Below are 72089 nucleotides of genomic sequence, written 5' to 3'. Positions count from 1 at the left end.
AAGAACATTATCAAACCACATAGGCCCCTATTACCATTTGTGCAAAGTAGAGTTCCCACAATTTTAAGTAGACCTATTTTCCCGCACCTGAACTTTATCGGTGCACAAACACCAGCCCAGATTTTACCAAATGGAAGATGATGCCAGCATAAACTAGTCTGCCAAGATGACCTTTGTGGTAAAGTCCAATCATACATACCTCAAAAGGGCCTGTGTGATTTGCTGTACCTTTAATTGGTTGGCTTGCTTCCTTTTGTAGTGTTGTTTGGACATTTATGTGCCTTTTGCAGTGAAATACTAGACAAGGTGCTTTATGCATTTAAACTATATTTTCAGATCCAAGACTATAATCCGTAGCACCCCAATACCTGACCTATACTATCTAATGTTGCCAACTGGCGAGTTACATTTCGCAATCTGTGGCATTGGCTTGAAATGAAGGTACAAGCATCCTCCAAACTTCATATGTACATGAAGGCCTGGAATTCTATTCTGGTTTTGAGTGGCCTGGCGGAACATCTCTCATGGCAGATCATCACTACAGAGACTTTCAGGAGGCCCAGAACGGTGAAGGAACTCTTGCTCACACTTATCAACAACATGTTGAATCATCAGGAGTGTCACATGGTTGGGGTCACCGCGGCACGTATCCCCACGTCCCAGGCGATAAAAGCAGGTCTAGTCTATTCAATCATGAAAAGGGAGCACAGCAGAAACAACACCAGATGCCACCAAAGTGGCGCAGCTGTATTATACAGTTGAGCTTGTACCACAGAAATAATTTGCTCTGCATAGAATAATCTTCTCCTCCTATTTCTGATAGAGCATCATTGGGAATTTTTGTCTCGCCGCCTGGTAGTTTGCCTATTATATATCATTGTTACCTTATTGAAAGATTTTATTCAAAATGTATTTTCCACCAAGACTTAACGCTTTAGATCACTTTACAATATTTGAATTAGTGCTTGAGCAGATGGTGCATGATTTTCACCTGGGTATTATTGTGTTGTCCAGGGATTCTAATAATATTAATTGATTAATACAGGTGGTAGAATGGTGAATAAAAAAAGTGTAAATAGTGAATTACACTTGCACCCTGGAGGAGGCTAAGTTCTATGAGGCTTAACTAGTTAGGTGGCATTCATCGCTCATCTGCTAAAGATTGCATAAATAATATAATACATTCCTAAATCGTAGAAAGATATTCTGTAGGATGAACCAACTTAATGGACAAGAAATCCTGGCATTTCTCAACTGTGTAAAGTCAGTTGGAATTGCTTGCATGAGGGTTTATAGGTTATGGTATGATTATGTTTGACTTTACCGTCTCATGTTCCCATGTTCACAGAGGCTGTGAAGAGGCAGCAAGGTGAATTATTTACTAACCATTAGAGTCATATAAGAAGCTTATCTTAGATACCTGAGCCCATCTGTTGTACATGAATAGCGATATGTGTACAGAGAGGCCATTTAAACTTACGCAAGTTCTATAGTATCAGGAAGTCAAGCCATTGTTTTACTCTGAGATGTCAAAAGTTTATTTTTAAAAGTAATTTGAGTATCAATGTTATGTCATGTCATGTCAATAAGAATTTGTAGAGCGCGCGTACACCGGGGAGGTTTCATGGCGCTGGTTAGGTTGAAATCCAATTCCCTGAGATAGAATTTAGAAAGCCTGTTGGAAGAGCCAAGTTTTTAAGAGATTTCTGAAGCTGAGAAGATTGGTGCAGAAGCGGAATTCAGAGGGGAGGGAATTCCAGAAGGAGGGGGCCAAGGTGGAGAACCTGGCACCGCCGGTGCACTTCAGTCTACAAAAGGAGGATAAGAAGAAGATTTTTATGCGCTGAGCAAAGGTTACGTGTGGGAGCCTATTTATTAATCATGTTGTTGACAAATTTCGGGCTGTTACCATTGAGTGACTTAAAAATAAGACATCCAATCTTAAAGGCGCACCACTGAGCAACCGGCAGCCAGTGAAGTTGCTTCAAGAGGGGAGTAATGTGATAGTGCCGAGGCTGGTGAGCAACCAGATGCGCGGCCTGGTTTTGTACCATCTGTAAACGTTTAGAGAGATAGAGAGGGATGCCAAAGTATTATGAATTTGCATAGTTGACATGCGACATGACCAAGGCAATAATCACCTGTATCCGAGCGTCGTGAGCGAGAAATCTACAGATCTTTTTTATTTTTCGGAGTTGGAAGAAGCAGGTGGAGATCACAGATCTAATCTGGGGCTTCAGAGTAAGATCTTGACTGATGACCACCCCAAGGCTTTTAGCCGAGCTAGAAGGGACAGGGGACTGGCCCAGCTCTCTGGGCCAGAAATGGGGTCCCCAAGAAGTTTTATCGGTGCCACCAGTTAGAACTAGCTCCATTTTGTCTGGATTAGGTTTCAGATGGTTCTCGTTCATCCACTGGCTGATGAACAACATGGTGGATTGAAAAGCATGGACCGACTCAGAAGAATTACTAATGGAGAAAATGAGTTGAAAATCCTCTGCATAATTGAAAGTGTAGACTTTGCACTCCTTCAGGGCTCGGACAAGTGGGAGGAGGTAAAGATTAAACAACAGGGGAGAGAGGGAGGAGCCCTGAGGGATTTTGACTTCTGGGGCAGTGAACTGAGCCGTGCGAACTGCCTGAGAGCGATTTTCCAAAAAAGAGTTGATCCAGCTTAAAGCAGGTCCCGAGATTCCGGCGTCCCTGACACAGTCGACCAAAAGAGAGTGGTCGACCATGTCAAAGGCAGCGGAGAGATCAAGCAGGACGAGGGCCTGTGAGGAACCACTATCAGCCTCACTACGGAGGGTATCTAATACTGTAAGGATTACCGCCTCGGTTGAGTGTGCCAGGCGGAAGCTTGCTTGATGGGAATCAAGGAATTCTGATTTCTCCAAGAAGTCAGTGAGACAGCCTGTGACATAAGCTCCCAATATCTTGGCCAGATAGGGAAGGAGAGAGATAGGGCGGTAATGTTATGAATATTAATTATGGTAAAGAGACTTTTGAGGTAATTTTGAACTTGGCACTAGTGGTAAAATGCAGTGCTTAATTTCTAAAAACTTATTTCCCAGAGCCCAAGGTATTCTATTGCAGATTGTGCCACCCACAGTTCCTGCCACTGCTGCAGAATGCCAGTGCCAGCATTACCTACTAGCCATCACACTTAAACAAATGTGGCATTTTGGATTGTTGTATGTCACCCCAAGCTGCAGGGACGGACTGGAGGTGTGAGTTTTATAATTTTCTTCTAATACATTGAATTGACTAACACTTGTGGTGTGCTAAAAAAATAGGTTGAAAGCGCTACCGATGTGGTGTGCGGTCATAAACAAGTGCCGGTGTTTAGAAATTAGTGTTGGGCCCCATTACTGGCACTCATTAAGCGCTGATTAAAATTGATGCAAACACAGTTTGTGTCTCTTTTAGAACCACAGCATTTTACAAGTTGCAAATTACCCCCGCTTCTGTGTTTGCAGCTGGCACATAATACCAGGTCCTACCTAGACTAATTGCCCATGTAAACCAGTTGAATAAGGATAATAACCGGCACAAAATGAGAGAGAACAAAATTTGCACCAGTTATTCTCCATTATTTTGAATCAGTAATAGACAAGTGAATGAACACACCAGATACACTGTACTAATGTTATTTGTGCTGGCATGTTTTTGCAACAACCGTTAGTACTGTGTCAGTCTAAATGACCCCATTTGTGCCCCTTTCCTTGAATAAATTGAAAGGCAGTTGTTAATTTCAGAATTTCCATTTGAGAACATTTAACACGTATCCCTGAGAGTCTGGTTTGAGGTGCTTGATAGCCTATATCTGGTAGAGACATCTATCTGCAGACTCCTTACCTTTGAATTTCTGGATCCGGAAAGAAAAGAACAAGTCTGACCCCTGGGAAATTCAAAGTGAAGGAATCTGCGGCTAAATATTGTCTCTACCAGATAATGTATTACCAAAGGTAAGTAACTTGTTCATTTATTTCAAACTCAGAAAGAATTATCCGAAGATCAGCTGAGGTTTTCTGTGGTGCGGTTGTGGCCCTTGAGTAATTGAAAAATGTATGGTCTAAGGACCAGTTCCCTGATATGTGGGTTGGTGACACTGCGCTAATTTAAATACCAAAACTGTAGCCCTTCCTACTCATATTGAGGCTGTAAATAGGTTCAAAACACTCTATGCTAAGATAAACAAATAGTAATTAAGTCACGTCAGCATGTGGCATTTGCTTGAAAAGTCAATGATAATTTGGAAACCCATCTATGGCTATCTCCAGGCTGTTTTAAGGATTGTGCTACGCCTTTGTAAAGTTAGGTGCTCACTGACAGAAAATGCACCATGAGACAAGAAGCAATAGAGTGGGAAAACCCAATGGCAGGGGAACCTGGTGACACTGATAAAACTACAAGCCCCATGCTGCCTGCCTATATCAGAGGTACACAGACTACAACATTATAACTGCGGAAGCCTCCTACAGTACTAAGGTGCTTTTTATGAGACTCAAGCACTGTGTAAACGGCCATTCATCCACCCTATAGAAAACTGCACTCAATTCAACCAATACTTTAATGATAAGATCATAAAACTACAACAGTATGTCAACAATTTAACAGGAATGGATATTATCAAATCAATCCGTGCTCACATCTCACCCAAAAGGTTGACTTTCACCACTGCTACTCTTAATGGATTGGCTCTACCTCTCCAATCCATGAAAGCCACCTCATTTACAGACACATTAATTGTGCCTTCACAGATCTCTGAGGAAGTTTTCTCACTTCACTGAACATCATCAATGCTTCACTAAACCATTCCTTTCCAATCTTGGCTGCTGCCAACCCAGCATTCTGGGTGACCGATACTTGATTCCTGCAGAAAGAGGGACCCACAAAATTCTCCACGGGAATTCTAAAACCGTCTCTGAAACCCCCAATTAAGGTTTTTGCTGAGGTCGCGCACTTATATCTGTTTAACCAGGGCATCATGGCGTGGAGGAGGATGGGTGACCTAGCTCTGGTGGAAACTCCTTCCTTCTGGTTTCTTCCCCCCCCTATCCTTCTGTTTTTTAAGGCACTTTGCCTCGCCATGCCCTGAGTTGCCACAGAAACTGCACGCGTGTCTAAATCTGCATGTCCCTGGTGCCCTAACGCAGGAGCGCCTGTTGTAATCCCAGCAACATCCCTTCTTTCCAGCCCCCCGCCCTGTGCAGCTGGGGGGAACGCCCGAAAGGGCTGAGGTTTAGGCGGGTCACTGGCAGCCTCAGCTGAAAGGCCACCCACATGATCCAACCAGGATATTCCCTCCACCTGATTCCACTTTAACATAGGATCAGATGCCCTGATGCGCCTAAACTTTTTGTCATACTCCAACCACCCCGAGCCCCCTTTTGTCGCATGCGCCGTGCTGATCCTAGACATATAGCAAGCCATCGCAGGTGCCTCCTCAGGGAAACGCTCTGTCACCACCGCCATGTAAATATTGTAGGCCAGCATCCAATGCCTGATGTTCTCCTCAACCCTGTATTTTAGCATTTTGTTCGCCCACTCACGCACGGGCATATAATCCTTCTTCCTCTTCATTTCTTCCCTCTCAACCTCATCTATCAAGAGTGAAAAAATGTCAATATATGTCCCTTTCCAAATTCTCTCCTTAACCTCCTGCGACAGGTGGCGTGAGAGAGATTAGTACGACGTGCGTGCCTCACCCATGCCCAACAATGGCAACGTCTGTGGCTTACCATGCGAAGGTCCCAGGGTTTCCTTGGGGGCCCCGACCGCCGGCACGTCCTTAGGCTTGGCTAGATCGATAAGCTGCTTCGCCCTTTCCAATGCGTCCGCCCCGACAACACCCGCCGCACTCACGTTCAAACCCATGCCCCCCAGCCAGGGAAGCACGGCTGCTAAACTGGAAACAAAATCGGGAGGAAGTGTTGGCACCCCCCCGGGTGCGGGGGGAACAGGTACCGAAAGTGCAGGCACCGCTGGCACGGGCACTGCTGGTGCGGGGGTAGGATTTGCAGGTGCGGGAGGAACAGGTAATGAAAGATCAGGCACCGCTGGCACTGGAACCGCTGGCACTGGCACCGCTGGCGCGGGGATAGGGATAGGGTGTGCAGGTGCTGGTGGCGGGATAACGGGCGTCGCGGGGAGCAAAGGAACAGACCCCCCCACTGGGTTGACAGGAGAAGGCTCAACCCCCGGTGCATTAGGGAATGCGGGAAGTACAGGCAAAATTGGGGCCCCACCATTCCCAGGGACAACCTGCGGGCCTTTCTTCGCCCTACTCTTCCTCGGCAAGGGGGGAAAAGCCTCTCTTGGGGGTAAAGCGTCCCTGTGTGACCTCCCCGATGGCCCTACCTGCGCATCCAGCCTCTCTGCCAGCTGCGCCATGGTACTATCCATTTCCCCAATCTTTCTCATGAGCGCATCCTAAATGGTTGCTATACCCGGGCGCCGCTTGCCACGCTTAGCCTTAGGGGGCATGACTACCCTGCTACCTGTACCAAACTTTCACCGTTGTTTTGATGGAGGAAACACATCTGGCCACTTCACCCCCGCTACCGGAGCCTCACTACTGGCTAGCCCAGCAAGGCAGGTGGGCAATAGGCTCCAACCTGCTTGGCTCCCAGCAGCGCCGGGATGCAGACCCTTGTCCGTGTCCTCAGGCACCCTCTGCGCAAACTCCCACGTCCTTGTGCAACGCCCCCGGTCTCAGCCGACACTCAGATCCGTAGGCACTTTAGTAATGCTAAAACAAAAGGTGAAAAATTAATATTCCGCCGCAACTTGAAGATGAACTCTGCAAGGATCTCTCTCCCTAACACGCAGCGCTAATGGCCGCACTCTGACAAAGCAATAATCACTGAAACTCAATTGAATGGAGGCAATATCCGCCCAATGGCAGCACCAGTGCTGCAGAAAAACACACCCCCTCTCACAAGCCAAATGAAGACAATATCAGCCCGTTTGCTGCACCAGTGCTGCTGAAAACACACACCCCCTCTCACCAGTGTTGCTGCAAACCCTACTCGTGATGCGTGAGACGAATCCGATCGTCAATTTCCAGAGCTCGTCACTTGTAACTCCGGCTCCCTCCGCGATACTTGTGCCGAGAAGGATTTGAATCAGCGATCCAAGTCGATGCTGTCTCCGCTCTGGGCTCCCCTCGCGATGCCCCCCACGTGCTGTCGAAACAAAGGCAAAGGGTTAACCTCCCGATGGAGGGTGCTCACGCTGCCGGGATCTCTTCCGCTGCCCCGACTTCCGTCGCTGCTACGATCGCTGCCCTGTGATGCGTGCACTCTGTGTGCCTGCCTGCCGCCTCGATTCCGGTGCCCACAGCGAACAAAGAAGAAGGCTACGCAAACCTCCCGATGGAAAGGTGAACACGCCGGCGAAACCTTTGTGCTTTCTCCGCCCGCACCGACGATCCAAGAATTCAGGAGGAGCGACGCTGTAAAAAGAAAGAAAAAACGATTAAAGATCCTCCCGAGGGAGGGGGTGGCACATGCAACGTATGTGCTGCCGAGGGGAGGAAGAGATCGTCTCTTGTGCTCCCCCCGGCTTTAAGGGTCCCCGAGGGTCGCCCACGCCCCCGGAAGTGATCAGATCACTTCCGGGGCGCGGGGGAGCCTCCCATGACCCGGAAGTGATTCAATCACCTCCGGGGCATGTCCCCCAGCGCAGGCGGGGACAATGATTGGGGCACGATTCCGGGGGGCACGGCCGACCACCATAATGGCGGCGGGGCCGATGCTGGCCCCGCCTTCCTCCTTCACAGATCTCTGAGGAAGTTTTCTCACTTCACTGAACATCATCAATGCTTCACTAAACCAATCCATCTTCTTGGAAACTCTCAGGACTGGCGAGATGATGCATCTTTGTAAGAAGCCTAAAATAAACTGATCTGTTTTTCTAATTGCCTTGAATAAAACTCACCTGCCATTCTTGGGGAAGATAATTGAGAAGGCCATTGCCTTCCAGCTTCACGAGCAGACCAAAACCATTGTCCTTTTACTCAACTACCACTTCTTATTCTGATAATAATGTAACAGACAGTCATGACCCAAATGGTCAATGATGATCTTTTGATCTCTGAAAATACGACCCATGTCTCTTCATCTTCCTCAACCTTTCTTTAGCTTTTGACACCATTGATCACTGATGCATGCTCAGCATTTAATAACGTCATTATGTAAGATGGTCTGTATGGATTTTTATTTCCTTTCTTCTAGACATCACAAAACTGGAAAATTATCCATTCTGTATGCTATAGTCTTTCATAATCAATTATGTACATTATTTTCTACGATTCGTTTGCTTGGGGGCACATGCATCAAAACAAGAAAAAGCGATTCCTTATTTGCGATAAATAAGGAATCGCAAATAAAAAATTGCTAACCGGAAAGCATAATGAGAATCGCTAAAAAATAGCATTTAGCAATAAATCGCTAAATCGACACCGAGTACACAATTGAGACTCGCTGACACAGGAAATCGCAAAAAGCTAATTCGGTAATAGCGAAATCGCTATTAGCGTAATCGCAAAAAACGGATCGCACTGGAAGCAGACTGATGACATCACAACCAGGAAGTCATCCAGTCCATGCTTCATTCAGTGCCCTGAGGAGCTCAGAGGAGGAGGCCGAGAACTGAAGCTGAGCTGAGAAACCTCACGCTCTGTATCCAACCACTGTTCCCAGACCCAGGATGGACAAAGACGCTGCAGAGAAGAGTGCCACGCCTAGGAAGAGGAAGCTGAAGTTCTCTGAGAGGGAACTTGAATACCTGATTCAGGGTGTCAGCAGTAGTCATGATAAACTTTTGGGAAAATTGTCCCTGAAGGTGCCAGAGGCTGTAAAGCGCAAAATATGGCTGCGCATAAAGGAAAAAGTGAATGCTGTGGGAATCACACACCGCAGCATTGAGGAATTGAAGAAAAGGTGGTATAACCCGAGGAAACATGCCAAGGGGCGCATAGCAAAAAGGGTGAAGGAAGCAGCTGGCACAAGAGGGCGTCCATCGAATGCACCCGCAAACACAGCCCTGGAGAACCTTGTTGAGGGGTCAATCGAGCCTGAGGCAGGCGTCAGAGTGACACAATTGGACACATCCGGTGCAGCAGGAACACCACAAGGTAAGATGCATGCAAGCGCTAATCCTCTGCATACTGTATAATCGTGCACATTCCCCAGGCAAATCACAGTGTACAGGTAAAACCCCATGCCACGTTTCACCTCATACACAAAATGCATCATGGAACAAACTTCAGTGAATTCAGAATACCGCGGCCCGGATTCTCACAAAGACCCCTGCCAGAGCGTCGGCCAAACCGGCCCTAAAACTCCTCCACTGGCTTCCCATAAGAGAGCGGGTCAAATTCAAGGCCCTGTGTCTAGCTCACAAACTACTACAAAATCAAGGCCCCCCTGTTCTTAAGGAACTCATCACATCCTACAAATCCTCAAGACCTCTCCGCTCGGACACGGAAAACTTCATCGCTACCCCCAGTTTCAAGAAAGCCCGGTCAGGAGGAAGACGTTTCTCAGTCCATACTGCACGACTCTGGAACTCACTCCCCCGCGTCCTGCGACTCGAACCACAATATCTCCGCTTCAGGAAACGGCTCAAAACTCACCTCTTCCCTCAGTGAATCATACTTGTCCTTAACCCTGATCCTCTGTGCCCCCCTCCCCCTCCTCTTCCCTCTCCCTCTTTCTCTCCCTTTTCCCACTGAACTTAGGAGATAGGATCTTTTAGCGCTGGGATACCTCCGGGTGACTACGCGCTCTACAAAATAAAATAATAATAATAATAGTAGTCATGTCAGAGAAGTGGTCATTCAAAAGCTAAAATGGTTAATTAAACATACCAATACCGCATGCCAGCCAGTGTGTTTAAATCAGTGATTTATTTTGAAATAGGTATGCCAAATGATAAACAGAATTAGGATCATACAAGACTAACACTGCACTGTTTCACATCACAGATGCAGCGGAGGCAGACTCCAAGGATAGTGACCAGCTCGTCATCTCAGAAACACCTGAAGAGACGGATGCGGAGACTCCTGTGGTCCCAGAAAACACACCACCTCCACCATCAAAACGCAGGGCACATGTACCTTCAATGCTAGAAATGGAATCCGCTCAGACTCCAGCACCCACTACATCCTCCAGCCAGCCACGTGTCCCTCCACCAACTCCAACACAGGCGCAGGTGCAAACAGGACGACAGCGCAGGCTCAGGGCCCGTATTGCGGCACATGATGAGCAGGTTCCAAATGTATATGGTGGCGTGGAGTCTCAGATGCTACGTGTGCAGCGCCTGCAGGGGAGACACTTGGGCACAATCAATATGCAGATCACAAAGCTGGCCAAAAACATAAGCACAATGGCAGACAATGTGCGCAAACTAACATCAGTGGTTGCTGAGGGGAACTGGCAGACAAACTTGAGCCTACAGGAGCTCGCCCGGGCAGTGCTTGCAGGACAACGCACTAGGCGGAGAAGGCATCACCAGAGCCTGATCCGCATGTCAGCAAATACAAGGGCCATCAACAAGCTCTGTAACACCACCGCACTATTGGCACGGCGCTCCGTGTCAATGCAGATTGATCTAGGCCATTTCTGTGGGGATGTTGCCAAGTCCTTACGACAAGTGACCACTGCTGTGGAACACATCCAGTCCGGGACTGTGAGTGCCATCAACTTGGAAGGGGAGGAGGGGAGTGAGGAGGACTCTAGCCTGAGTAGCCTATCGGTGCCAGTGACCACTAACAGGAGGCGCAGTTCGCGCAGCTCAACATTCACGGGCTCTTGCATCCGGCACAATCTGGCTTCCCGCCTCTGCACAGCACCGAGTCGGCATTGCTGGAGGTGGCGGAACTGGGAGTGTCTAGACGCCGGTGGGAGGGCGGCTCTTGTTATGTTAGACCTCTCTGCGGCGTTCGACACGGTGCCCCACTCCTTACTCCTTGACCGCCTCTCGATGATTGGGGTTTCCGGGCCTGTGTTGTGTTGGATCAGATCTTTCTTGGAGGGCCGCTCTCAGCAGGTCTGGCTTCCTCCGTTTTCCTCGGTGCCCCAGCAGGTGGACACTGGTGTCCCGCAGGGGTCATCCCTTAGTCCCCTTCTTTTCAACATCTATATCAGTCCCCTGGTCTTTCTAGCGGAATCATTAGGGGCTAAGGTGATGGCCTACGCTGACGACACTCAGCTTTATTTCACTTGGGGCCGGGACCACGATTCAGTTCTTACGGCACAACACTGCCTTTCCTCTTTGTTTCAGTGGCTTGCTCAGGTGCAATTGAAATGCAATGAGGAGAAGTCCGAGGTCCTTCTTTATGGTCTGTTTACGGCCAATTTTAGAGAAATATTATGGCCCCCAGGCTTCCCCCTGCCTAGCGCAGAGAGAAAGGCTGCAAAGAATCTGGGTGTCTGGTTCGATGAAAATTTGAACTTTTCGACACAGATTAAGAAGCTGGCGGGGACCTGCTTTGGCACCTTGAAGGCACTGTGGAAATTTCTTCCTCTTATCCCTAGATCTGCCAAAGAAACGGTGGCCCGGGCTATGATCTTGTCCCATTTGGACTATGCAAATGCAATCTTTGTGGGTATCCCTGGCTACCTCTTAAAGAAATTGCAAGTAGTCCAAAATTCGGCAGCCAGACTCCTTCTGGGTCTGTCTAATAGGAGTAGTGTGTGTGTACACCTGCACTCCCTGCACTGGCTCCCAGTGGAGTCTGGGATAAAATTCAAAATGCTGACCATTGTTCACAAGGCCCTTTATGGTCTTGGTCCCCTCTACCTACAAAAGAGGTTTGCTTTTTATATACCAGCGAGACAGCTGCGTTCTTCCTCTCAGCTTTTGATGCTGACCCCCAGATTTAACCGCCAAAGGCTGGGCGGGTGCTCTTTTGTCAGGTCAGCTGCTATAGCCTGGAACCTTCTGCCGCTGACATTGTGCAGCCTTCAGGATCCTACAACCTTTAAGAAAAAACGAAAAACCCTTCTCTTTTAGCCTCATCTAGATCTTTGCTTCCTTTTCTATTGCTCACGCCGGGACACTCTTCGGAGTAGCCGAGCGCGCTATAAATAAATATAACATATAACAACATCAGGGTGATGTTGCAGAGGCAGGCGACAGGAGGCTGGGGGTACGTGGCAAGAGGCGCTAGCCAGGCATATACTCCTTTTTGGCCATGGTTGGGTAACCATGGTCAATTCTACTTGGTGATTGCCCTCCAGTGCTGAGTACAATTTAATTTTGACTTTATAGACCAATGCAATCACCTTCCAAATTTTCAAAACGCACTTCTCCAGTTTGACATGTGCTCATGTTAATAAACAATTATGTTCAGCATTTGTTTGTAATGGCTCATTCTTTCCTACCTCAAAAATGATGTTGTGTGATGTGTGCATGTCTCCTCTGACCCTCTGCAGTGTTTGCCACATGCACCTGTCGGTGTTGTGCGGGTGGTTGCTCGTCACCATCCTTGTCACTGTTGTCCATCTCAACGGGAAATCCCCTTCTGGTGGCAATGTTGTGCTGCATAGCACATACAGCCACAATCCTGCAGCAGGTCTCGGGGCTATATTGCAATGCTCCACCAGTTTTATGAAGGATGCGAAAACGACTTTTGAGTATGCTGAATGTCCGTTCTACCACATTCCTTGTGCTTATGTGTGCCGCGCTGTACCTCTGTTCCTGTGGTGTGGCTGGGTTGAGGGATGGTGTCAGCATATATTCACGCAAGGCATATGCGCTGTTACCTACAGGGTGGAAAGCAAAGGGTTAGCCACAGTAATGCTATTACATTTTGTTTCATGATGTAGCAACTAGATATCTGCATGACCAAGTAGGTGTCCTTCTCCAAATTCACCCCCGAGCAGACGCCTGTGGATGCCACTGTGGCAGAATATATACGAGTCATGTGTGCTCCCTGGAAATTGTGCCACGATGTCCGTTATTATATGCTTTGCATTGCACACGACCTGCACATTGATGGAGTGGTACGACTTCCTGTTCCGGAAGATGTACTCGTTGGCTGCTGGTGGACAGATGGGGACATGCGTGCAGTCAATGCATCTGATGACATGTGGAAAATGTGCCACCTGGTAGAACTCCAATTTTGTCTGGTTCAACTCCTGTGGGGTTGTGGGGAAGGTGATCTGGGTGTGAATCATTGTCAACTTGGCGTAAAAGAATTTTCGGAAGAAGTGTGAGAGTGTGCTTTGGGATACACCTCCGGCTACTGCTACTACCCCCTGGAAACTGCCTGACGCTAGTAGGTGCAGGCTGCATAGGACCTGTACGTGTGCAGGGATGGCTATGAGGCGCATTATCATAGCACGGTTCAGCCAGTACTTATCATATATTTCGTCTTCATTTTGGCCCAGCAATGTTATTTATTTGAAAGTTTTATAGTGCGCGGACAAGACCCTTGCGGGTATCAGAGCGCTTAACAGTAAATAAAGTTTTTATACATAAACCAAAGGCAAATTGCAGCATCTATACAAAAACGAGTTACAAAAGCAAAGTGATCGGGTACATCAGGACGCTATCCTCATGCGTCAGGAAACAGGAAGATGGAGTGTCCAAATTACTTAGATGGTCCCTTGTCCTAGTCAGGGTGATGGCAGCGCTATAGTAGTTCATCGCAAAAACTTAGGACCTTCCTCAGGTGAATTTGGCCATGAGAATTGATTTTACTTCCTTTTTGAATGAGACAATAGAGGGGTTAAGTCTGGTTTCGGGTGGTAACGCATTGCAAATTCTAGGTGCCATCCCTGAGAAGGTACGGTTATATGTTTTTTTCTTGTTGAATCGCTGTGGTTTTAGTAATAAGTTTTCCGCACTTCTGGAAGATCTGAGCCCACCAGAGATCGCTAGCTTCTGCGTTAGATATCTGGGTGCAGTGCAAGGCTTTATGCGTCATACACGCTATCTTTAAATGAATTCTGGCTTCCAGGGGAAGCCAATTCAGTGCTTTGAGGTCCGGTGAGATGTGGACATTTCTTTTAGAACCAGTGATGAGTCTCGCTGCGGCATTGATTGATGCTCTTAGAGGTGCCGTGGTTGCTTTGGGAAGGCCACAAAGCGAGACGCTTCCGTACTCCACTCTGGGGATAACTAGTGCTTTTACAGCTTGCTTGAAGTCCTTACTTGGTAGAAAAGGTTTCATCTTCCTCAGTGTGTTTATCTGGTAGTTAGCTCCCTTTGTAGCATTGCTGATGTGTTTTTGCATATTGAGGTTACTGTCAAGAGTTATTCCCAGTGATTTGGCTGAGTCAACGATGATTGGTTGAACGTTGAGAGCCGTAAGGTGTTTTATCCACTCTTGCATTACCGGGACTTGGGCGGGTGGAGCAATAAGCAGGAATTCGGTTTTTTGGGCATTTAATTTGAGATGGTTTTTTGCCAGCCATATCTGGGTATTTCCAAGCGTTTTGTTGAGCAGTTTGATATCTTCGAAGGTGTTGATCTTGAGGTATAATTGAGTGTCATCAGCGTACATGTGGTAGTGCACGTTAGATGCTTGAAGAAGTTCGGTGAGGGGTTCCATGAACGGGTTAAACAAAGTCGGGGATAAGGAGGACCCTTGCGGTACTCCTAGTGTTACTGGGACCGGTTTTGATATGGTGTTGTTGGCCCTGATTTGTTGTGTTCGATTTTGGAGAAATAAGGTGAACCAGTTTAATACTGAACCTGATAAACCCATTCTATGCTTCAGGAGATCCAACAGGTTCTCGTGCTTGACCGTATCAAAAGCTAAGGATAGGTCTAGCAAGATGAGTAGGCAGGCTCCATTTTGATCCAGGATTTGTAGCGCGTCATCAATTATATGTGTCATGGCTGATTCAGTACTGTAACCTGCTCGGAAGCCTGATTGGTATTTGTTAAGCAAGTCAAAGTGATCAATATGCCTTGTCAGTTGGAGGTGTACACATTTTTCCAAAATTTTGGCTAGTGTAGGGATGTTGGAGATAGGACGATAATTGTTTAGGTCCGTAGGGTCAGCCGTGGGTTTCTTTAGAATGGGTGAGACCTGCCCAACTTTGAGGGTGTCCGGGATGCAGCCTTGTTGAAGTGAACTGTTTATGATCTTAGTCCAGAGGGGCAGAAGTAGAGGAGTTAGGTTTTTAACGGCGTTAGCGGGTAGAGGATCGGCGAAGTGATTGGCAGGGTTCATGTCACCAAGTATTTTACCTATGGCTTCTTCGGAGTATGTCGAGAAGGATGACCAGTCGGCGTCGTTTTTAAGGTTAGGCTGCGATGGGAAGTGGTACAGAGCAATTGGCATTTCTGTGGAGGTCTTCGTATGCGGTCCCGTGTGTAGTCTTAGATCATTGAGGAGGTCAGTCTTGATATTATCTGTCTTAAGAGTGAAGAAGGCAGAGAATTCTTCACAGTTGGGTTGCCGATAATCTAAGTGTTGTGGACGTTGAGGTGTGTCCTTACATTGGATTTTGATTAGCTCAAAGAGTTTTTTGGGACGATTTCTTGCCTGGTCTAGCTGGTGGCTGAAGAATTCTGCTTTAGTGCGCTTGATCTTTCTGAAGTAAGCGTTTCTCTTTAGCCTTAGTGTCTTTAGGTGATTGGCTGAAGGAGTTGACCTCCAGGTGCGTTCCGAAGCTCGGAGAGAGCGTCTGTCTTTGTTGAGCATGCCATTGTACCAAGGCTTGGAGTCCTTTATGGAGGCTCTCTTTAGCTGCAGGGCGGCCACCTCATTTATTATCCTGGTCATGGAATTAAGGTAGTGATTGGTAAGGTCCTGGACTTCCGACGATCCTGTGGGGGGCAGGAGTAGGTTGTAACTGGACGATGGAAAAGTGTTAGGGTTGATTTTTTTCATGTCTCTTTTCCAGACTTTAGGTCTTGTGGATTGCACCAAGTTCAGTTTCACTGTTTCTTTGATAAAGAAGGTAACAATATGATGGTCTGACCAGTCACAAGGTTGGATCGAGTCAAGCTGAATGCAATCTCTTTTAGCGATTATTATATCCAGTATTGAGCCTTTGTCGTGAGTGGGGCTGTTACATATTTGGGTGAGGTCTAGGTCTTCTAGGAAATTTTTGAGGCTATTAACCACTACATCCTTGTGGTCATTCCAGTGGAGATTGAAGTCGCCAAGGAATATTTGGGTATTTTGGCGCCCAGTGTTAGTTGATACCATGTCCATGACGTGTTCGATGAATGCCAGGTTGTCACCTGGTGGATGATATATCGTGTGTAAGGAGCATAGTGGTTTGTCATTACTGGTGATGTTGAGGCATATGTATTCGCAGGAAGGGAATACCGGTGCAATTGATCTGTTTACTGCGATGCTGCTCCTGTGTATACAAGCGATGCCTCCCCCTGTTTTATCAGTTCTATCCAATCTAATGATGTCATAATTAGGGGGTACTAATATGTAAATGATAGGTGAGGAGGATTCGTTTAGCCAGGTTTCGGTAAGCAGTATCAGGTCCAGATCTTGTGAGAGAATGAGGTCGGCTATATCTGCTGCGTGTCTAGCGGCCGATCTACAGTTTAAGAGGACGCATTTGAGGCGGGGCGTAATGAGGGATGAAGTAGGTTCTTGAATGAGGGGGACTCTTTTTAGGTTGTTGTCAATATTGCCTCTAATGTTATGTTTGATGGACCTGTGTGTGTTGAGGGGGATAGTTGGAATGGATATAGGTGAGGGGGTGATAGGGTTCGTGAGGGCGGGGGCATATGAGTGAAGTAAAGATAGTAGATCCATCTCTGAAAGCGAATTGGTGCTTCGGCATGGGCGGCTTGAATTATTAATGGAGGGAACTGATTTCCAGCTGGGTAAGAACGGAATAGAGTTGTTTGTTAGGTGCATCAGGGGCCCACTAGCATTGGGCTGTCTTGTAGTTCTAGAGAACCATGGTTGTTTCGAAATTAACGCATTAAAAGCTTGGAGTTCTTCTTTGATTTGATGTAGTGTATCATGATCTCATCGAGTCTGGGGTCTGGAGTGTTGAAGAGTAGTGATGTTGGCTGTAATGTGGATGTGGCTGGATGCGTTGAGGTTTGGTCGGGTGTGTTGTCTAGTGCAGGTATGGGTGGGGTGGGAGGAGGTGTAGCGGGGGCGAATGGATGTTGAGGGGATGTTGAAGGTTGAGCAGTTGATGTGGAAGGCTGGGATGAGGGTGTAGGAGGTGTACTCTGTGCCAGAAGGAGCTCAGGTGGTGGTATATCATCAGCGTGGAGATGGAGACTATTATGATGTTCTGACAATTGAACTGGGTGTGTTGGGCTGGACTGAGGGCTATCTTTGCAAGGAGTCTCAGTGGGGTGTTATGCACACTCGGAATACCCTCTCCTGTATCCTCCTCCTGCGCTGGGCTGCTAAATTGATCCTCATCCTCCTTGCCAGCACGTAGAGGGCTGCCATTGTGAAAGGCTTACGGGGTCTCCTGAGGCATTTTTAAAGGGTTTCTAATAGTTTGCACCAGTAACTTCTTTTTTTAAAAACTTTACCTCCTGGTTGCGATTCCCCTTAATCTGCTCTTGCTAAATAGCGAATTTCATGGAAATCGCTAATTGCGATTTTTTGATGCATTGCTTTGCGATTCTTTATTTGCTAATCGCTATTTGCGGTAGCAGTTGTATGTTTCGCTATTATGGTTTCACAATTTTTCTAATCGCTAAATTTGCGAGAGCTTTTTTTTGCGAATCTCTTGTTTTTTTGGTATTTCCATTGAAGCATTGGAAAGTTTCATTTTGCGGTCGCTAAGGGCCTATTTTGCATTTTCGCTTTTTTTGCCAGTGCAATTATGCTTGATGCATGTGCCAGTTGATCTTTAACATGGGATGGACTTGTTTCATGTGTGTTCTTCTGCCCTGGTTGATGCCTTTAATTTTGCGTGAGGCTTGACTTTTCGTACACCAGCATCGGAATAAAGGTAAAGAACGTAATCTGCAGAATGGGTAACATAGGATGGGGAATGCAGAAGAAGCACGATCGAGTGAGATTGATCTCACTATTGTTGAGACTTTAAGACTTAAAAATTTAGGAACATCCTTTAGCCTGCGAGAGAGAGGTACTGATTTTTAGGATTTGTAATTGCTTGATAGATGCCTATGAATTTTCTAGATTGATTAGATTCCTTTAGGAAGTGCTTGGGCAAGTATGTCAATATGGCCTTTTCTGAGGGTCCTATAGTAGAAGTAACATAGTGTTCAGTAATGGATCTTGACTTTATTAGAAAGTGTTTTGCACCATTAATATTCTAAGTAGCAGATTTCTCTTTTTAGTTTGTTCCTTTCATTATATCCTTTGTTAATGAACTTAAACCTACTAATTGCTTTTCTGCGCTTGTTAGGTTCATTTGTGAAGGGCATTGCATGGGGATGCTGCTGTGCTAAGAACTGCATTTCTGAAGGGCTGTTTTGACTTTGTTGTATGCCTCATTAAGTACATTTATGATTTTTATGAGAAATAGCTCATAAAACCTGTTGGAAAGTTGGATTTTAATTGATAAACCGCAGCACAGGTTTATATTTGAGATGCAGTGAGTAAGTGTTAAAACCAGTGTATGCTGTACAAATGTGTTGGGCAGCTCAATATGAACTGAGGTTGGCTTTAAATTAAGTCCATAGACCCACGTGGTGAAATGCCTATTGAAGCGGTTGTATCAGTTTAAGAAGGTGGTGTCCTAAACAGGTGGTTGTTAATATTATGTTATGATGTAAATTTTTATTAACATATAACATGCAACGTAAAAAGTGGTCTTATGGCGCTGTTACGAGAAACTAAGTATATGGGGTTTGAGAGGGATAACAGAAGTCCATGTAATAATGTCATTTTTTAAGTATATAACTGATGATATAGGTTGGTTGGAAGTTTACAACAAACTAGTGCTGAATTAATCTTTCTCAAATACAGTGGGCCAAAGTTCCAAAGTGAGACTGCCCACATGGTAATACAGCAGCTTCCCCATTTTTCATGTCTCTATTTAAAGATCACACTTATAAGGTTTCCTCATTATCGGACAAGCATTGGAGGCTGATATGGTTTGAATATGTGTCTAAGGATGATTGAACCTTCATGACCTATCGCTTTATGGATTGAGCTTAGGAATTCATTCGAAATATGCCCATTAACAGGGAGCCAGTGTAATAAATGTCACTCAGGAGTTACCATGGTCTCTTCATCTACGGCAAACTAGAGCATGTGCTGCTTCATTTTGTGGGTGCTGTAATCTAACCAACAGACATGTTTTCATAAGTATGCACTGTTTCCAGGGTTTAGGCAGGACAATGTGACTGTAACAATTGCCATGTCTCTATATGGAAAAGTCACACATTTTAAGATTTTATTGAAATATGTAGGTGGTAGAAGCTTGATATTACCATGCTGGATCCCTGATAGGGCGAGGTAAGCTCAGAGTCAATCCAAATGGTAAATTCTTAACTTTGTTTTCACGACTCGAACTAGCTCCAAGCTCCTGGCCAGGTTTTCGGGGAAGTGCTGGCCAACATGATCCCATTCTTATTAGGATCAAGCTCCAAGTAATTGTGCTCTTCCAGCAGTGACCATCTAGGTTACAGTGGCAGAACACATTTTGTTGTCCTTTGCAAAGGCTCTGTGTGGTTTCATAAATATGTTGGGAGTATCAAGCATAATTAAATAGTGGATGCTCGAAGTCCTGAATATTTATTTTATCTATTTATTTATTTAATTTAAAGAGTCTTATCAAGCACTGGCAAGACCCAGGGGTATCAGAGTGCTTTACAGATATAATCAAAGCAGTGTTAAAGAGACCCAAGTTACGAAAATATCAGACTCGTTGAGGGTCGGGTCACAGAAAAACAGAGTGTCAGAAAAAGAGTTCAGTTGTGAGCTATATGATTAGAGTCCGGAGGGTCGAGGTATGAATCGAGGAGAACATTTTTTTATTGTCGTTTGAAGCTCATAAAGGAAGGGTTCTTCCTGATATGGACTGGGAGGGAGTTCCAGATTTTGAGGGCATTGCCCGAAAAGGATCTCGCAAGGGATTTTTGCTTGTGCCTTTTTGGTGGAATGAGAAGAAGAGTGTTGGTGCTTCTTAGATTTCTTATTTGGTCTGCCTTTGAGAGTTTGAATGTAGGGTAGGCTGGTTTCCCCGTGTGAAGGACTTTATGAGTGAGGCAGGCCATTTTGAAGCAGCAGTGTCCTTCGATTGGGAGGCACTTAATATTTTTCAGGGAGGGGAAGATGTGATTGTGTCTTGTTACTTTGGTGATCATCCTTGCTGCTGCATTTAGTGTTGCCCTTAGGGAGGCTAGGTGCGATTTTGTGGTAGCGGTGAGGGCGACATTCTTGCAGTCCAATCTAGACAGTACCATCGCTTGCGTGGCGGTTTTTAGGTTGTTCGGGGGGAGAAAGGGCTTTATTTTGTGTAGGGGTTTTAGGTTGTAGAATGCACTCATCGCTGTGTTGTGTATGTGTTGTTTCATACTAAGACTTTGGTCCTGGGTGATTCCCAGAATTTTGACGGATTCAGATAGCGTCAATTTGTAACTAAGAGCATCAATGGTGCTTATCCACTCTCGGATCTGGGTGGATTGACTATTTTTGGATAGGAGCAGGATTACTGTCTTATCTTGGTTTAATTTCAGGTAGTTGTGTGACTGCCAGTTTTGGACTTTTATGAGAGTAGTGTTTAGTCGTTGTAAAACTTCCAGTGAGGATACTTCTATATGAAGCTGGGTATCATCTTCATATAGGTGGGAGAGGATGTTTGCTTGTTTAAGTATAGTGGTGATGGGTTCAATGTATATGTTGAAGAGTATAGGTAGCCTCATTTTAAACCCATTTTTAAAATTTGAAAACATTGTGCACCTTACCTGCGGACCTGGGGTAGAGGAACAGGGTTGCCGGGCGTCTGTGGCCTTTCCTGCTCGTTTCCGCCGACGCTGCAACCCTACACTACTGGGGGTGGGTGGGGCGTCAATAATGAAGTGTTAATGCGGGAGCCTCATTTTAAACCCATTTTTAAAATTTGAAAACATTGTGCACCTTACCTGCGGACCTGGGGTAGAGGAACAGGGTTGCCGGGCATCTGTGGCCTTTCCTGCTCGTTTCCGCCGACGCTGCTGTGGTTCCTGTGTGCAGCGCGCGGTGAACGGAGATTACGGACTACAGCCCCCACAATTCCTGGCTGTGGGCCCGCCCCCAACTAACCGGACTTCCGCGCCCGGAGGCGCTAAAAGTGGACAAGCTCCCTCCGCGTCGCGGGACGCGCGCGGGCGGCGCCGGGCTAAGCCCGGGCAAAGGGCGGGCCCTCTTAGGCCCTCAGAGGCCGAAAGAGGCTGGGCTGGGACCATCCTCTTTCAAATCGCTAGTGTGATCCCTGAGGTCTGCACGAGGGCCCTTCTAGCAAACCTGTCATTGCCGTTTTGGAATTTCTATGGACACCCAGCGCAACTTTCTCCACCTTCTTAGAGGGGCGATTTCCCTCCCGGGCTGAAGCTGTTGATGGGGTAAAATAGGGGTTGAGGGCTGCAAGCAAGAGGGCTGGGACTCCACTTCTTAGGAGTCCCAGGAACCTGCGCCCGCTCCATCTGGGCTGCTCTCCCTCCCCGCCCCCATCGACCCGTCCATCACCATAACAGCCATAAAACAACGCGTGCTTGCCGCAGTGCGGGAGCTCGCCGGGAGAAGCCCGGGACAAGGGCGGGACCGTCCAAGGACGATCAAGGCTGGGTCGGGGCTACTCCCTTTATTAGTGATCCCAGATATCGAACTTTAAATAGTTTGGTCGCAAGTTATAGAATTATATATTTAGTCGTTTCTTAGAACCCACATGATGTCCTTGCGCTCAGGGAAGGGTAGACAGGTTACCGTAAAAACGAACAATGGGAAAGCAACTGGAACTTTAGACGACTTTATAACTCGGGCAACTGTGATCTTAGAAAAAGAAATCGCCCTTACCGAAAGGCGTTTGTCCCTAGACCTAATAACAGGCAACCGCTCATCCTTGGGAGATATTGCCTCTAAAATTACTCCCAATAAGGCACCCACTCCTGAGAAAAGTGCAGATAGTGCAGATAGTAACCTAGAGGCTAGCCCAAACCTAGTAGCACTCTCTGACTCCCAGATAATCACGATAGCAGACCCAGGGGACTCCCAAGCTGAAGCACCCACACTCACTCCTATACCTATTTCATCAGGTATTACGGGGGATAACGCCTTAGACGGCAATTTGAGTATTAATGGGCCCATCCACATACAAGATCATGTAGTAGTCCGTGACCGGGAACCAAACAATCCGAATAAACGTAAAAGAGGGGGAAACCATAGAAAAGGAACCAGATCCAAGTCAGCGAAGCCAGTACCACCCAAAGTTCTGACAAATCCAACTAAACAAAAGGGCACCCACCCAGTTGACGCAGGACAGAAAATTTTCTCTTTTAACACCAATAATAATGACCGACTTTTGGGGGAAATTGAGAAATCGGTTCAGATGCTCTTGCTGCCTGTTCTAGAGAAAATTCAAATTGTTAATCTAAAATTAGACCAATTGGAACTCCTTATCTCCCTTAACACCAACTCCCTTGAAACTCTAGTAACTAAAAACAAATCACTGGAAGTGGGGGTTACTAATAACAATAATAAAAACAGTAACGCTAATAATAGTAGTTCAAAAAAAGGGGGTGAGAATAAAAATGCCAGTAAAACACCTAAAACACCTAATACTGGTGACCCCAAGGCACCACCGGTCCTATTAGCACGAACAAAATCTGTTCAATTAGTTCGTACCAAACCTGCAGTGGCGGGTACTGTGGGGCCCCCTAGTCAAAATATGGGTAGTACAGTACTAACACCAGAAGTTATTACTTCTAAACAGGGAACTAGCCAAGGGTCAAAACAAACATCTTCGCAGGGGCCTGTAGCAAACAATGACAACGAGAGAGCACATAAAAGGAAATCACCACCTGTAAACCTGCCCCCAGACTCAGTACCTTTTATGGTAATACTCACAGGAGTACCCCCAGTTTTGGCTAATAAAACGGAATCAAATCAGGAGTTAAAAAATAAAGTAACATACTGGCTCAATAATAACAGACCACTCCCTCCTGATTCTAAAACAAAAATACTTGGTGTACGCAGAGTTCCCTGGGTGGGCCTAAGTGAAAAGGACCTAGAGGGGGACTGTATCCTGATCAACTTTAGTGACACCTGGGTAAAAAACATCATCTGCCGTAAACCAAGATTTGCTAGAGCTGGGGATATTCAATGTATAGGTTTAGAATATTTCTATCCAAATTTGAATCTCTTTCCCCCGAATCTGCTTTACAAAAACACTGGGCAGACATCTAACAGTGAAACACACCCTGGGTGGGCCCGGAGAAATAGAGCCGTATGGCCAAACCAAAACAACTGGGGACATCTGCAACAGAGCGATGGTTCCTCTAGGGGATCAATTTACAACAATAACAACTCTTCGCAAACCTGGTATAATGAACTAAGACCAAGATTCCAGGGGGAAGACTACCTAGGATGGTTTCCAAGTAATATCCCCCTAAGAAATCGCTTTGATGCACTTGCGGGCATGGAAGAGATAGATTGACCATCACTAAGTTCTCCTGGCAATATTAACACTCTGACAACAGGAGAGCCCAGCCAGAGGGAGAAGGAAGAAAGCTGTGATGCTAATTCGCGGGAGAATGTTTCCGTTGGTGACGATCGTACTTCTAACCCCCAAGTCCCTGAGGCTGGCCTTACCAAAGAAAGCGAACTAAGTCCAATCATCTTAAGGCATAACCTGGAAGTATTATCTGAACCAGTCAGAAAGGACCAAAGCGAAGTGAGGATGCGCCTTATTTCTTGGAACATTGCTGGGCTCGCCTCAAGATTGGAGGATGAGGCATGGTTAGCCTTTGTGGGTGACTGTGATATCCTGTGTCTCCAGGAAACATGGAGCCGATCCACTCAGAACATCGAGGGCTTCCAAGCCTTTAATACCCTAGCGATACCTTCACAAGCGGGTAGGGCAAAAGGTGGGCTAATGACAGCAACCTCTTTAAAACTATGCAAACTTGTAACTTCTATGATAGTTGACTCCCCATGGTTTCAAGTGTTAATGTTGGTTAATTTGTTTTCTGAACCATTGTTGTTGATTAACTGGTATTACAACATCTTTGACAACAATGAGACAAGTGTAATGTTGAAATTGGAGGAGGCCATAGCCAGGGCACGCCACGAGCAACCCCTACTATTTGTCATCTGGGTGGGAGATTTCAACTGTTCTTTATGCACCTACGGGGACTCGAATGTGTGTGGCTTGAGAGACTCCCATGATCATCCCCTGTTACACTTCAAACATACACCCCAGGGGGATGCCTTAAACAACATCATCATTCTAAATGATTTATGCATAGTGGAGCCCTGGGATGGTCCAAACTCTGCTCCAATACCGACTTTTCAGGGAAGTAGAGGTATGATGAGTTTTATTGACTTTGTAATTGTCTCTAGTGGGCACTTCCATCATGTTGATAAGTTAGAAGTAATTGCTAATGCTGCCAGTGACCACAACCCCCTAAACTTATCCCTGCTCTGTCCCGTTAAACCCAAACATTCTGTTTGGGAGCAACCTGTAAAGTATAGCAGGAACCAAGGTATTACACTTAAATGGGGCAAAATAGACGCGGCAGGTCTTGAAGCAGAGATCCTAAACGGATATAGCTCTGAGTACGAGGCATGTCTAACACCTACAACTACCCCTGAAAAGTTCATAGGGTATTTTGAATCTCTATGTGGGCATGTAGCCGAACGCCTCATAAAACCAATTGGTAAAAGCAAAATGCTAGGTCCCAGATGGTTTGATGCCGCATGCTCGGCATCACATAGATCCTTGAAAGCGGCATTAAATCAAAAACCTAGGGATATGGAACTGGTTAGAGCATCTAGACTGGCCTATAAAGAAGCCATAAGAATAAGGAAATTTGACTTAAAAAACCAAGCCTGGGAAGATCTAGAAAAGGCTTCGGAATTGAAGGACAGTAGGCTTTTTTGGGAAGTTATCAATCGTCCCCTTTTCACAAGTAATGGCAAGGATAATATTGTGATGCAGATCGCATGCGAAACGTGGGAATCCCATTTTGGGAACATTTTTAACCCACATGGTATTCTATCCAATGAACCATCACTAGGAGACGCTAGGGAACCGGTGGTCTCTCAATCTTCTTTGTCCTTGAGCTCATCGCTCACCTTACAAGAAGTGGAAGATGCTCTGTCAAAAGGCATACCATTAAAAGCACCCGGCCCTGATTTAGTGCCTTTGGACTTTTTTAAACACAATGTTAAGGTTTGGGCCCCCCTGTTGTTAAATTTTTTTAGAGCAGTTGTCATTAGCCGTATTCCGGAATCATGGAAGGAGGCAGTAGTGGTGCCAATTTTTAAGAAGGGCGATAGATCAGACCCCCGATGCTATCGCCCAATCTCCTTAATTGATGCATCGTGTAAGATATTGGGTAGGGTTATTCTAGCCAGACTAGAAACATGGGCAGATTCGGTGGGCCTTATTGTGAATTCCCAATATGGGTTCAGAAAAGGAAAAGGTACTGTTGAACAGTGCCTGAACCTGGCCCTGATCATAGGGAAATACATGAAGGCAAGGAAATCCTCCATTCACCTTGCCTTCATGGACCTTTCAAGTGCATTTGACACTGTGTGTCGGAGCAAGCTGTGGCAAATGATGGAGGTCATAGGCTTCGAGGAACCCTTAGTCACCCTGCTCCGTAGACTCCATGAATACACTACTGTGGCCATAAGGTTTGGGCCAGGGGGAGAGAAAACTAAGTCTATCCTCTCAACTGAGGGCGTTCGACAAGGATGCATATTAGCTCCTTTTTTGTTTCTTGTTTACACTAATGGTCTGGAAAAATATCTGTTGGACCACTGTCATGATTTTCCAAAGGTCAACGGCAGGAGCATTCCAATGCTTTCTTACGCCGACGACACGGTACTTATGACACTCACAGGAAACAGTATGCAGCACTGTCTTGATGCCTTCCACAAATTCATGTTGGACCTAGACCTCAAGGTAAACTTCGCCAAATCCTTTGCCATGGTTTGTGGCCCAAAGGGTACCAAAACCAGAAAGTTTGTAGTCAATAACTCCACCATTGAAAAGGTTGAAAACTTTAATTATTTGGGAAACCTCTTTAACAACAAACTAAGCTGGGTCCCGTTAATCCAGACTCGAGTTCAAAGTGCTAGTCGCTCCATAGAGGGTCTGTTTCGTTTTTGTGGCAAACTAGGACAAAAACCTGTTATACATCTAAAAACCTTGTATAAAGCTAAATGTTTGTCGGTTGCTACTTATGGGGCAGGAGTCTGGGGGACTGAAAGCCCAGATAAGATACAGATCATGGAGAATAAATTTTTAAAGCGTGTATTGGCTATTCCACCAGGCTCCTCAAATTGTTTTGCCCACAACGAAATAGGTCTAAGCCACGTGAGTGACACCATTCGCCTTTCCCCTTTACTGTTATGGGGCAAAATATGGCTATCAGAGGACTTACAACTTACCAGAGATATCCTCCGGGATTGTTTAAAACTGGCAAACATGAAACAGATCCCCTGGCTATCCTATGTAAATGAGATGCTCCATAAAATAGGCTTGGGTGATATTTTTGACAACCCCGAAAATATACAGGGAGATATCAAAGTTGTAATTAAAACAAATTATTGGAAATCACCGTTTGTGAATTCCCCGGTTAGCCCTAATGTTTTTAAGGCTACTTTGCAGCACCAGTTTTATTAAACCTTCACAAACCACGTGCAATGGCGATTCTACTTGACAAGGTTTAGGCTACACATCTTGCACTTCCTTTTTGCGTTTCCTAAACAGGGGGGTTGGTGTGAGAGACTGCCCCCCTGTCCTTGTAATAACAAAGATAGCCAAAGCACGATGCATATTGTTCTTTTCTGTTCCCTATATAAGGACCCGAGAATCAGGTTTATTAAGCCGATCCTTAAGGAAAAGCAACCATGCCATTATATAGAGGGTTATGATTATTTATTATCTCTGTCTTCACCTGGTGTCTGCTGTGCAATGTTAAATTTTATACGGGTGTCACTTTTGATTAGAAAACGGTATGGCTAAATCTGGCCCCAAGAAGCTGACCCTTTGATCATGTATATTGTATATTGTTGCATCGTGATTTTCTTATTTATTCTTCGGCCCTTCAATGCATGCTCCGGCACGAAGAACTTATGAAATTATCTAATTTGATTGAAAGCAAAAGCTATGGGGTCTCCATACGTGATTATATTAGCTAATGGATTTTTATTAGTTTAGTGTTATAATTGTAAGACTGTCTTTTAAAAATGAACTTTGAATAATGCTTGTAAATGAAATTGTTTGACTTTTATGATTCTTTTGTTTTGAATCGAATAAAGTTTTTGAACTGAACTGAGTATAGGTAAGAGGAATGAACCTTGGAGGACACCCCTGGTTATGGTGGATGATTCTGAATAGTTTAATCAATGGCCAAAGATGTACATTAAACAGGAGTGTGGACAATGCTACTCCTCGGGGAGCTCTGCTGTTCAAAAGACTCCAACTATAGTTGTAATTCACAAGCCGTATGATGACATCATCAATGTAAAAAAAAATCCTCCAAGCAAGAGCTGTGCCACCTGTTCCACACTCATCCACTCTATGTTGTATGAGTTGTGATGATTAATATTGTCGAAAGCCACTGACAAATCCAATAATATCAGGGCCTTAAAACCACTCTCATCACCAGTGCCTCGAAGATTGTCCATATTACTGGCTTCTGACTAAGGGCTGATCTAAAACTGGCCTGTTGGTCATCGAAAGTCATATTGTTTTCTGCAAATGGCTGAAGCTTGAATGGCACTGTTTGTTTGAACAGTTTCATTAAATAGGGGGACATTGAAAATGGGCATAGTTTGAAATATTTCCTGGGTACGGATAGGGTTTTTTCAGTAAAAATTTATTTTCAGAACTATACCCTGAAATTGACGTTGTGTCAAGTGCTAAAATTGATTTAACCATTTTACCTGTGTTTACTTTCAGAGTGGTACCAACTGATTTATTTGTGTTAATTCTTTAGTGGTTGCCTGGGAGAAATACCATGTTTTCTCTCAAAGCTTTACTTCAGTAAACAGATTATTTACAGGTATTGTTCCATCATGTTTTTTCCTTAACTTAACTCAATGTGAATTTTACCTATTTTCTGTTTTACAGAATGTGATATTCTATTGAATGGATATTGGAAGGCTAAGACAGTAGATTTTGTTGTTTCTGTAATGTATAGCTCATTTATTATTTTACACTTCCCCATTTTTCGGCAGAGAAAGGAAGCTTGGCATGTAGGAAAAAGTAGCACTTTTTCCCTTTTACTCACATATTTTTGGCAATATGTAATAACTGATATCTGATATACATTTTTTACTGTATTCCACATTTAGCCTACCAAACTCGTTATAATATATGTTTTTCTCTTATTATGCATAACTTTCTCCAAGGCCCAGCCTTACTGAGGTTTTCCGTATGTATTCTTTGATTTTGTCATTTCTCAATAAATGTACAATTGCTCCTTCTCCTCCTTTCTTTGAGTCTTTATTTTAGGATGGTCGTTTAAAGAAGTGGTGGCCCTCAACATTTTAAACAGTTGCAACACTGAGGCTGAGAATACAAAGCACATGATGCGTAAGCATTCAAAACCTTTAAGAAGTGGTTGGCCAATGCCTTGCTGCATCTTTTCTGTGGGGACTGGAGGATTACACTTGCTGCTTTCTTGAGAGATTGAAGCCTGCATTGCTACTGATATACAGTACATGTTCTGGGAGTAAGCAACGCGTGCACTGCTCCTGCTTGATTTGTACATGTCATGTGATGGGTAAAACTTGTGCTGCTGATGCTCTAGCTGTACCTTTCCTCTGATGGGTAGAACCTTGCAATGGTTCTGGCCTAAATGTGCATGTTCTATGAAGAATGTTTTTTTCCATGGCTGTTGACCCATTGTATGAAAAAACATAGGATATACTGAATGCACTTGCATAACCTTCCCTGTGAATCAGGGACAATTCCACAATATTTTTCGAGAGACGCCAAGTAGTCCTGAGAAAGGCACCTGATACCACAGGGTTAATATTCGAATATTGAAACATTGTGACAGAATTGAGAAGTAGATTCTCTTACTTGACCCTCCTGTGTTGCATCTTGTAGTTGGACGACACCAGCAGAAAGCATAATTTTAATATAGGTCTCCCACACACAATTTTAGTGTAGGTCTGAATTTAACAAAGGGAGAACATAAATGTCGACTTGAAGAACATAACCTCGAGAAAAATAGGAAACCCTTATCTGAGAAACTGTACTGCCGGCGAACAGTAGTACACGCTTATGCGTCCCAGTACATTTGAAACTTTTTTAAAGCAGATCCCACTAAGTAGATGATGGTTCATCATCCTATATGAGTACATGAACAACTTGATTTTGAAGGACTGTATGGCCCTTGATCATGCTCACCATATCCCTTGGCTTAACAATATAAAGGAATCTTTTTCGAACTTAAGTAGAGCCAAGTTATTTTCTAATCTGAAACTGGTGAACAGGAAGGATCTGGGATGGGTAAAGGTTTCTTTCTTTAGACAGCGGACCCTAGATAGGGAAGATCGGGAGTTAGGGAAGCCTCGCGTACACAGGTTTGTAATCCTGAAAAATGTGCAAGGCACGGAACCACATCTTTTAGGGCTGTTAAGTGGCTATGACCGATTTTTATTGACTTGGTTCCTTTTTGATCTTTTTGATCTTCTTCTAGCACAGCCGCATGGGTGTAACAGGGGTCAGAGCTTAATGCCCTGTGGCTGCGACGGTAAGTCTCCACAGGACATGCTCCATTATGTAATGTTCTGTGGCTATTACGAGTTATCCAAATTCTGAAAAAGTATAAGTTTAGGCTGGTGAGCCCAGCTCTTATTTTCTTACAAATGTAATCCGGCAAAATTGTTTTTTATGTTCTTAGCTTTTTCAAATCTGCTGTAAGGCTCAGATCTAGCTGTAACTAACAGTTAGAAGTATATTAAGGCTGATTGCTATGTGATTCGGGAAGTATTGCTATCCTATACTTAGTTTTATGTATTTATCTTTGATCTCCATTTTAAACATACATTAGAAATATATACACATCATAATAGTATATTTTATCTTTGTATACAGAACCCAATGGAATTTGATAGAGATTTTTAACTACATGTTGTTTGGCACATATATTGTGTATTTGACTTTTATGTTTTTTTGCAAAAGCCGAATAAATTGATTTAATGATGATGAGTATATAAATGTATGGCACTTCCATAGGAGGTTTGGTAGTTTCTTACAGGACTGTTGTACTTCTTGTAGGTGTATGTCTTATCATGGCAAGCATCCAACAGTTCTTTTAGTCGTCTCACTTCCTCTTCAGTGCTTTATCTACCTATATTATACCTGTTCTGTATGTGTTAACAGTACGATGTCCTACTGGCTTCTGTGAGCTGTCTTAATTGTGTCACATGTTATACCTTTCTTGGGATGTGAAGCTTGAAATTAAGCTTTCCACTACACAAAAGGCAAAAAGATTTGCCTTGTTAGTGCTTGATTTGAAGCATAATGTGAATGGAAAAGTGAACCCTCAAAAATATGTGAGCAGAGTTTACTTTTGGTGTTATGTCTGAAACAATCATTATTTAAAAAATTAACTAGATGACTTAGTAAAAATGTAAAACATACCTGACAAATGGCTTAATGCCATGCATAACACCTAAGCTAGTTCTGGCATTGTAACAAACAACACCTTGCATGCTGGGGGTTTTGAGCTCCTAATGGCAGTATACAAATTAAAGTTCTAAGCCCTAGAATGCGGCACACTGTTGGTTGGAAAGCCAAGAATGACAGATGGTATTATAATCAGGGCATTGGAATTTTGCACCAGTGTAGGACCAAATCATGTTACAAACGTATGCAGTTCGTAATGGCAAGTTATGTGGCATAATGCAGCACAATCTGTAGCTGTATTATTTCTTTGCTTTGACTTTTTAGAAACTAGTAATTGTGCCTGGTGTGCCTGGGCACAGTTGCACCACATTACTACCAGTTTAAAACCTGAATACAACAATCAACAAAAGTGACCAGTTAAACTTTGCAAAGGATCTGCCACTAATCTGAATTAAGTGAAACATTTTTTGCTTAATAGCTTTTGAGCTGTTTGAGCTAGAAACGAAATGTCATATAAATAATTATTTTTCCCTCGTCATCGTCTGTCGAAATCCCCCCCCCCCCCCCCCCCCACCGCTCTTACCTGCACGGGCCTCTCCTGAGTACACTATGTGGCAAACGAGATAAATTCATGATCATTGTGAATATGGTGCAACCACAGAAACGCATAATTCCGGGGACCCTGAATATATGCCATAGTACTAATTGTCAGACTTCTGAAATGCGAAATAAAATGTAGTTCCTGATTTGCTGTCTTTCTTCTTTTAGGCAATGAAGGTTTAAACAGCCCAGTAGCTGAGAGGGCAGAGAAAGTCATTTAAATGCAAATACAAGCAACTCACTGCTAATAGGCTGACATTAACACTCCTAGGATGATCAAATGGGCATGTTATAAAGATATCTATCCGAAGAATGCGAGCAGCAGCAGCTAAAGTGTCTGAAGAGATGCTAAGAAAAGAAAATGTGGAGGCTGATTGATTTAGGTGAAGCGCCTGAAACTGGCTCTGCCTTGAACAAGTGCAGCATGCACCGAAGGGGCAGCCCTGCGAATGCTGCCAGTGGTTTAAAGTCTGGTGGACCTATCACATAAGAAAGTATGAATCAAGTTGTCTATAAATCATGTCTCATTCAGACAGGCAATATGATATTCATATTCAAATGTGAGCTAGGTAATTTCGAGGGTGCATTTGCGCTGACTTTATGTTAATAATGCCAGTTTATACAGAAGAAAATCTTTCTTCTGTAGAAGGGATCTCATAGATGTTTCCTTTATTTTGCAGTTGGATTCTCAGCATGTGAGGGGCTGTGATTTGTGATATGTTGATGAAGAGCCGATTGTAGGAACACCTATTGATGGGCTTCGGGAATAAATCTTTTGAATGGCTGTTGTGGAGGATCTGCGTCTTCTATGCTTGAGTGTGGGTCTTGCTTTTTCACTGGTCACGTTCCATGGTAATGAGGGATAGGCAGGATTGAGGCGTTAGCACTCTGCCTACTTCCCAAGGTAGTATACTTGCTGGACTTGCTGTTGTTAAAAGGCTGTATTTTGTCTTTATGAGATCATGTAGGATTCCATCAAAGGTTCTTGGTTGCATATTTAGCTTCATCATCACTGTGCTATTGGTATATATGTTCATTGTAAGCTTTCCCTCTATGACTGAGTTTGCTGACACAGCAAGCCCTATCGTTCCTGGTTTTCTGAGATATTTGTAGTTGAGAAAAAAAGACAGACACATTTTCTGCCATTCTTGGAAGTGGTTAGAGATTAATAGGAGGTCTCTTTTGTGTTGACTTAAATTGTACTTTTTTTTGCACATCTCCAATATAGGTCCGTGAATATATATCCCTAGTAAGGTGTTTTTAAATTGTATCATGAGTCTGATGGTTGACTTTTGTAATGCTAACCTGAAGCAAAATGTTAGGCTGGGGTTTACTATCCAATGCAAATCAGGATTTGTGTTGGATAGTTTCCCAAAGTAACACAAAGCTGTGCAGTGTGCTGCTTTATGTTACATCAAGGGGGTATTTTATGGGTGGTGCGTGGGCGTTCCCATGCAACCACCCATGGGTTTTGATGCAATTCCCTGTCTACAAATATTCATGGACGAGAATTTGCACCAAAATTGTATAACTCCTCGAGGCAGGTGGAACAATGATAAATGCTTTAATTTCTCATTGTTTACCCTACTTTGTATGTATGCTGCACTGTGCAGCACACATACGGAAGGATACCCTAACCCTATTCCTTACAAAACACACACCTTTATACTATGGCATAAGGGTGTGTGCATTGGCACATAACAGCCTAAAGTGCACCCGAGCAGGAAGAGAGGGAAACAGGACCTTACTTTATTCAATATCGGGCTGTTCTGCTCACTCCTTTTCACACAACACAGCGATGCTTGACTTTTTTGTTGCAGCTGAGCCGTTGACGGAACAAGTTGTCCATTCACGGACTTGAATACGTGGCGATTGTAGAGACAGCACCACTCTCCCTTCTAAATCAAATATCCCCGTCTCAGAGGAATTAAATATTATCTTCACATTTGATGTTGGCCATCTGCATTAAAGACAACAGGAATCATTTTCCTCATAACTAAGTCGGTTCCCCAGGTCCCCAACCTCGTTTGTCCTGATGAAGACCCACTTTGATGCATATTAATTGGCACAATTACCTCGGGTCGAAACGTCGACGTTACATGTCCTATGCGTCACATGCAAATCCACTTAGACAGCAAGGAAACTGAACCCTTATGTGGCTTATGTATTGTAAATAGGACCTTGTTTGTTGATTATTTTTATGTATTGTCCATTGTACATATTCGTTACATGTGATGTGTTTTGTGCAAAGTATCACTGTTTCACCAATTGTTTCACTATGAATGTGTTTTTTGGTTGGTTTACCCTGTAAATATTTTTGGTGCTCTCAATACATCAATTAATATCATCCTATTAAGTGACTTGGATTCTGTCCTGTTTCTTTGGGTATGTGTGCGTCCTTGATATTTAAAAAGTGTATTCAGTACCTATTAATTTAGTCCGTTCAAATTCCGACAGAACCATTGTTTTTACATATACTATCACGCCCAGGTTCTGAGGGTTACTGGGTTGCCCCATTATCGTTAATGACTTTTTTGAAGAACTGGGCTTGAGTCTAGAAAGGATAAGACATTCAGAAATGAACATACAGTGTAGTAATAGACTTTGTACACTAATAGGTTGCAAGCCTTCTCAGTATGGAGCCAAAGTTGGACCTCCAGCATTTCATACAAGATTCTCAGGGAATCTTTTGTTGGTCATCTCTGAAAATGATCAGACACTCTCCCTGCTCTGAGATGGTAGAAAGATGCTGTGCAGGGTATCCTACAAATGCCCCTGTCTCGGCATTGCCAGTCACAGTTCAGGAGAATAAGCGTCTTTTTTTAAAGAAGAGGTAATTCTGATTCTCCCAGATCTCAACACTATTACACAACAGAATATTATTAAAAAATTGCCGTCTAATAATGGCCAGCCCTTTTCTACAACATTCATGCAATAACTCTAGTGGTGAATATATTTGGCAGAACTGTATGTCACAATAGGGAGTTTAGTACTGTCGATCTGCACATATCACAACTCCACAAATACTCGTATACATGCAGACGTGTAGATTTACTATTCTTACTTCACATCTACATACCTTGTTGATATGTTGGTAGTCAATATGTGAATTGAAATACACAGAACCGGACTCTGGGCTATCCCACATTACTCATTGCTGTGACTGTGGATTTTCAATCTAAGTTCCATGATAGTCTGTGCTATTAACGTTGTTTTTTTTTTAACATACTGTATCAGTGATAAACATTGTAAGTTGCTGACACTGCTTTCTTGTGAATTGCAGTGTCTATTCTTTAGACTGCCAAATAATTATACGCTGCGTTTCACATGATTCCAGTTTCACAATGCCCTTCATCAGTCCTTTCCAAGTGTCAGATTGGCATAAAAAATCAATTGCTTTGTAATCATGTCCTCAGCTGCAGCATTTAACAGAGAGGAGGACCCAGTACAATCTGTAGCATTCACTGTCACTTAACAGATCCAGGAAAAAATGTTCAACTATTTATCAATGCACACTTGGGGAACTCATCTCATCTCTGTTATATGGTGCTTTTATAATCTGTCGCTTCTTCCGTAACATTGTATTCCATAGGAGATTCCTTCTTTATCCAATATCCATTAAATCTTTTCCACAACACATAATGTACTCATTATGGGTACCTATGGTACCATGGAACTCCTGACCTTTCCAACATGTCCCAGAGCCGGTTTCAAGCATCTTTGTGAAGAGTGTTGAATCGCATCTTGTCAGTGTATAGCTTTATATTGAGCACACATTTTGCATGTCCCTAAAGTTGCGCAAGCACCTTAATAATATTCTCTGCCATTACATTTCTAGAAAAAAGAATGATGGGGAAAGTTCGTAATTTAACTTTTTCAAGAAACCTTGAGGGAGCTTCTCATGGTCCAGGCTTTGTTCAGCAATGGAAATGTACTAGTGATCCAATGACCTTGCTACGTTCCGGTTTGCTAATTTGGTTGTACGTATAGTTCTTCAGTCATAAAACAATTAGGCCCAGATTTTCTAAGGTTTTGCCCGATGCTAACAGGAAAGTCATGCACCCTGGCGCATGCTATTTACAATCTAGTGCAAAAAGTGTTTTGCGCTGAAAGGTGAACTTTCACAGACATTGTTTTGCTTCAAAGGGGCATTACTGGATGCATAAGAGCAAATACCCATAGGTTTTGATGCAAAGCTCAATCGACTAAGGTGGCATGACCTGACTGTGCATCAAAAGCTAATATATTCATCAAACAGGCTCAAATAAATTGAAATGTATTTATTTCTCTGGGATTCTGACGGGTTACTTGCGTACTGCAATGCACAGCAAACATCCAATTGTCTGAGTTTGTCAATAGATGAGAATTTGTACTAAAAGGGTTTGCTTCCAGTACAAATCCCGGGCTAGGGAGCGCACTCTCCCCTCTGCACACTGATGCAAGGCTGTGTTTTGCACACGACAGCTTTGTTTGTGCACCAGCACAGGAGATGAGACCAATAGAAGGTCAGTCTTTGTACATATGGCTCGGTGTTGTGTTTTCCTCCTTGTGCAATGCAGCACATCAAATGTGAACAATGCACTGCTTTGTGTGACAAATTCATAAATCTGCGCCCTGACCGTCCATAAGGTTAGCTACTCTGAAAAGGTGTCTTCTGATTCGATTCAATTGTCCCACTACCTTAACTAAAAGATTATCTGATTCGCTCAAGTATGGACTCTTTTTTTATTTATTTAATAGTGACTTTGGTTCACATAAAAAAAATGTTTTCTCCTCTCAGGATCCTCGATCTATGTAGTTACATGGAGACTTGGGCATAAGGAAGACTGCAAATTCCTCACCCTCTAATTGATGGGCAGAAGAGCCCTGATGAATGTTATAATTCTACGTAAATTGTTAAATTGTTAAATCTGTTTTATAACTTATGGATTCTTTTAAATTAGCAGTTTTCCAGGGCTCTGAGATCTAACATGGTAACCCTTGTGTGGGTAGGCAAACAACCCAGAGCTTTTCTGGAAATATTAACTGTAGGAGCAGGAAGGTTTGGCAGCACCCAACATTGATTTGTACTATAACCGTGCTAAGGCGCAATTTGCCCATTATTGGCTGCACCACCCACCGTGTATGACTGCTCTGGCGACTGAACTTGACGCTGCATGTCGCACTCCGCTAGGAGCATTGGTCGGAAACACCCCTTATTCAGCCGCAGCCCCTGCAGGTTAGAGCGGTGGAGGTGTGGAGCCGGGTGGGGGGGATTTCGACAGACGATGACGAGGGAACATTTATTATTTATTTAATTTTTCGTTGTCATCGTTTCATCCGAACGCACCCGACCCCACCGCCCTACCTCTCTTACCAACTCTGGCCGCGGCAGCCCTTGGTACAGATGAGTTGAATTTATTTCTTTCGTTACCACATAGCTGGCTTGAGATGAGATTAAAAAGGCTATCTTGTTCAGTACTCTACACCCTGGAACAATTACTATAGAGAAATCGCTGCTACAGAGACTGAAGAAATAGGGGCTAAATAAAGTTGGTGATACATTTTCAGAGGGCCAATTCCTGAAACACTCACATATTCCAGAAAGTGCATATTTTAAACTCTGAGCATTGTGCTGAGCACACTCTACATCATGAGTACTCGCAAACATTTTCCCAGTGACCAAAACGTTTGGTCTGTGATGTGATCGAGGGTCATACTGATGCCAGCGGGGTGGGTTTTTGGGGTGGGTGATTTTGGGGGTGGGGGGTGTGGGTGGTACGGTTTGCCTGGAGGGAAGCAAAGCATATACATCTAGCGGCTTAATTGATCAACATGAAACCAGAAAACCTGGGATCAATCCCAGCTTCCCCACTTTACCAAATTGTGTGATCCTAGACAATTGTTTTATATCACTCTCCCTTCTATTTCTTCACTATCACATATTAGTGGACTTTGAAATATATGACTCCATGGTGTGCGCTGCACAAAACCTTGTGCTATATTTGATTTAATTCATGTATAATTGGAACCCAGGCCGCCTAAAGAATGTTTAAAGCAACTGACTTGCCTTTTAGTTCACTATTGCCATTGTTGTCAGTGTGGGGGAAGAATAGATGTTTCTAAATTTATGTTTCAAAACTATCACTTTAAAAAATACTTCTCAATACACTGATATAATCTGTTGTACTAAGGTGAAAAGGTTCTGCATGTTAATGAAATCCACTTTAAAGAGGCTTTATCATATTTGTTTTTACACTTTTGCTGCAAGATATCTTTAAAAAATGAAGGTGTTCCTAAAGTTAAGCGGTGCAGGATAACCAACTGCCTTGCATTCTTTAACTTTAATTAAGCTTTAAATAAATGGTTGCCTGTTTATTCAACTTCTGTTTTAATGTTGAGTAAAGTGCAGCCCAGTGTTGCTGTTGACCAGGGAGGGCTGCATGGAAAGGTCAGGAGGGCTGCATGCACCCCTGGGCTGTACTTTGAGTATCACTGCTCTACATCCTTCCCCAGGAACCTATTGCCTGCAAACACTGTCTCTGTTTAGTTTCCTCTCAACAAGTAAACACTTAGGGCCCAATTATGATGGTGGGCGGCCTTACATCTTCCCGCCAACCTATCGGGATTGGGACCATCTCACATGCTGTCGGCGGTTCCGCAGTAGACATTTTGATGCGACCGCCACCATGGTTATCGCAATGTCTATATTTTGCATTGTGGTGGTCGCTGCCGGCTGCTGCACCCGCCGCAATGCAACGCAAGGGACACTGCACACATACCTGCACTACGTGGCAGGCACCATGCGGTGCCTGCCACATGCAGCAGGGATATGTAGGGGGTCACCATACGTGCCCCCCAGGTCCCATGTCTGGGGGCTAGAGGTGAAGGGGGCCCGCTATGTGCCCCCAATGTCCCTTTCCACCAGCCTTTTCATGGTGGGTTCACCACCATGAAAGAGCCGGCAGAAAGGCACATCGTAACGCCTACTGCAGTGCCTGGCAGGCACTGCCTCCACTGTAGGCATTACTTTGCCTCTGCTGCACGATGCATGGCAATCAGTCTTGCAGATCGTCAACAAACCACCTGTCATCCTAATGTGGCAGGCGGAAAGCATGCTTAGGATGGCGATGAGACCACCACCGACGGGCTGTCGGTGACGGTCTCAGCGCCATCCTAATCAACTTCTTAGTTACTAAACTTTAGGCCTCCACTTAATCAAAATTTCCTATTATCGTACCCACAACCAAATCACATTTGGAGGCAGAGTTAGGGTGTTCCATCTCAGACGAGGATAGGCTGTGCTGTAGTAGTCAGACTGGATATCTAGCTACAAATGATAGATTACACCTAATCCATTAAACATTTTTACATAAGATATACCTCACCCCACTTAAGGCATTTCAAAAGTAAATGAACAGACTCTTGTTGTGTATTATGCAATGCACTGGATGCTGACTTTATCCACCTTGCACAGAACTGTCCACAGGTCAATAGATTTTGGCGCTGAGTGTTCGAGCAAATCTCAACTATGACTGTGGTAGATATTGCGCAATCACCCTTGCTAGCACTTTTGAGGCGTACTATTAACACGCTAAGGAGCGCACAACATTTCATCTTGATTGCCCTGCTATTGATGAAAAAAAGCAGCTTCTGTTAAGGTGGTAGACAGGCTACATCTGTAAACAAAAAGAATTGGCAATGGTAACAGGTCTGCCTTATGAATAAAAAAGGATGTTTTCCCAGAGGTGGATTTAGGGACTTCATAGGTCATCAGACATGCACTCTATCACTCATCTTTGCACTCATGCATCAATTCATCAAAACACTGACTCATTATTGCATTCACCAACTGAAAGAATTGCAAAAAAAAGCCCATACATTTAACAACAGATGCACAATAAATTAAAAGAAAATATGACGGGCATATGCCTGCAATAATTAAACTAAAAATTGCAGTAGATATTCCCCTTGCAGAGGTATTGTAAATAGTCTATCATTGTTATGAAGTTTTAGCATGGCCGCCACATTTAGAGCCAATGTGTTGGCAATCTTGAAATGGTAAATCAGTGATACACTATGGACAACAGCCTTCCATCATGGCCCCTAGTTTTGGGGAAGTGGCCACATGGGATGTGGCGCACTGCAGATGAAATGAGCGGCAAGTAAATAACCTATTATCTCTGCCTGAAGAGCTGTAGTATTGCCATATGGAATATCAAAATAAAAAGAGGATAAGCAAAGAAATCAAATAGGGATTTAAAAAAAAAGAAAATTGAAAGCTAAATGACTGGCCAACCAGCCCTGACACCGAAGTGCACTAATTTTCCGGCCAAATGTATTTCTGTGATCAGAAAATGCCATCATTCACTGTGCAAGAGAGCCACATTACCCCATACAGTACCCTGTCATGGGTGTAAGTAGACTGTAAATGACACTCAGAAAGACTAATGGCAGAACAGAGCTGACCCAAATGCCCTTTATGTACCTATATAGATATATGTTTATATATATTGATGTATATATTATTTAATGATTTTATTTGCTACAAGATCTTGGTAGGAAGCTAAGAAGGAATTCTAGGAGGAATCATTACAGGGCAAATCTTCTCCCCCTATGGTTTGTCAGAGGCAGTAACCCACACCAAAATCCTTCCCTACAAAGGTAATTTGTGACATTTCAATCAACAAAATACATATATGCAGACTTTAATACAGAGTAATAACAATCCACTCTTAAATACCTATTGACTGTAACATACGCTTTTCACAAGCAATATGTCAGGACTACTGCATTTATCATAACTTTATATAATAAATAGATGATATCAATGGCATCAAAATATTTTTTCCTAGTGAACCAGTCAGGCCTTCAGCTATCATCAATGGCTTATCACCAAGCCTTCCCACAAGGCAATCATCAGGTATACCATAATACATTTACAGATCTGTACAAAATGCAGTTGGCAAAACAATATAAACTCCCTAGTAATATGACCTAATAAGGATTACCATAGAGCAAATCGTCTATTCCCTTGGTTTGTTTGGTTGGGTCACCAGCACCAAAACACTTGCCTACTAAGGTAACCTGTGAGATTCCATGTAACAAAATACCTGCAGCAAGGCTTTAGCACAGTGTAATAATAATTCACCCATTAAAGCCTATTGCCTTTAACACATGCTCTTCACAAAAAGTAAATAGGGCATACTTGCTTTGTTATAACTTTTCCTTATAAACAGATCACACCCAAGGAATCTAACATAGATTTTCTCAGTGAACCTATAAATCCTCTAGCCTTTACCAATGGCTTAACACTATATACAACCCTGGCCAACTGCAGTATTCATAAACTGGCAACCATAATGCATAAGGTTATAAAATTCCAAATATGCACACAATCATATTTGGAAAATCAATATACAATCCATCTCATCAGCAGAGCACAGTGAATCAGCACAGTGAAAATCTTCTCCCTGGGTTTGTCAGAGTGTGTGTTCAACACCAAAACCCTTAGCTACTATGGTAATCTATGTGATTACGTGTAACCAAATATCTTCCTACGTACTGTAACATAATGTGACAACAATTATAGCCGTCTATTAGATTCACAACATGCTTTTCACAACAAATGATCCAGGCCTACTGGGTATGTAATATTTGTTCATAAGACACGGGCCAGACCTATCGCATTTGGCATAACAGTTTCCTGCAGACCAAATCAGTCTATTGCTGTTCTTGATGGTTTGTCACCATAACAAATTCAAGCCTACTTTACCGAGTGTAAGCTTTCCTGCAAGGAAACCATCAGGCATACAGTTATAAAACTACAAATGTATACAATATTACAGTTGGAAAAGCAAAATACTTCTATCTTAAAATGACTAAACAAGGATTCCCTTGTTTTTTTCTATACCTATGGTTTGTCAGAGGCGGTAACCGGCACCAAAATCCTTCCCTACAAAGGTAATTTGTGAGATTTCATGTAACAAAATGCCCTTTCTATAGTCTATACTTCAGAGTAATAGGAATCCACTCTTAAATGCCTATTGACCTTAACATATGCTTTTATCAAATTAATATGCCAGGACTACTGCTTTACTGTAAATTTTCATAATAAACAATCATTCATAAAAGTACAAAAGTATACAGTTGGCAAAGCAAGATACTATCTCACCAATGAATGTCTAAAAAGGATTATTGTAGTTCATAGTGCAAATCATCTATTCCTTTGGTTCTTTCATGGGAATGACCAACACCAAAACCCTTGTCTAGTTTAGTAACCTGTGAAATTCCATGTAACAAAATATTTGCCTATAGGCTTTAGAATGTGGAATAACAATACATCCTTAAAAGAGAGTTGTCTTTAACACATACTTTTCACACTAACTAGGTCAGGCCAACTGGCTCAGTTATAACATTTCGTAATAAACAGATCAAACCGATGAAATTTGCAATAGTGGCTCCCCTTCTAAGGCAGAGGAGTGTCGCCCCACTGCCTTTAGCAGTGAAAAAAAAGGAAAAATAAAATGATAACTCCTGTTATTATCATTTTATTTGTTCCTGCTGCAAGGTATCGGCAGGGCGGGCAGATCTGCTCTGCTCTCAGAGCAGGGAGAGTAATGGTGGGTACTATTTGAGTGCACATGAATGTTTGACCGGCACTTTCGGGCCGGCCAAACATTCACGCGCACATTGCAAGTTCTCCATGCAGGCTGCAATACAGCCTGTATAGAAAACAAGCCCAGAGTCTCAATCTCTGGATGAGCGCGGAACCATGGTGCTCAGACCAATCACAATGCTGCATTGCTGCCTGGTGATTGGCTATCGGGAGCCTGGGCGCACAGGTGCTTCCTGCTTCCTGTTTCCAAAGAAGAAGCCAGGAAGAGGACGAAGGAGAAGCGGCTGAGGCCAGCCAGCTGGCTTGCAGGTAAGTGATTTTTTTAAAACAAATTCAACCATTCTCCCCCTCTGGCCTCCCTACCCGCCCCACTGCTGCTTCCCAGAAGCAGCCACCACTGGAAATCTGGCATGACTTTTCCCAAAGAATCGAATTTACCTTTAACAATTGGCTTTACACCCTAGCCAAAAATGGCCTATTCAAGTGCACATAAGCTGGCAACCAGCTTGCAAAACATTATACAACCCCTCTCAACAGGGCCCACAAGAATTATCACAGTGAAAACCTCCAGGGTTTGTCAGAGTGGGCGGCCAACACCAAAACTATTACCTACCATGGTAGTTTGTAAGATTCCATGTAATAAAGTATCTATTGGTAAGCTTAAATATAGAGTATAAACAATTTACACTTAAATGCCTATTGACATTTACATATGCTTTTCACAATAAAATGTCAGGCCTAGTGCCTTTATCATAATATTTTATACGCACATCAGGTCTATAGCTATGATCATTGGCTTGCCACCATGACCAACTTAGTCCTGCATCGAGTACAAGCTTTCCCACAAGTCAAAATGTGTAATGCAAGAAGTCTTTTTAGGGACAGCATACAAATTTGATCCAATTGAAATCCTGCCCTCAGGGGCGCCAAAAGGTGGATGGAACCTAAGCCCCACTCTCAGTAGTACTCTTAAAGTTCTTTTTTGTTGATCACATTAGTTCAGGGATAGTTGCACTGTCAAGCCAGACCTAAAACTCCATATACATTAGTGAAGCCCAGGGTAACTCATACTGCTCCAAAACACAATCCTGCCCTTTGAAGTATAAAGTTAATAATGGAAGGGAAGGATTCAGGAATGACAATACATTTCTCATGGCAGCTCTGCTACCATCTGTGGTACTGCCAGAGAAAAACAAACACCATCAATTATCTAATTAGCTGAGACACTTTTACAACATGACATTGTAATATGTGTTTCACTGAAAGTTAAAGCTTAGGCAGCAAGAATAATAAAATGATCACAGCTGCCTTGAGGGAAAGTAGTTTTTTGTGGAAGCACACAATTTTTGCCCAATCAAATCATGTACTCACGTCTCCCAACATGTGGGCAAAGCCAAAGCCTCTCTCTAATGATACTCACATAATTGTCTTGTGAGGGCTGCACTCTCACACCAGACCTTAAACATGACTATCTGACTTAGTCTACTGTAAAGTACATCTAGAGACTTACTATTCAATAATATCACATACTAAAAGACCAAAATACTCCTGTACAATACGATTTATTGAGAAGGGATTAGGCTATGTAATGAATCATACCTGTTGCCGAATACTGCCTGGATGTCGAGTTTGGAGACCCACATAACTAATTGAATAATGGGCGAAATGTTCACTGATGATTTACAGATCCTGTGGTCACGGTTAGAGAATTTGTTTACTATTCAATACTGGTTCTTCAATTTGAGCCTGTGGCAAAGGATGAGTGAGGCTACTGCTGCAACATGTTGTGGGCTTACCGCATTCGGAGCGGCGGCAAGGCATAAAGCAGCCTCGATCCCTACGCTGAACGCTTCATGTTCTAGCATTTTGGGAGTACTGCCGCTTCTGGTTTACTGACCCAAGTTCTTCTGGTTACGGCGGCAAGATCCTGGTGCTTCGCTTGCCTGTGTCATACCCTGGTTTCTCCACTCACCTGTGCTTACTTGTTCCTGCGTCTGTTTCTGGCATACTCCTCTGGTTACGGGAGCGGGTTCCTGGTGCTCCACCTGGTCACGTCTCAACGTCTCCACATTTGTTCCTGGATCCCTGTGTCCTTCTGGGCTCTGGCAGGGTTCACAGCCTCAAATCTGGAAGATTTGTGGTCCTACAAAGAAATAAGAAATACAAAGACAACTAGTCTCTCTGCATTATGGTAAAAGCGTGAATACGCTACCAGAGTCTTATTTGTAAAGTACATGAGGGATTTGTACTTATCTGAAGTTGGTGTCCTCCTCCGTGGAGATCGGTTTCTTTTCTTTTCCTTAAACTTGGTCGAATTCAGATGTTCCTATAGTAAAAAGGGACAATATTATTGTTTCCCTATTCCTGGACTTGAGGAAGAACCATTTATAGTTTCCAGTTTTGAATTCCCGCTTAGTACTAGCGAGTTGCTAGGAGGGAGGACATTATAATGTGCTGAAGCACTTCTGATACAAGGGAATATTACAAGAAAGACATGGGTGGGTGTCCTTAAACCACTTTTTCACCTCCTTTGCTTATCCATAGCATTGCATTGCCTCTGACACTGCTGCTTTGTCTCTCTTTTATACAGAATCATACCATTCACCACCCACCCAGTTCCGTGATGGCTAATGGAAGACGGGAATCATTGAGGTAGTTGGTGCGAGATGGTCTTACTAGAATAATCACACATGCCCACTATCTACATACACCCTTCTAGATACTCATATTCTCTTTCTCTCTCTTTTTAGAGCATCCTCTTGCTACTGGGTCTTGTGCTTGAGCTGAGGAACATCGTTGGACATGCTCCCTCTGTCTTCTTCCCTTCCCTTCTTTCCCGGGTTCCCACTGGCACTTTGACATTGTTGGGTACACTGAGTGACTAGAGGAGCGTAGGGATCTTTCATCCAACATATCGCTCCTGCTGAATCGTAAGTAACCTTGAGAAATATGCCTTTTTTGAAGTAACAATTATATATTGTATCTGGTAGTGTGTGTAGAAACTGTCAACTGTTCTCTATATTCTCATTAGTGACATTGTATATATTTTCTTAGCATGTTCGAATCTGATAATAAAAGTTTAATTCAAAAAGTAAGGTAACAAAATATTTGTCAGGCTGCTACAAGTTGTTCCCTTTTGCTGTTGGAGAAGAAGATTCTTGTGAGTAGAGTGGATCATTAGAAAACAATAAAAGAAGTTGGCCTCATTTTCAAGATTTTCTGGGATTGATTAACTCCTAGCTTAATTAAACAATTATGAAAACATAATGAACCACACCATATGGTTCATTGGACTCCTGCATCTTCTCCAGGGATTGCTGTTTGACATAATGGTCACAGGTTCAAATCCCAATAGATCCACTCATTCTTTCATGATTATGAGGTTGATAAAATGAGCATTTTTGAGTTCTATAGCAACAAGATCTATTATTCATTGCCAAGCATCCCCAATCTGAATGTGCCCTAACTTGCAATATATATCTGTTACTATAGATCAGTTGCACAGCAGGAAATTAAACCCACTAGTTACTGCCTGATTCAGCAGATTTTGTAAACACCACAACCTTATAATGACAGGGAGGAAGGGTATGCCCCTATCACACTGTAGTTCAGTGACCTATTATAGTTGAATTCCATGGACACTACCTACATTGGTGTAAACTGTCAAAACTTTATAAACTCAAAACATGTGGTTAAAGAAACAAATCCTATCCAATGCTGGATGTATGCTCTTGTACATTCAGCTCACATTGATTGTATACTATTACTGGGTCTTTGGAGCTGTGGTGTCTCACAATCTACACCTCAGAACCCATTCATTGAACCCCTGGTTTGGTCCTTGAAATCAGGGGGCTCCTACCTATTGCCATATACAACAAGGTTTCTACTGCGTGTTCTCTAATTCCAGTAGAAAGCATTAATCACTCCAGCCTCTGCCCATAATACTACTCCTGCAGCTGTGGTTCAGTATTTCCACCATTTTATTACAGAACCTACTCTGGTTGTAGCATCTGTAATGTTATCTAGCAGCCTCTATTTATTTATCCTTGGAATTATCTTTGACACAACAGAACGTATTTGCATTTTACCCCAGCCTCTCTTTTTAGGTGTGACATCAATCAACAAGCTGGATTATTACAATAGTCTTTAATGGGGACAACAACACCTACTAGGAACACATAGAAGCTGAAAAAATTCACCAGATGAAGGTAGGAAGTTATGCACTACTCTGTGTCCAATATGGCTCACTCAGACTCAAGCATCCCTAAGAGTAGCATCCATATACATGAATGGGAGGATGCTGAAAACCTCTGACAACACCAGATTCATCCCACATAGCCCACTCTTTACCCAGGACTGCACAAAAAACCCACAAACAGTGACAGCACCACACTGTAGGAGGTTGTGGCTAAATTTGTGTCATGTGGCTTTCATGATTGGGTCATGGCAAGCCATGCTGTTCTAAAAACAGCCCCCTAGCCTGAGTCCCGCCAGCAAAATGCCTGAATGGTAGAATGGCCAGTTGGGATGAGCCTACTCACACACTAATTATAACCATTCATGCAGCTCATGCCTACCAACAAAATGGAGATGCTTGATGTTGGACTTGGCCCATGCTTCAGGACCACACAAGTGACTGCAGGATACTATACACCTTTCACAGTATTGCTTTTCTGTATTTAGGTATTACCTACTGTTACTGCCTTAAGCAGTGGGCAATAATCCTTAACTGTACATGTTCTATTATGTGTTTTTGTAAAGGCCATCACCCACTAGGGTATCCTGGCACTGAGCAGATGCCTGGCCCTGTGAAGGTAGGGTGGTTTATTGAAAAGGCTTTAATACCAATCTCTTGCAGGCACCTGATGAATATGGGTTGGGAGAAAGTATCAAATGCTGCAGAGAGGTCCAGGAGAATGAGGGCTGCCATGGATCTCTTGTCAAGGATCATGCGAATGTTGTCTGTGGTGGCGATGAGTGCTATTTCTGTACTGTAATTGGGCATAAATCTGGACTGTGTGACATCAAGGAGCTAGTGGTTGCATGGAGTTCTCATGTGTCAATGATGCCAGACCCCTCTTTGTTGTTTTATTATGAGCAACCTGCAAACTTGATTTAAGAATTTCACAAATTAGTTCAACATTGATGTGATCAAAATGATCTTTTAACTTCCACTTTAGTACCTGTAAAAAGAAAATCTAAGGGTTGCAATTGCTTTCTATAACCTATAAGATGTGGCTAAAATGAAGAATGTAATTCTATTACTTCTGTAAGTAGGGCCGATGGCTTCTCTAAATTGTGTCCTCAAGATGAGCAAGCAGACAGAAATATATTAAACTGATGAGCAAATGGATCTCTGAAAAGTATTTCCAGTAAATTTACTATGGAATATTTATTAGCAATCTGTGCAACTTTTATCTGTTATTAAATGTAACTTACTTTGGAAAATTGTTACGTTGCACATATTTCTATGCTACAAGTGATTCACAAACCCATTACGGCCTGTTACGCAAGCAAACAAATGTCTACAATATTGATTTGGTTAAGTCAGATTGAGGATGACACTTAATGCATATGTAAAATCTGTGATGATGGGGGCCACCTCATATTCTTCAGCATAATCCATTGATACAGAAGCTTTACAAAAGCAGATGGAACAGCTTAGTTTTTAGGACTTTACTGAAACAAAATTAGCTGGGCTCTGCAATCGGATTTGAATTCAATGTGTTTCACAATCTGGAATTTTGAACTTGCAGGGCACTGCCTGTTTGATTTGGTTGAACCTCCTTGGGTGAATAGATGTAGAATAAAGTGTTCTGTTGTACTGGGCTGTGAGCCCTTGAAGGCGTGTTGGTCCTTTACAATATAACTTGTAAACTGTGCAGTGAACTTTAAACTTTACATTAGCATCCACTGTGAACTAGTGAAATCATATCACCATTTTAAAGCTGGTTTAACATGGTGATACCTGTTTCAATTTCTCTGCCTGATTCTGGAGCCTTTACGTCCCCACAATGAACTTTCTAGGGAGTTAGTATGTGCCACCTTGCAGATGTCTAAATGTACCTCTTCTAAGACTCTTGTCATCTTCATACAGTGGACATGTTAGAGGAGTGGGGTGATTCTCCGGGGCTGGAAGAGCTTAGGTTAATGCCCTTCACCATTGTGTTGACTTATGGTAGGAAGGAGAGTTCAGCTACAAATAGAGCTTTGTTGTTCCCTACTTTTCGGTCACATGGGAGAAGGTGCTTTAAGGCTGAGAGGCTATTTCACACGTTAAACCTTTCAATCTGCTCCACCCAGCACTAGGTTCATTTCAAATACAGCAAACTCTCCTTCATCCACTGGAATAGTTCACCCAAGCAAAAGTTTATCTTTGCCCGATCTGTTCACTTATTTTCAGTTGATGGTGGATCGTAATACATTTGGAGGTTCGCCTGATATCAGAAATTGGGGAAGCAGTCACACATCCATGTTGAACACCTGGAGGTTAAGGGTTAACACTTGAAGTCACAGAGCAGGATACCTTGTGGGATGATGATTCCTTTGATCCCAGTCAGCTTGTTAGCAATTGTTGTAAAGAAATGAATTGATCCATTTCAATATGGATTCACAGATTCCAGCATGATTTCTAAATCTTTAAAGTAAGATCTTGCTTTTGATGCTGTAGTATACGTCAAAGAGTTCTGCTTAAACCTGAACTTGTGGTCATGCAGAATGTGAGAATGTTCTGCTTACATTTCCAGATAGCTAGTTACCTACTTTCTTCATGATATTGAGGAGAAGAATTACAGTATAATGTTTCTAGTGACCTGGGAGACCTCCAAAGTGAAAGGAGGAGTACATCATGGAAATAAGACCTTCCTCCAGAGAAGAGAGGAATCATTTTACCTGTGCAGTGGGGCTAGGCTCAATTGGAATAGTTAACATTTTTATTACAGTGTAAATTGGTTGGAAGGTGTTGGGATTTGAACTGGAGGGGGGAGGTAGGGTGGATATGAACTTTAATAGTATTTCACGAGACAGAGTCCTGGATTTTGGATTTACTTAATTTAAAGAGCAGCAATAGCTCAAGGGCCAGTAAGAGTAGCCAAAAATATATAATGCTAATTTTGTGAATGCTACATATAAACTTCACTTTTAATCTCTTTTGGCAAAAAATGTGAAGTAACCTGGTTACGCCTCATTTATGTCTTATCTGCAGATTTGAGGGATTTGATAATACAGCTTTACAGGTGGGCTAATTCTGCTCTTCAAATAAAATACTAACATATTAAAATACATGAAAACTCTGTCCAACTATGACCAACAAAGATCTTGAGGAGACTTTGTGACTATAAATTCAGAAGAATTGTGGTACTGCTTTCTTAATTTATTCCGCATTTATGAGTGGAAACGTACTACCACACCTGCATCATTTCCTAAAGTCGTCTGATTATTACCCATTGATTTAGTGTGACTTGGTTTTGTATAGTAAATTTAATTGGAATTAATCATCATTCGTGAAGTGATCCCTGATTTACGCTTATATCTACCTAGCTTAAATGACAAGAACAATGTGGTGAAATGCAAATTCAAATGAAGCAATTAGGATGGGAAGATTGTTATTAGTAAAAGAAGAAGAAGAAAAAACAGATTAAAATGTAAATCAATTTGATTTCCTTATGCTATATGCATAAGTTATGCAATGCATGTTTTACATATGTGCATTGTTATGGATATCAACAAATATCACAATTTTAAATGAATATCAAAAAATTCTTGTAGGTATTTATGCAATGTGTATGTTATGTATGCTTAAAGTAGGAAGGCAGTGGATAATTTGTAAATTAGCAAAAAATTATAATTTACATGAATAGACATCACCTACATATACATTTTCACCAGTAACTGTCCCGGAGAAAAGATGTTTCGGAACTTGGGCTCATGATGTCTTCAGAAGTCATTGAAGGCTACCCACCCAGCCCCATGACTTATCGACTAGGGGCCACGTAATGTAACGGCCACATTGTCCTTGTTTATACCATGGCTCACATTTAACTAGGCATGTCAGGCACAAACAGGAACAGTGCATCCTGTTAGAAATAATGCACTGCCCTAGGAGGAAACACATATTTGGGGCAGTGCATTACTGAAAGGTAGAGAGGATGTATGAAACAACCACTCCATCTTTTGAAGGATAGGAGGTACACAGCCTTTAAAGAAAAGGGGGACAGAGACCCCTGCAATTGGGTGTTATCACTCACTGCACCTGGCTGTATGGGAACTTCTGTTCTCTCTTTGAATTGGCTGGAAGGGCCCAATGGAACCTCTTTTGCTACCTTACGGCACCTCTTTGTGGCACACAGTCAGTGCGCCTCCTCACAGTTCCCATATCCATAATATGATGCTGGCGCAGAGCCAAAGTGTTCCCATCACTTGCATGGGTAAATAAATAGGTCAACTGTGCATGCCAGCAGATTTCAACTCTTAAGAGTATATTTTTGTTCTCTACCTGTTAAAGATCTGAACCAGCTGAATATCTGAATCTGCTCAATAGACCAAGAGTGACCAACAATAATTTATCTGCAACAAAATCAATATAACATTTTTAGTGAAGGTCTGCACAGGAAAGGTCAAACCCAGTGTATGATTCATATTACATTTGAGACAAAGGTTTTTTTTTAGGAGTGAGATTTTTAATATACAGCCATGTTATGCACAATGGTAGAACCAATCTCAACAATTTCCACATTCACCACCTACTGTTTTGAAAGTTCAGAGATCACCTTCTGAAAGGCACATGTCTGCTGGTGGTGTGGGCGACTGACAATAAAATATCTTTGCTTGGACGGAGAAAACAGTAATCCAAATTTCAGCAATATACATTCAAGGGATTTTGAACATAAAAGCTGACAGGTTAAGCAGATTTATCCCTTCATCTATGGGGTTTGCACTCAACCCAGAGGTATTTTTGATACTTTGCCATAGGTGGGTAAAACCAGTAATAGACCTCTTTGCCATATCCGTAGTCAGGATCAGGGAGCAGGCAGTATTGGTGATGATGATAACGCCAGCATGGCTCTACTCATGTTGACATCCTCTCCTGAGGTTGATGTCAGCTTGCCAGGAGATACGTTTTCCACTGAATCCTTGCCCCCTGAAGTTTCCTATTCTGTCTCCAGTGTGTTTGGTCATGCTCAAGCTGACAACATGAGACTTGAAAGGGAGGGTTTAAAAATAGAGAGATTTGGGAGGAAGCAACTTTTTCTCTACACGCTTCCAAGAAATCATTCACTTTGAAGACATGTAACAAATATTTGAAATCTTTTTTAAACTGATGTTCCTTGATCGATATGGTTCCTAATTTTACATATATTTCCAGTATAGAGTCCCTCCTTCAGAATTGGTTCTCTTTGAAGTTGGCAGTCTCAATGTTGAGAATATAGTCATACGCAATTCATGTGGTTCGTGCTTTCTGGAAACATCTGGTGCATGACCAGGGCTTGGCAAATAGACTTTTCTGAATTTGGGACCCAGTGGTTCTGCAACTTCCCTCTTAGGATTTGCTATAGTGCTTGAAGCTCAAATGGATTCTCCATTTGAACCTTTACTTTCAATTGATGTTAGTATCCTAATATTGAAAAAAAAATTCTTTGTGACAATCACGTCAGCCAGGAGATTAAGAGAGTTGGTCTATCTTTCAGTTAAACTTCCATTTCTGAAAGTCATTGAAGTGTGGCTTATTTTGAGGCCAGGTTATTCCTTTACTCCGAATGTTAACACAGCTTTTTATAGGGACCAGGATTTTGTCTTGGCAGTCATTTTCCCTTTTCCATCAGATTCGGAAGAAGGGCACCTCCATGGCCAGACTGGCAAATGGTTTGACAATTTGTTTTTGCAATGTCTATTTAGAAGCACTGCAAGTTGGAACATGGCCGGTAGGTCCCCAGCATAAAAACCAGCCTTAACTGCAGTGAAACTGGCCCCTACCCTGCCAGCCCACCGGCACTGAGTGTTTCCATGCATTTGGTGTTAGGTCGGCTCTTTTATGTTATCTTGACAGAGCACAGGAGATCAGAACCACATCCTCCCTCTGTGTAAACTTAGGCCCAGCAAACAAAGAGTCAAAACCCTCAGTTCAGACCTTGAGTATATGGGTAAGATCTCTCATAGAGATGGAGTATGTAGGATATTTGGGTACTGGTTGAGGGGGGTGAAACCCTGCTCAAGCAGCAAACACAATTATTGTCAGGGTGAAACACAAGCAAAACCCAAATTAACCTGTGCTTAACGCTCTGGTAGCTTGACACAAATTCAGTCAGGCTTTACTTAGAGGCAATGTGTAAAGTATTTATGCAGCACTTCAAACAGTAATGAAGTGAAAATACACAATGTAGATAAATAGAGTTAAATGTAATAAATTATTTGAGACCCCTTAATTTTTCTGACCTCAGTTTTGCTAGCTTTAGGACTCTGCACATTACCACTGCTAATCAATGCTAAAGTGCATGTGCTCTCTTTACTAAACATGGTAACATTGGCTTAACCCCAATTGGCATATTTAATTTTCTTATGCGTCCCTAGTTAAGTGCACTACAAGTGCTCAGGGCCTATTGATTAAATGCTGCCTAACTAGCCCTCTAACGATGGCCCAGGCCTGCCATTGCAGACCCTGTATGTGCAGTTTAAACTGCTGAGTCGGCCTGGCAAGTTAAACCTCTTTCCAGGGCTAAACCTTCCATTTAAATACATATAGGTCTGCCCTAAAATAGGCACTGGACAGCCCAAGAGCAGGGTGCAGTGTATTTAAAAAGTAGGACATGTCATTTTAAGTTTTACATGTCCGGGTAGTAAAATACTTTATTTCGGTCAGCGAGAATAAAAGCAACATAAAATAAGAATCAAATTGTATTAGCAAACAAGTAAATGCGCGTCGCAGCAAGGGTGCCGGACACTGCAGGACTCAGTATCCCAGAGGACCGAGGGTCTGACTCACCTGGCTCCAGTATCCAACTCCGCCCATACTATCTTCAAAAGAACCTAGCGCTTCCCGCTTCGCGGGAAACGCGTCGCAGCGAGGGTCCTGGACACTGCAGGACGCAATATCCCAGAGGACCGAGGGGCTGACTCACCTGGCTCCAGTATCCAACTCCGCCCATACTATCTTCAAAAGAACCTAGCGCTTCCCGCTTCGCGGGAAACGCGTCGCAGCGAGGGTGCCGGACACTGCAGGACTCAGTATCCCAGAGGACCGAGGGGCTGACTCACCTGGCTCCAGTATCCAACTCCGCCCATACTATCTTCAAAAGAACCTAGCGCTTCCCGCTTCGCGGGAAACGCGTCGCAGCGAGGGTGCCGGACACTGCAGGACTCAGTATCCCAGAGGACCAAGGGGCTGACTCACCTGGCTCCAGTACCCAACTCCGCCCATATTACTATATATTACATCTCACGTGCCGGCAAGTTAAACCTCTTTCCAGGGCTAAACCTTCCATTTAAATACATATAGGTCTGCCCTAAAATAGGCACTGGACAGCCCAAGAGCAGGGTGCAGTGTATTTAAAAAGTAGGACATGTCATTTTAAGTTTTACATGTCCGGGTAGTAAAATACTTTATTTCGGTCAGCAAGAATAAAAGCAACATAAAATAAGAATCAAATTGTATTAGCAAACAAGTAAATGCGCGTCGCAGCGAGGGTGCCGGACACTGCAGGACTCAGTATCCCAGAGGACCGAGGGGCTGACTCACCTGGCTCCAGTATCCAACTCCGCCCATACTATCTTCAAAAGAACCTAGCGCTTCCCGCTTCGTGGGAAACGCGTCGCAGCGAGGGTGCCGGACACTGCAGGACTCAGTATCCCAGAAGACCAAGGGGCTGACTCACCTGGCTCCAGTACCCAACTCCGCCCATATTACTATATATTACATCTCACGTGCCGCTACGCAGGACGCGAGCGGGCGCGCCGGACGAAGCCCGGACAAAGGGCGGGCCGTCTGTGGCCGTCGGGGGCTGTAGGAGGCTGGACTGGGCCACCCCCTTTCGATCCGCCTGTTGTTAGAACTGTGAGTTGTATTTGTGCCATTGTCATCGGAGTTTCGTTCCTTGTGATTTTCATTGAGCCCTCATTTGTTGTTATGGCTAAACGTAAGTTTATAGAGAGTCAAGGAGCTGGGAGTGAGGGTAGCACTGCATTAAAACATCGCAAGGGAAAGAGAGCTAGGAGGGCTGCTAAAGTCCCCGACCCAGAGGGGGCATTGGATCGCATCAATCTGTTGGTGGGGGAGTGCGAAGCTATACTGGGGTCTGATGAGGGAACTGCTGGAGCTCCATCTGATGTGCCTGTAGACGTTCCGGTGTGTCCCAATTCTAGTCTATCTCCTACTATCCCGGCTATGTTTCGCATCAAATCGAAAAAAGTTTCTAAGGCCCAGAGTTGTGTTGAGGTGGGTGTCACACCCGGCGGAGGGGCTAATCCGCCATCCGGTGTCTCTATTTACTCTAAGGATGCCGTTCCTGTGGTTCAGTGTTCTAATAGATTTGCACCATTGTTGAACGAGTCGAGGGAGAATAGTGTAGAACCTACTGACTGTCCTCCATCTTCACTATTAAACCCCTCATGTAATACTGCTAGAATATATGAAGATTCGCTTCAAACTCTCGTTCAGTTAGTCTACTCACTGCAGGAGGAAGTTAGTGCTTTGAAAGCTGTGATTAACACTTTGACTGTTGCTGTTGGAAAATGCACATTAGATTTACATCCTCCTCCTTCTATCCCCAGGAAAGTCTTTACGACAGCTGGGGATGCTAGGTTACACTCCCAGGGTAACCCTTTGGGGTTGTTAAAATCAGGTACCCAAGTAAGTAAGGAGGTAATGTATAGTGATGTAGTAAGGGGGGGAGTGTACGTCGCTCTGGGGGTATTCCCGTAGCTGCTCCACAGTCCAACCTAAACTGCAAGAGGAATGAAGATGTGAGGGGGGTCCCTATTACTAACATTCAGAGACCCCGTGTAGGAAGGGAGCTGTGTGAAGAGCAGCCTATGACTATTGATAATAGTTGCACAAATAAAACAATTTTTATGACTAATGTTCCGAAATTGTGCAATAGTCAGGGCTACGAGAATGCTGATTCGCTGAAAAATAAGGCGATTCATTGGCTGAGATACGTTAGAGGTTGTCGCTCTGTTATCAGAGACGACATTATTAGAGCTACTAGATTGTCTTCCCCATTGTCTCCAACTGATTGCATTGAACTAACTTTAATTACTACTGAACTGGTGGAGAATCTTTTTACCCTAGAGTTTAGGACATGTCCCCCTAATGGCTCTCCTATCCAGTTAAGGAAATCTATATTGTATGGCTCAGGGTGGGTAAAGTGTGACCATCAGAGTAATAATAGAGGATGAGTCTGCACTGGATAGTATTGATTTACTGAATACTCTGGGAGATATAGATCCCTGTTACTTTACTCCAAGGGAAATAGACGATGGGTCCCTATGGTATAGTGCCAATAGTTCTCGTATTGTTTCTTGTACTATTTCTACCCCATATATGGGCCCAGGTTCTAATAACTGTTCTAATAATTGTTCTTATACTATTGTCCCAGAGCAGACCCCGGACCTTATTCTCCCGATGAATACTGTTAGCCTTGCTCCTCAAACCCCTACTTCTATTAATAAGTTTTTATCTGTGGGGGGTGGCTCATTATTATCTTGGAATATAGCTGGATTGAATGCCAAGTTGTCCATTGAAGAATGGGTTGTATTAATTAATAATATGGATATATGCTTCTTTCAGGAGACATGGTTGTTGGAACCAAGATTTTGTGTAGGTTATTTAAACTATTATATCCCGGCTACAAAAGGGACCCATGGCCGTCCATCTGGGGGATTAACGATATGGCTTCAGCAAGATCTAAATTTAAACAGTAAATCTATTCCCACCGGGTGTAGAGATATACAATTGCTCAGATTAGAACTAGCTACTGTGGGCATAATAGATATCTACAATCTCTATGCTAGGGGTTCGGGTGGGACAAGATCACCAGTTTTTGATGAGCTAATGAGGCTGCTTGATCTTTATTCAACTGGTACCCAGGTGGTAGTAGTAGGTGATTTTAATGTTACTTTTGATCCCCTGGTACTTCTTGAGGGGGACGAATATGAGAATGAAGAGGCACTTTGGGGTATCCCCTCACTAGAATTGCCTCCTGTAAAAAGGTGGACGGAAATAATAATTCAGATCAACTCTCTTTGTATGGAGAAGAGTTTGAGGGCTCTGTATGGTAGGATGCCTAGTGATCGTAATGGTGCACACACATTTAATAATGGGCAAAATAGGAGCCGTATTGATTATATACTTGTGGCTGCGAGTTTGTGGCATACTCTTGTTGATATGAAGGTTTTTGAATTACCCAAAAGTGACCATAATCCCCTTTGCTTATCCCATAAGTGGTGGAAAGAGGATTGCGTTCTTCGGGCGGCTGGAGAGCTGTCCGCTTCGAATGTCGTGTTATCTAATGATGTGCGACGTCTGAGGTGGTCGTGTATACTTGAGAATTCTCTTACTCTCCAGAGTATTTCAAGAGAGGTTAACAGCTCTATCCAAGAAATGAAACAGATTTTTTCCTCAAATGGGGACATAGGGGACATAACAACTATCCATACAAGTCTTTTTGCTTCTTTGAGATCTCATTTTATAAAGAAAAGGATATCTGGCCCAAAAGTGGCTTTGAGCCGAGTCAGCTGGTACAATGAGGACTGTAGACAGTCAAGGCTATCGCTGGGGAAAGCTCTAAAGGAAGGTGATGTAGGCGCTGTGCGCGGTAGTAGAAATAACTATAAAAGTAGCATAGCCAGGGCCAAACGGCAATGGGATGAACTTAAGTGGCTGGAGCTACTAGAAGCAAGCACTAAGAATAATAGTAAATTGGCGCAAAACAATGTTGCTCCGGAGAAGTGGGTACAGTATTTTCAACCTCAGTATGCTTCCCACCTGGATACAGCAGCTAGTGTAGATACTGCTGCTGTGACTACTCTGGTTCCTGAATTTAGTAGTGCGGAAGTGACTCTGGCCCTTACCGGTGTAGCTCCAGGAAAGGCCCCTGACCCAGATGGGGTCCCTGCAGACCTACTTTTGAACGATAAAGTTAAATGGGGGAGATACATCCAACTGGTTGTTAATGCCCTGGTGCATGGTGCACCCATTCCCAGTGCGTGGAAATTGGCAGAGATAATTCCGGTCTTCAAAAAGGGGGACCGATCGCTCCCGGAAAATTACAGGCCTATTAGCCTGATTGATGCTACCCAGAAGATTGTAGGCAGGTTGATTTTAAATCGTGTTCATTTGTGGGCAGCCTCAAACAATATTCTGTCTTCATTCCAGGCGGGCTTTCGTCAGCATATAAGTACGGTCGACCAGGTATTCCGCTTTGTCCTCCTATATTGGAAGACTGTGATCCTGGGCAAGGGGATCCTCTATGCGGTCTTTGTGGACCTAAGGGCAGCCTTCGATCTAGTCCCTCTTCTTAAATTATGGAGGGTGTTGAAAGATTTGGGTCTTCATCCAGGGCTGTTGTCTCTAATACAGAGGCTCCATGAGGATAATACCGCCAGGATTGGGTGGGGTGGCCAGGGCGAGATAACGGAAGCCTTCCCGGTAGAACGAGGGGTTCGCCAAGGTTGTGCAATGGCCCCTACTCTATTTTCTTTATATATTAATGGTATAGCCGATCGTCTTTTAGCAGAGAATATTGATGCCCCTTCCCTTGCGGGTGTTAAAATCCCGATTCTAATGTTCGCGGATGACACGCTTTTAATTGCCAAGTCCCCGAGCGGTCTACAGCGGGCATTAGGTATCTTTGAGAATTTCTGTGTGGAACGTGGACTTGAAGTAAATGTAAAGAAAACAAAGTTCATGGCTTTTAATCCCCACAGACATTTTAAAAACTCGTTTTTATTGTTTAACCAATCCTTAGAACAAGTACAGGCTTTTACTTATCTAGGGGTTAATATCCAAAATAATCTTAAGTGGACACTGCACAAGGAATTGGCAGCTTTAAAACATAGATAGCTCACTGGAGTAATAAGTGGCGAATTTAAGAAATCACTAACGAAACCAATCAAGCCTGTGCTCCAGGTCTACAGTGCCAAAGCAGTTAGCGCATCATTATATGGAGCTGAATTGTGGGGCTTCGAGAGCTTGTCCTCCTTAACCATCTCAGAGAACAGGTTCTTTCGAGGCCTTACATCACTTCCCCAGAGTACGCCTTTAGTTCCCCTTAGGCATGATCTGGGGAAGAGCTCTATCGTAGATGTAGCTAGATTACGTCCAATTTTATATTGGCGCAGACTGTGGACAGCCCAGTATGCAGCGGGTTTCATGGATGTTTTGTCCATTATTGGATCTCATAATATTGGGTGGTTTAAGGAACTTAGAAAATATCTTGAGGCGTTGGGTATGAGTGATTTATGGGTGAAGCCCTCAGATGTTCCTTTCCCGACAAAAACCCTATTGAAAGAAAAGTACTGGGAGTTGATTAATACAAAGATAGTCACTGATTGTAAAACCCCTTCTTTAACTGATGACTTTCTGAATATAAAATCTGTCCCAAGGTTGGAGTCCTTTTGGGACCTTGTTACTAAAGTATTAGACAGGAAGTTGTATTTTCAGCTGCGGGTGGGATCTTTGCCTTTGAATTCTTCCACTGCCCGGTGGTCTAGTAATGCCAAGAGCCAAGCTAATTTATGCCCATTTTGTAAGTCTCAAGATGAATCAATAAGTCATATGCTTTTTGTATGTCCCGCTTATCTATCTCCAAGGCGGGTGTGGTTGAGACCAATTTGCAAACAATTGGGCATTAAGCAAAGTGGTGAGGCAAGGAGGATCTTATGTACAAGCACAACACCGGTTATTGTTGTAGCTGTGGCAAAATTTCTAGGCTGGGTGTGGATTATAAGAAATCGCAGCATCCGAGAATGATGTGCTAGCTGCCCCTGGATGTGTATTTGTATTTACCTTGAGTATGGCTGTAACATGTATCTTTTAACTCATGTATAAATTTTAATGATTGCTTTTTTAACTCTAATTTTAAGTAAGCTGTTCTTTGGTTTTTTTTATGTGATTATGAATTGTACATATGTTGATTCTGTACTTGTTTAATTTTTTTATTTGCTTTTATGACAAATGTTGAATAAAGCTGTTTTTGGATTGGATTGGATTGGATTGGTAAATACACTGAAAGCTACAATTCCCAATAGACAGTGCAACAGTGTTAAAAACATTTTTACATTTTTTAAATAAAACTGTATTAAAATAGTCTCTATCACATTTTGAAACACAATTTTAAGTGCGAAGCTATATAAAACCAATATTTTACTAAACATTGGTGTTTTCTTGGCAGCTTATATTTTTACACTACTGGAAGGCCTATCTTTCCCATAGGATAACACTGGGATTACCATATTACATCTTTTAAGTGTAATTCCCAATTGTGAGGGGATAGCCTTTTTAAGTTTGGTGTCACTGGACTCACAATTTAAAATCACAATTTATGGTGAAGTTGGATTTTAAATTACAGTTCAACAAATGACACTTTTAGAAAGTTGGTATTTACTTACTTTAACCATTCCATGCCTGCTGCCTGTCTTTGAAAAATTGTCTAGGGTGGGTGACAGCTGGGCTTTGTGCATTCCCTCTAGACAACCACACACAAATGGAGCTTAGGTGTGACTGATGGGCCATCTACATCCTCATGTGCCATCCTTGGCAGGATGGGAGGGGGGCTAACACTTACATCTGAATAGGCTGTGTTCTGTTCTCACACAAAGCACTGCCTACCCCCCTGAAGTGAGTCTGGCACAGGGCAGGAAAGAACGACCTCTGTGCACTTCAATGCTTTCTTTGAAGTCTCCCCCACTTTAAATGCACACCTGGGTATAAGAATTGGACTCCTGACACCATGACTTCAGCACACTTCTGGGCCTGTGACTACTCTGCCAGGAAGAAGACATGTTGTGCTGCTGAAAGGACTGCCACTCAGCTGGACTGCTGCTTTGCTGGACTTCTGCTTTGCTGTGCTCTTGCCTTTCTGAGCTGCCCTGCTGTTCTCCTGCGTGGGTGAGCAGGACTGGACCTGCATCACCTGAACCCAGAGTGACTACAAGGGTTTGCTGGCTTGCCTCCTGTTCTAAGTCTCAGGTGTATCAAAGACTTCAACTACCTGCATCTGCATCTAGACTCTACAAGGCGTGAGCCTGTCCTACAAACTGGTGCCACCCCAGTCCAGAACCAATGGAAATGAGGCCTAAGGTGCTTCTACAAACAGAACCCACGCATACTCATCGGAACCGGAGCATCTTCGCCGTGTGTGGGTTGGAACTGCCACATCTTTGCCTTTGCGTGGATCGGAACCCATGCATCCTTGTCAAAGCATGGAACAGAGATGGTGCATTACACTTGGAACCAGCACAACACCTTTGTAATCGAAGCATCTGCTGCTGCTGGAGCAGTAGCTGCACATCATCTTCAGAACCGGCACCTCACACTCAGAACCAATGCATCGCCGCCATTGCGTGGAGAATCTTGGCAAATCTTGCCCACTGCGTTGCTCGACACCGATGCATCACTTAAGCTGCCCCTTACATCTTCCATGCCGATCCAAGCCCAGATCAAAGTGTATTCGTTCAGTGGGCCCCAGTGGGTCCCTGTATCCATCCCGCACTCCATCAGGGGAGACCTGAACTTTTAACTTTGCCTCAGTACAGCGCGTGACCAGATACCCCATTTAAGTACTTTTTGCTCTTAAGCCTTATTTTATATTTGTTTTTTTTAAATTCATATCTCGAATTCTAATTTTTGGAGTTTTGTCATTTTGGTCTTGTCTTAATAAAAAAAATAAGCTCCATTCTTCTAACCTCTTGTGGAGCCCTTTTGTGGTGTCACTGTGTAACTGCTTGAAGTGTTGCACAAATACTTTACACATTGCCTCTTAAGTTAAGCCTGACTGCTCTGAGAAAAGCTACCAAAGGGTGAGCACAGGATAATTTAAGGTGTGTTGTGATTTACCCTGACTAGGATTGTGGCTTGTGCTTGAACACGGTGCATACCTCTGCAAACCAGAAATCCAATTTCTAACATTGCTCTTAGCGAGAGGTGTATTGGACAGCTCTATGCACTGCAGGAAATTGCTGGCACTGGTGAACCTCCTGAGTCACAGATGGTGACTCTGACTTGGGGAGGCAAAGAGGCCCCAAAGTTTAAATGCAAGTTGAAAGATGTGATTATGTGCAGTGATTTTCAGGACCTGAATGCCGATACGTTGCCACCCTCATCCAGGCAGAGAGACTTTTGGGAGCCTCTTCGAGAATATGTAATCCGATTGGATGCGAATGAACAATCAGCATAAAAATGGACATGTAGGATCATGGTCGAGAGTTGAGATGGTGCCCCATCACAGCATGATGGACTGTCTGTGTGGAATTTGGGGCACTGTGCATCGACCAGGATTCCAGGGGGCAGGGGAGTCGGTATGGGTCTACAATTCATACTGTGAATAACTTAAGTTAATATCCAGATAGGCTGATGCATGATGTGATTTTGTTGGACTAATGTCTGTTTTGGTTGTACAAGTAAAATCTAATAAATAAATGTAAACAATTAAGGTGACACAAAATATAGGCAGTCGAGCAGAAACACATGACATTTTAAATGTGATTGAAGTGAATAAAATTACTTGAATGCATTAAGTATTTAATCATTTTAGTTATATCTAATACATGATCTTTTCGTAAAGCACTAAACAATAATAATTAATATCTATTGTTTATGATAATTGGACTGCATTTCAATATTGTGAAATGTATTTGAACATTCCCAAATAATTTATTGTTCTAATAAGGCGAGGTAATGATCTATAGGGACACACTTAAATGTAGTTAAGTACACTGAAAAGAGCAATGGATCATGTTTATATAAATGAATAGAATTTTTCTGTGCGCCACTGATCTTTTTTCAACTTATCTTTCTTTGTTTAATAGGTAATTTTACTATCCTGTATGAAATAAGTAATAAGAGGAAAAAGTGAATTATGACTCTGATCAAACACAGAAGAATGGAATATCCAATGACTTTACTTAGGATGGCAAGATGACCAGAGTAGTGAAGAACTTCAAAATAGTCTTGTCATATTTTGGTTATTTACTAGGCCAGCCTTTCTGTACATACCAAACCTTCTTAAAGCCCTTGCCATTGGTATATAAAAAGCCATAGTGTACTTGCTATGGCAGTAATGCAGCTAAGAATGTGCATGGAAGTTTCTTCAATAGATTTTACTTACTGGTCTTCACATACACTAATGGATCTTTTTTTATTTGATCCAATCGAGTAGATGCATCTGAATATGATGGAATTCTGACAAACTTAGAAATAATACATTGGTTATTACTTGAATAGTTTGATGGCAGAATGGTTTGGGTGGCAGAAATGTGTTACCACTAACATATGGGGAGAATTATGGAGATATGGAAGAAAAAGGGGGAAAGTGATGATCCTTTAATCAGTATCCTCATCTTTCAGCAAGTAAGGACACCACATCAAAAAGTGCTATTTAACAAGGACTTAAAACCTACAGGTTTTAATACATTATTTGTATCTAATCTAGGAGAAACTGGTGTGCTAAATAAATATGTGAAATAATGCAAGAACAATAAGCTAAAAATGCTAAAAAAAATTGTGTTTTATGTATGAAGTATGCCAATCGTTTCTTTTCTAAATATGAGAAAAATAGAAGAATTGAGACTAAGATTTAATTTATCTCCTGAGACTTTCCTTGTTTCTACATCGGACGCTCTCCAGCTTCAGCTATGTAAATTGCCACCCTGGAAGACATTGACCTTCATAATAGAGGATAAAAACTTTGGGCTTGACGACTTTCTTGGTGTATCTTTCTGGTGTTCCATCATGGTTGGCCTAAAATGGCGCATTTCCCCTTTTTAGGTTTCGCCTGCACAGCGTGCGCTGTGCTTGAGAAATCTATTGTTTTTAATATAAACTTAAAAGGAACTTACATCCTGCCTCCCCTATTTCCTGGCTTCTCATTGGTTCCTGTGTGTGCCACTTACCTTTCCTCCATTTCTATTGGCTGTAGCATATTTTCCTGCATTTGCCAATGCTTCTCATCCTCTTTGATTGAACTATATTTTCAAAACGTTTTGCCTTTTACTACTGCATCATATTTATATAGCAGTTTATTACCCAAAGAAATTAAGTGATTGGCAAAGAATCACATGATGTTGTGCTGCTGAGACTCGAAGCCGGGACTCCTAGCTCTGGAGTCAACAGGTCTGGCCCCTGCGCCACATCCTGTTCACTCCCGTGTTATCTGTCATGGAGATCTTTCCTTCTCCTGGACCATGATTGATGAAAATAGCTCTTTCTGCATTACATAGGCGAAACCGATGCATTACCAATGCTTGTTTCTAGTGCTACGGGAGGCTATCTAAAATGTTTATTTCGAAAGAAACAGACCCTCTGATCCATCAAGCGGGCTGTGCAGTGACTGGGATTTTATCCTGAACCTGTCTACTGCATCTCTGGTCCGAGAAGATACTACCACGCACTTTTAGAGGTCAGTGTATTTCCCGATTTTCCTTAAAGCAGTGCACTTTCAGTACTTTGGGAAGCTCAACCAACGGTCCAATCATTTTGAATTTATGTACCATTGATCATCATGGCCGGACTGGCTGTAGCGGGCACCGGGCAATCCCCCGGTGCGCCGCACAGGTGGGGTCCAGTTTTGGGCCCCTGGGGGCCGATTTTGTTACAGGGCAAATCGGCCCTGTACAGCAACGTTCCGTGGAGGGAGTTCTGTGGGGCGGAAAGGCAGGGCGGGGGAAGGGCGGGGTGGGGGGTACTAAACACCAGAATATGGATAATTGGAGGTAAGTAAACAATTAAATAAATAAAAAGAATTTCGTAGCGCTCGCTGCACCGCATTTTGTGATGCAGGGCGCGCTACAAAATTCGTTTTATTTATTTAATTGTTTACTTACCTCCAATTATCAACGCTCCGGTGTTTAGTACCCCCCACCCTGCCCCTCCCCCGCCCCACCTTTCGGCCCCACGGAACTCCCTCCACGGACCGCTGAAAATCAGCCGAAAACCGGCCCAGGCAAAGAGCTCGGGGCCCCCCCAAACCCTCGCGGGGGGGGGGGGGGGCAGGGGTGCGGCCAAGCACTTTGCCAGGGCAGGTTTTGGTTCCCAGTCCAGCCCTGTTGATCATATCTGTTTTCCACGCCGCTTCCGAATAAACTACAGGCTGGAAATTAAATGTGTGCCATTAAATCATGTTCGTACCCCGCTCAATAATTCTGTGCAGTAGAATTACATCAAATGCAATACAGAACTCAATTATTTATCAATTAGGCATACCTTTGAATAAGATAATCTCTTCTATTCTAAAATGATGGATGATTGTGGGGCAGCCCATCTGTCAATGTGAACGCTGCAGAGAAAGCATCCGTTGTATTTAAAGTCTGGTTCGCGACAGGATTCCCTTTGTGATCAAATAATTTAGATGTGTCGAAATAGCATTCAGGCCATGTTGTTTGTATGTGTGTTCTTGAGTCTGCATTCCCCTTTTTAGTTTGTTCAAGATCTTGTCTCATACCAGTGCGGTGCAAACGGAATTAAATGTTCTTCACAAACTAGAAGGTTTTTCATGATGCGCAGGATTCCGTAGGACCCTAATTCTATATTGCGCAAACCCACCCCTCATTCGCACAGCTACTGTGGTAATTCCGTAAACTGGATGGTGAAAAGTGGCTCGTAAAGTGGAAATCTAGGAGACAGAGGCTGTCTCACAAATGATATGAGTATTCTTTTCAGCAATGAAAATACTACGTGTCTTATTTTAATCTTGCCTCTTTGTTTACATTATTATCTTTTCTGCTGTATTGATTGTTTACGGCGCGTTCATGCTTTTCAGGGGATTTTGTTGAACAGATTTTTTGGACTTAATTAATCTTTGGTGCCAATTTAGCTATTTAACAAGCGGCAAATGTTAGTGCCAGAATTGGTCCTAACAATGGATTCTTGCCATCTTAGTAACTGTCAAATTCATAATTTGGCACTCAAACCTCTTTACACAGGCATTCTCTAGCCCAGAGTATTTTGTTGTCATTCTTCATTAATAAAGAAAAGCTGAACTCAGTTTTTGTACTGGAGGTGCTGTTAGATTGTCATTGGGAGGTTTTTGTGCTAAAACGGTGAATAGAGGAAACAAATTATTTTAAATGTTAGACAGTGGTCTACAAACTAAGGGACAAGCCTCCTGGGGGGTTGAATTGATCACTGGTGGCGAGGTGGGATTGGAGGGGTGGGGGGGGCGGGGGGGGGGGGAGCAGACATTGGCCAAGATGAGCATCACTGAAAACAGTGCAGTGTTTTCATTCAAAAACAGAGCAGCGGTGAAGCACTCTGTAATGGGCCATCATAACATATGTTGTCACTCACTCACATCCTTGCTGGGAGTAGGTGTGTGTCAAATACGGAAGAGAAGGGTTGCAATTAACCATTGAAACCCCTTCTCCTGTTGAGTAGTCCCTACTAATCCATAGGATCTGCACGTTTGTTGGACAACATAAACTAGGGGCTTGGTGCCTAGACTGATTCCAGACACCCCCGTAGGATATGTTAGCCTAGAGACCAGCTAGCTCATAGTGCCACCGTAAGCTTACCGAACCTTACCATGGAGTGAATGGATTCTAGCAACCACTGAACATGACAACCCTGTACCCTCAGGGATTGTGGAACCAGAACAGAACCTTTCACTTAATCACTCGTGCTCACTTATTCTCAGAGAGGCATATGGAGAATACACAGTGGGATGTTTTCAATATATTTATTGAACAAACATTATTCTTGTATAAAATGTGTGCTGCAATGATTAATAGACAGAAGCAGATAAAAGTGATAACGAGCCCCAAAAGCGTAAATAGTAGGTATAGTTCTAAAACAGTGTATATATGTAGGCATATAAAACAAGGCAGTAATCAAGCGTACTCCTACTATGTGAACCCTACTCTAAGTGTACCTAGAGTGTGTGTATGTGTGGAGTCAAGAATCCCCCCAAGGGGCGATCCAACCCCATTACCTGATGGGAGAAAATGAAGGACCCCATATTGGTTAAGGAAGTGGACACCCCTCATGAGAAGTCAGACCACTGCATGGTGAAGTCTCAGCATGCAGGAACCCTCAGTGTCAGCTGAAGCGTCTCCTCTACTAATCTACCGGGATGCTCATCTTTTATAATAGAAATCATCCTTGCGCTGTTCATATAGATTAGTGATGTTATGAATATGTAGATAGCCCTGTCGCCTGGTGGCTGAAGATAGAGATGACATTTGTACATAGAGCAAAAAGAGACCTTGTACATGATGTTCAGGACATTGTGATAATGTTGTGCTAAGCTAGATGTGTAAGCAAGTTTAGTTTCAGAGACACTAATCCAACATTGTCACGCACACAAATATGTGCAAATGTTCACAGCTGAAATGTTATTGTGAGGACAATGTAAGAAATAAGCGTCTTCGCTACATGGGCCTAACCCGGGTATATAACACTCCCATGATGGATTAAGAAGCACTCTGTAGATATTTTTACACTTTGGGAAGGCCAGACTTCCCGTTGCATGCTGGCAATCATATATTTAATTACTTTTTTAAAAATCCATATCTGACCATAACTTAATTATTTGAACTGTTAAATATGTTTACAGCTGCCAAATTTATAGAACAATTGTGATAAAATAGGTTTGTCATACTTGGGGTGGGGGGGGCTTGATGACATTTATTTACCCCCGGGGAGGGGCTGGAGGTTGCAGCATTAAAAAGTTTACAACAGTTCTATCTGACGTCTTGTACTTAAATATTGGAAGGAAGAAGCTAGAAAGTGGTATTTGTCCTCAGTCACAGCAGCTGGTATATACAATGCTGTTACATGTTAAGCAATACTCTCATCTACAATCATAAGCAGTTGGTTTTAGGACACACATTACCCTCTACCACTTCCTCACACTACCCTCCCCCTCGTCACCAACATTGACTTGTGATCAAATTCATCCCAGATCATTATGCACTTTGCCCAGGAGGTGACATCTTGATTTGTATGTCAGAGTCTCTACTTACTGGTATCAATATTGATGGAGATTTTGTTTCACAGTCTGAAAAGTAGGGCAAGTAATTTCTCTGAATTTCAAGGACAGGTAGGTTTGAAGGGTGCCCACATCTCATCAAGTGCATCTCCCTTCTCCATGATTTTTTATGGAAATGTTCTCCATACCCAGTATGCCCCACTGGTTATGTATTGAAATCCTTCGAGCTGCGGGTCTCTTTTTGCCCCACAGTAGTGTAATGGTTTGCCTGGCTGGGCATAGTGTTGACCCTTTGGAATGCAATGGAAAGGTTTATTTCATTGGGTAATCCCAGTAGTGTTTATACAAGGTACCTGGGAAACTGGTCTTTAACCTCTCATACACCACATGAAATACTCATGTCCAATTTAGATTTAAGCTTGAGACAATTCCAGAGCACATGCACACACATACCTATGTCACTACATTCCAGCTAGCACTTATCTGGTCGGGGGGGGGGGATTCATATGTGCACTGTGGGTGGAGTTTGGCACCAGTATGCCATCCTCTTGATCAATGCCCCTCATAGTACTACACCTAGAAATGTGTGTGCCTTCTGGTGAATCTGCTGCCATACTTATTCCCATTACAGTTTACCATCTCTTGAGTGAGTAACTTGTAGATTTCAGGGATATCTTTCTTCTCTCCCTCTTTGGTAGAGAGCCATTTTTCAAAGGGAATCATTGCTTGATTAGTAGACCGCCTAATAGATGAATGAAGGACCCACTGATGAATCTGGCATTGGATCCTCCACTGAGATGCTGAAATTGCTTTGACACTCTTAAATGACCTAATCTCAGATTCATCGAACATGCCGCCCATCTTTTGACATCACCTGGCAGATCGAATGTTAAAAGCTTTGTTTCTCAGGACAGGGGTAAAATCAGGATTATCTTTTATTGGTGTTATTGTCATTCCCAGCTTCACTACCACTCTATCCCACGCTGACAATGTGGCTCTCATTACTAGTGAAGTAGCCCTAACACAAAGTTGTTCCAGCACTGCTTTGCATTGGTTTGCATCAAGGGGGCGTCCCATTGGTGTTACATGGGCATTCTCATTCAACCATGGGTTTTGATGTAAAGTCTTATCCACTAACAATAGTTGGCAGGGCTCTGCATACAAACTAGTGCCTCTTAGGCAAGCAGGAATTAAGAAGGGGAAGTATTTTCATTTCTCCTACCTTTTCCAAGTATGCGGTACTGTACAGCCCACATTCAATGTGGTAAACATTATAAACTAGGTCTAATCATAATGTTTTGTACTGGTAGGGAACATATGCTAGACATCAACTACACACCCTCCACTGTGTGCATGGCCAAAGGGAGGCTCAAAGAGTTCCAGCGCATGGAGACAGAGAGCGAGAGCCATCTTAGCAGATACAGTGCTGTTCTGTTTTCTTCCTTTTATGCAACGCAGCACGGCAACTCTGACTGCCATACTGCTTTTCGTGAAATGTTGGAAAATCCGCAGAAGAGCCATCATCCTGATGGAGGCTGCTCTCCCACACCATGTGAGTCCCGGCTGAGGGCCAAGGCTGCAGATCGTGCTTGTAAAATTTGAAAAATAGTTTGCCAGTATGATTTGCTCTATTATTGTTGGAGCTATCTGCTTCCCTAAATACATTACTTTTCACATCAGCCACTGGGAAGTGAATCTAGCCTTGAGTGTCTACCTGATCATGGGTGTTGTTCAGTGTGGATCTGAGACTTCTTTATGCAAACCTTGAATCGTCACACCCCTTTTTATTTCTCCAGTTCTTGAATGGAGCACACAGGGACAGTCAGAGACATCAATGCATCATTGGCAACACCGTGAGGGTATGTACGTTCCCTCCAAATCTAATCCCACATATGTTCTCCTTATTTTGAATTATGTTTGGAAGTGCTTCCATGGACAGTGCAAACAAGAGCAGGGAATGGGGGCATTCTCTTTTTTGCTGGATTTCTATTAGTGAACATTTGCATTCATTGAGTCAAAATGTTGCCGTTTTTGAGTATCCATATGCTATCCAACCCCAGCACCTCTCTGCCAGCCCCAGATATTACCAGTCAACGTGGTCAAATGCCTTCTCGGCATTCTCACTTGCCCTCGTGACAGGAAGGGCGATTTCAGAGCAGTACTTCAAGCCTGTTTAAAAATACCAGTAGAACTAACATTGAATTTGTAACTTCTAGTTGGGCAAAACATACTGAGTCGTCCATATCGCACAGATAGTCATTGGTCTTGGGTTGCGCAGGGGGCCGCTGAAAGACTGGGGGTCCCAGAAGGGCTGGTGGCTCCCCTGCACCACAGTGGCTACCGGCGCCTGTGTTATGCATTTGATGATAACTGCTATGCTTAAACATTTAATACCAAATATAAGATTTTGATAGAATCAATGAAAAGATGGATTTTACCGTTTTTCTCAATACCCCCAGTTGCCTTGTACCATGCCAAACTAGTGAACAAATATACACACAACGTTCTATTCGCTCTTTTGTTAATCTGCATATTTTTGGCTTATCCCACATCATCACCTCGACATAGCAGGCCTTATAATGAGCGTGAGATTAATTGCTAGTTAGGAACTGCATGTAATCAACCATTTTGTCATGTCAAGTATCTTCTATATTTCAAATACACACTGACATTATATTATACAAACTGGGGGTGGGCGGGTGCGAGCCAGACCCGTGCTAACGATGCCTTTTCTGTATCCTTGCTACATCCCTCAGGCAACTTGTTCATACTGTATTCCCATTTAAGCAGTTTCTGTTTACACCAATTTTACAATGGCAGAGTGCACTGGAACAGAAGAACAATGTGATCACATGTTCCTGTGCAAACGTACAGGTAGAAGTCTATGCTGGTGTGTTTACTCATGAGCATGGGAATTACAGGGGCCTTCATGTATGCAGCAAATAAACCGTGTCGCATCGTAAATCTTAGTTGCATGCTTTGAAATGCGGTGACTTCAAAGGTGATTTTCATTGCCTGAGAAATTTGAAGTCCTGAAAGGCATTGAATACGAGAATGTGACGTAAGCTCCAGGATGTGATAGAAATGAAGGTCACAAAAAAAGAAAGAATGGGGCATTTTAACAAGGAACAGGGAAAATTAACGCTAAGGGCGCTTAGCGTTAATTTTTTTAACGCCCGCTATCACTGGATAATATCGCCTGGTTATCGCGTTATTAACAACGCTAACCGCCTAGGCGATAAAAAATCCAGCGATAGCTGCATTTTGGGAGGTTATCGCTGGTAATGCAGCGATAAAACTACAAGGATAGGGATATCCTTGTTGATAGCCCATGGTGGATTTAGCCATGTAATCCACCTCCCATTGGATTACATGGCTAAATCTGAAAATTAGAAGACGTAAAAAAGCAGCGTTAACCATGGGTAGCGCTGCTTTTTTTGTCTCTAACAGGGTTAGCGTGAAGCTTGATAATAGGCGACATTTCTCCTATTATTTTGCTCTGGAACACCCACTTTGCATCTCATTAGAGATGCAAAGGGAAGCGTAGTGAAAAAGGGTGCTAACATGCGGTTTTGCACGTTAGCACCCTGTTGTTGATAGGGCGATATTTGTATCTCCGCTTCTTTGGCTTTTAAAGCCAAAAAGTGGAGATAAAGCCCTTGTTAATATGCCCCAAAGTTCTTTACTTCTCTTCTAGTGGATTCTCACCTTTTCTTACAATGGTTCCTTAAATCAGGTAGCCTTGAATAAGAATCATGAGTACCAAAGGAGTATTGTAGTCTAAAATTGTGTGCATTGAGCAGGTCGGTATGTTTACTTTCACATTCCAGACTTTTTTGTTTGACTCTTTTTCAAGCAAAACAATTTTTCATAAAAATGAATGAACAATTAAATGTATTATTTGTCCCGCATTTCCAAGGCCTACAGTAGAGAAAATATTTTCACTGCCTCTCTTTTTTAAAGACATTTCAATTTGCCTGATTTTGTGACTGACATAATGGCCGTCAGCCTAAAGCCATCCCTTATTGGGGCGCATTCGCTGCTGTAACAATGTATGTTTAGCTGTCTCGTGCTGTTTGACTTGTGGTGGGACAAACTGCAGGTTGTTTGGTGGTGAAAGACACATTATTTTAGTGAATGCTAATATTCTTCCTGCTTTCAACAAAATAGTCTTATGGCATGAGCTGCACTCAGACTGCACGCAATTCACTATTCTTACTCTGATGCAGGGTGACTTGAGAATATCCTACATATAATGTAGCAGGTAAATTAATTGTTATAGATTTCAATGTATTTGTTGGTCTCCATTTGCTTCTGATCGCCACGACGGCTTATGTTATGCCCTGTTAACTTTCCTAATTCTGTATCTCTTTTGCTTTTTTTTTTTTTTGCTGTTAGCTGTTGTGCCCACTTAGTTAACTTTCAAAAATCCCTAATTCATTATGCCACCTAGGAAGTAAATCTCTGCGCGCAGCTAGCTTCAAAAGGATGGCCTTCCTATCAAGATGGCTGGCTTATTTAACTCCGGCAGCACTAGAAAAAAGATATCCGTATGCTGAAAATAGGTGCTTCCGTTGTCAGGCAGATGGTGAGGGGGGCTGGCACCATATTTTTTTCACATGCCCACGGTTGAGATCTTTCTGGGAAGCAATATTTTTAGACTTAGATCAGGCAATCGGGAAGAAAGTTGCGCTCGAGGCTGAGGCTGTCCTGTTCGGACTTTGTGGTGATAGAACGCTTTTAACTGAGGCTGAAGGAATTTTCCTGTTTATTTCCTGTACTGTAGCCCGTTCTTTAATTCTGCAAAATTGGAAATCTAGGGATGTCCCTTCCCATATGAAATGGTTTAACAAAATTAAAATGACACGTGATTTCGAAGAAGCATATGCAGGACGGGTGGGAGCCACCAGGAAATTTAATAAAAATTGGAAGTTTTTAAGTAATTTAGAGATCTTAAAGGCGGGATAATATCACTCGTTATTAATTTAGAAATATTAGCAGTTTGTTATAAAAAGCACTAGCACT

This window comes from Triturus cristatus, chromosome 4_1 (assembly GCF_964204655.1).
Source record: "Triturus cristatus chromosome 4_1, aTriCri1.1, whole genome shotgun sequence".
In the NCBI taxonomy this organism is placed as follows: domain Eukaryota; kingdom Metazoa; phylum Chordata; class Amphibia; order Caudata; family Salamandridae; genus Triturus; species Triturus cristatus.
Note: the sequence above shows the minus strand (reverse complement) of the source record.